Here is a 57,538-nt window from a genome sequence, read left to right on the forward strand (position 1 = left end):
AGCTAATACAGTCCATGATTCATACAGTGAGCTGTCACTGTATATCTAAACTAAATTAAATAAACTTCACATTCCTAAATAAAATACTTATAATTAACTTATAATTGTTATCAATAAAATGTTAATGTTAGAATAAAGGAAATGGAAATAAAATATCCTGTTTACCTGCAGTAAACCCACACGTTCATGTCTGTCCACAATTATCTCCTCTCAGGCCTGTGTGAGATCTCAGACTGAAATTCACTGACCCTCCTGTCAGCTTTGTTCAACCTGTTCACAAACCGTTTCCTGATAGAAGATTCTTCTGTGCCTTCTTCTGGTTTTTCACCCATCTGCTGGTTGCTTGGTTGGTTGGTTTCTCAGCAGGACACAAAAACTACTGAGCACATTTCAATGAAACTTGGTAGAAGGAGGGGACATCTCAAATTTCTCAGAGAACAATACATGGATCTCGATGAAGAAGCAGGCATATTTAAGGATTTTATGTATGAGTGTGTGCAAGGGACTGTTGGGCCTTGGCGGAGGAATGCACTCTACATGCCAATCTAGCTGTAGATGATTTAGCCACTTTGTTGTTTTCCTTAGTCTACTGCCCTCATTAAATGGTGTGGATTAAATAATAGAAACATCTGTCAGTATACTGCACAATTCAGAAACACCACAAACTGCAGCGTCCAAAATGATTGTTGAATCAACAACTCTCTTTAGCACTTTTAGCTATAGTTGTACCTAATAGACTTCGAGGTGTTAGTGTGTGTATTTTTGTCGCTGGTTTGCGAGGAGGATGATGTTTAAAATTGTGCTACTGTTATTTTTTCCGAGTGCTACTCTCATGACCTTAAGTCACATTTAAGCTCTATTACATTCATGTTTGCAAGTTTTTGGATATGTGAGTGTGTAGGGAAAGTGGTCTACAAGTTTACTGCAACAACTCTTAAATACAGCACACTGCATACATATGGCTGATATATGTGCCCCTGTTTGTTTGTATTATACTGTGCCACTTCAAGACATTGGAGACAAACACAAGTTATACTTTCAATATCACCTTTTGAAACAGCAAATTTATTTGTTTGTTAAAAAATAAAAAAATCAACTAAAAAGTATTACTATTTCATTGTCACTAACAGAAACAGTACGGAAGCACTGATTCTTTGAGCACTTAAACCGCTCTTCAAGTATGTAATTCAGTTCATAGATTATTCTTCTTCAGTGGAAACGCCACCAGGAAAGTAGGATCCAGTCGCCCTGGAGGGCAGGGTCGCAACTCCAATAGGTTGATAAGTCATTTCCTGGTTGTGGCAGAACCAGTGTTATTGACTTCACACATCCCAAAAGATACAAGTCAAGAAAGCACTACTATTTGATCCAGTGAAGTCTGAGCACCCGAATCTTCAGAGTGAAGTGAGCACGAAGAGGAAGAGTTGGTCACACAAGCTTAAATTTTGAAAGACTGAGTAGTAGAGGAAAGAAAGGGCAGAGTAAAAAAAAAAAAACTGAATGGCAAGACCAGAAGAGAGAGAACTTACAAAAAGAAAATGTGGACAACTAACTTAGCAGAACACTGTCATGTCATTAGAGTTAAAAGAAATTTCAAAAGCCATCAATTAGCTGTATTAAAAATAGCAGTGACTTCAAAACAATACCCATTAAAATCGGCTCAAAAGTAATAAAACTCTGAATTACAATTTCTTCTGTGGAGAAACGATGCAAAGTTTTCCACATGTAAACAAATTCACTGAGAAGAGAGAAATCAAGTGTGCGGTCCTCTCAGCCCCTCCTTCAACTACGACCCATTCATCCTTCCAGTATGCGCCAGTGTCACAACTGCACCACAAAGTCAATTCCAAACATCCAACCATTCCTCCCGTTATCCTGTTTTATTCTTCTCAAAAAAACTCCTCGAAAAAAGTGACAAAGTGACGAACCTCTGATGCAATCCTGCTGAGTGTTTTGAGAATTTGCAGAATGAGAAGAAAAGGTAGGACGATTGAGATTCAACTCCCTGTATGGGTCAGTGTGCACATCAGCCCCAAACCCTCTGTCCCTTCATCATATAAATAAGCCTGTCCCAGCCGGTCATCTGGGGTGCAGGAGAAAGCGATGCAGATACTCTGAAATGGCATCCCAGTGCCTCCAGAGGAAGGCGAGGAGGATTACGAGGAGCAGCGTGGAAAGCATGCGGCTTCGAGTCTTCATTAAGGGGACGACACAGTTCGCCACAGTGGACACAAACACCAAAAGGACTGCCATGACCGTTAGCAGCACATTGATTAGTTTCCCAAGAAGATTCTGCGCTGTGCCATTCTCCAGACCCTCCAGCTGCACCACCTGCTGCTGCTGCTGCTGCAGCTCCATCTTGGAGATACGTGTCTGACATGCCTCCAGCGCCTCCTGCAGGTCAGAGGCAAAACTGTCAGTGAAATGGCCGTGATGATAAACACATTGCATTAATTCTGGCGAGGCTTACCTGAATGTCCCTCACTCTTTCATAAGATTGATAAGCAATCTTCTCCTCCATGCTGGCTAGTTCCTGTTTCAAGTTCAGAATTTCATTCTGGTGCAGCTCTGTTAAGTCATTGAGTTGCTCTTCTAAACGTTCACACCTGCAAAGTAGTGAAAACAACAGCACATCATGAACAGAACATTTTCTTCTACCGCACAGACCTACTTTACTACAGCAAACAGGATATGATATGCTACCTGTATCGTTCCTCTTGCAGGGACTCCATGATCATCGTATTGTCCCGCTGATAGTGGGCTTTTAAGTTTTCAAAGGACTCCTCAAGTCGACCTTGATTTTCCCGGAGTTCTTGAATCTCATGGAGAACAGCATCAAAGCCTGAGGCCTGGCCATGTTCGAGGGTATTGCCCTTGGAGCTAGAGGGGCCTCCAGGGGCTCCAGTCGTGCTATTGGCTCCTGCAGATCCAGACGTAGCGCTCGAACAGTCATCGTCGCTGCCATACTTCGGACTGGACTGCAACTGTCCAGTCCCAAGGATCCTTGTTGCCCCAGGACCAACAGCTTCATCTCCCTGGGTTTCATCCAAAGAGTCCTTCAGGCCTGCAATGTTGTCGGCGCTGCCAAACTTGTTACGGATGAGGGAAGCGATTTCTCTTGGCTTGGACACCACAGCTCCGGCTGCAGAATGAGTGGCCTGCGAGAAGCTGGACAAGCCGCCGGTAACCTGTAACCAGCGAGAACAAGTCCAGTCTGTATGTGACATTTGGTTTAACTGCTGTAAATGGGTGAAATAGGCGGAAAACGTCCCAGGACAATATTTTGGATGAGATGCAAATGTCCCAATAGGCTTCATGTCACTACTCTACTGATCAGGACTATCTGAATGTTGATGTTGAATCAATATTCAGCTGACAGTATTCAGGTCTTACAATGCATCTCTATAAGGTCAACTGGCGCAAGCTGCATTGGAAAAATGAAAAGTAAAAGATACAAGATGGGCTCACTACTATACAAATTAACCTTCTGTGGTAGCCACTTATTTATATGCTGCCATTTCTAACTTTTAGCACTCTGTGTGATGTGATGTGATGTGAGCACTAAACCTCTAATCTGATTTCTGGGATCAGAAACTGGGTGGAAGGAAAAGTCCTGATCTTAAATAATGATTGACAAGCTGTGATAAAGGTTCATGATCCTGAATACTTATATGGTTGGTACATGGAAATGATGCAGCTCATTTTTAATCAATCCACCTCTATATTTCCTTCTGTCAAGCTTTTTCCAATATGCCAGCGTTAGCCAACAACTTCTTGGGCTGCTGATAAAATGTATATCATAATTATGTACAGATGTCTGAGCTCAGTACAAAAATATGAACAACATACGAAGAGATTAGTGCCACATTACTGAGATTTAACATGTTCCCTCTTGTGGCTTCTGGTCACCAACCTTTTCTTCAAAAATGTAAAAATGTTACTCAGCAGACGAGACAGAAGTCTACAGGGCTTTCAGCACAGAAGAAACGCCATTGACTTCCAATATGTTAGAAAGATGTCAGAAGTGCTCTTACATGCGCCACTAACACATCTCAATAAGTCAGCATGAGAATATGTGTCATACTGGCCCATCTACATCCAATGCGGCTATGATTTATTTCATTAGTTACACTTAGGCAAGTTGCTATCTTGAATTTAACTAAATATATTGATTTAGATTACACATTTTTTAAACTTTGTTTTAAAAGGGATATTACACGTGTAACCTTTTTTCAGTAAAATGGCATAAATCCTTTTCTATAATGCTATGAGAGTGGATTTTGGCAGTAAAGAATAATGAAGGCGTCAGTATAAAAACACACCTTGGCTCCAACGTCTTTCAGCCCTTGGTGCATGTCTCGGAAAACGTCTTTGGGCTGCCGGGGGATGCCGTTGTGCTCCACCTCTCGGAGCTTCCGGTGATAGTGCTCCAGCTTCCTCTGCAGTTGCTGGATGGTCTGAGCGGACTTTTGGTTCTTCTTCTCAAACACCTGTTTGATGCGTGCACTCTGTTGTTTGTCTGCGTTGTTGGCGAGTTTCAGGTATTCGGCCACGTTGTCATCGCGCGCCGTTTGTTCAATCTTGATTTGTTCTGTGAGCTTGAGGATCTTCTGTTGGAGTTGCGCGATGGCCTGCTTAGTTCGCTGGGGGTCTGGGGTACTGTCAACTACATCGTAACCGTCTGCGCCGTAGGGGAGGGCGTTGGGCGACACAGCGAGGCCCGATCCATCATAACGATCCAGCTGTTGAAATAAATAAAGAGACCAATAGATCACAAATCTGAAAAAAATTACTACATGTATTATAAGTTCATAATAATAAAAAAATCTAAAATTACATTGTTATTTGATGTCATCATGTCATCAATCACCTCTTATGAAAACTTAATGTCAGCCTTTGACATTATCACCTCATTAACACCTCAATTGAAACAGTTTGTATACTGTGATGTAATGGTCTGATTAAAGACTGTGTTCCCTGTTCAATTTCAATGTAAATTTTCTAGAAAGTATCAAATGTCATCTTATTATACTTAACTTGAATGTAACTACACATTCACAACAGTAGATGGTGCAGGTAAAGCAGCAGTTCCCTATTGATGGTCAGTTCAGCTCCAGTTCCAGGAGATGTGAATGTAAAAATACATTGACTAATTGTAGCCGAGTTAACTTAGGCTTCTAATGGAGTTATGCCATCGATTAAAAATGTTCCCCTCAGGGGGATGTTTTCTTACAAAGTCCAGGCCAATCCACTTGATGCCCTGAGGCCCACACTGAGAAGAAAGGTAATTATTAAACTTTGGTCATTAACACAAAATGAATCAACCCAATCATAAGAGAGACCAGCCCCTACTGTAATGTGCAATGGAGTAGAAAGTTATGTTGTCTGATTGAGTACAAAAGGGGGAGATTACAATTCAAAATCTAAACTGTGTAGCTTTGCTCTAACACCAACTGCAGCTGTGACAGGATATGCAATAATGAAAACAACTGGGTTCTCCAATCTTGAGACTTAGGGTGTCAAGCATCTTGGGTGAACAAGTAGCTGTGACAAGCTGTGGCTTGTGATCAGGTTGGTGTGGTTTTCATTTCCCCTCAGTTTTCTTAGTGATTATTTACAACAGCATCAATGCCACAGTACCTAAAGACAGGAAAAATAAGGACCGTCAAGAGGGGTTTCATTTTTCACGATTCAAGCCCCCGATCAGCAGTTTCTGGGCGTTTTTTTTGGCTTCTGTTAAATTTATATTAACTGTGGGTTCATTTTTCACTGCAATATAAGGTCCTGCACCTCAATAGAAACAGCACAACCATGACTGGAAGTACAGCGAACTCTAAATCAAATTTTTTGATATTATAGTGCCATAAATGACAAACAAAATCTAAATTTGCCTAAATTCATTCTACAAAAGTTTTTAAAAAAAATGAATCTGGTAAAACATAAACAGAGGTTAGGAATATATATATATTTTTAAAGATAATATGTTTTTTGAGTGGCCCACAGGTGTTTGCGGTTTAGGATGTTAAAATAAGTTTGTTGAAAGGTCAAGCAAACAGCAAATAAGACAATTAATGCTCTGAGATGACTTCTCTGTACCAATTGGAAGCTGTCTACCTTGGCATCAGCTGTTGAGTAGCAATAAATGGATCTCAGCTGAGAAGTGCCAATTACAAATTAACAGGTCAAAAGGTTTTTACAAGATTAGCGGCACAGTGCAATGTTTGCAACCTGCTTAGAATACCTGTTAATTAAACTCCATTCCACACACTGCGGAGTAACCAGTATTTATGACGTCTACTTCCTTATGTTTGATCATTCCAGATATTCTCTTGTTATACAGCTAGTATCTGACCTTTTAAATTTCACTGATAATAACATTAGAGATATTGTTTACAGATTCATATGAACATTCAGAGTCAAACAACAACAAAAAACAAGTTTAAGATTGCTTATCCTTGCGAGCCTTATCTGACCTGAAGTACACTCAGACAGCCAAAGCTAAAATTAGAAAGGCTTAAAGCTCATAGTGACAACCACTCAAAGGCAATCTCTGACCTACCACCGCTGACAGTTTATCTCCCCATTCACAGGTTCATCCTGGAACATCGGAACCAGTAACAGCCTTTTAACCCCTTGACACACAAAGTTTCAGTTTTTATTTTCTATCTTTGCAGTGAATTTCATGATTCAATATTTCAGGTATTTCCCAATTAACTTGTTTTTGATCATCCAAATCCTTTTGTATCACTACCGATCTAATGCACAACAAAGGTCAACAATTACCCGTATTCATTTCCTGTGTTATTTCATGCACAAGTGTTTATTGCTATATTTTTTAAATAAATGTATTTTATCATTTAATATTCTAAGTATTCATTAAATATCTTGTTTTTGATTACCACAAATCATAATTTCCCTTTTTCCTTTCTTACTTTATAAACAAACGTAAATTTTGTATTTCTAAATCACTTTTAAACACATGGGTCAAAATGACCCTTAACAGTATGTACTCACTACGGAGCACCTACTATTCAATTCACACAGCTGCTTTTGCACATCTGATGCATGTAAGTCTGATTTTACAATCCATTACTATTGAGAAAGAGAAACATGTACAATACTAACTAGCTGTTAGCTAGCTAGCTTATTTTCTGGCTAGTTAACCATAGCTAGATCAACAAAATAAAATTTGAAATATAACATATTTAATAGACTGATCGATATGCATTTGAAAATATGCTTTTGATTTTCTTTATCCAGAGTGTTAGTATGGCTGGTTGCAATCATTTCAGAATTAGGGTTGACATATTCATAATGATGCTGTATGAGGAACAGGATGAGGAAAATGAGGAGGCAATTCTTGGTCTTGATTTAAGTCTGAAATCTCTGATGCTGAGGACCTAGACTATGTTCTACAGGATCAAGCTGGAGTTGTGGGTGTGTCTTAGAATCCAGCTCTCCTAAATGAAGAAGGCTCCGTTGATGTCATCAAAGAGGTCAACTTGTGTTGAGTTATGTTATCTATTTTCACTATTTTCTGATATTTTGTAGCCAACACAATAAAAATAAGAAAAACTATCTGCAGATTAGGCCGAAACGAAAGGAGTAGTGAATGTTGTTGTAGCTCTATTTATAACACGGAAATCACCCAGTGAGTCATTGGCATCAAGAAGGGAATTTCTTCCTCTGAAGAACTCACCTTGTCAGGCTCCTCGGTGGAGTGGTAACCAGAAGTCAGCAGCATGTCAGCTAATGCTGGGCTGCTAGGTGTGTCTGTGGTCGAGGAGGAGCGTGGGCGTCCAGCCTGCAGCAGGGCCTCGTGGGTGCTGCGCCTGTGGATCTGGGGGCTCCCTTTTTGGGGAGCATCCCCCACACCCCCAGCTTTGCTGCGGCGGCTCTGCAGGCTGGTGCCTCGCTTCATGATGGGTGGAGCACCTCGGATCTGCAGCAGAACACGGCTCAGAGCTGCAGGAGGGGCGGAAGCGGCAGGGTTGTCAGAATCCACAGGGAGGGCCGAGGATGCAGGAGCATCCCCTACTTCTGACACTACATCAGTGGGCTCGGAGGGAGGGGCGCCTGCGCAGGACAAGGCGGAGTCATGTGGGGAAACGGAGGAGCGTCGGCGCTGTGGCTGGAAGAAGTGCTTCAGGCCATGGCCCAACGCTCCCATGTTCTCCAGGGCATTATGGGTGATTTTGGACAAGCCGTGCTCTGACTCCGACGCCCTCCTGCCCACCTCCAGCTCCGCTCGGCCTCCTGTGTCCGGCTCATCTGGACTCTGTTCACTACTACCCTGCTCCATCAGAGACCTCCAGTTTCACAGTGAGGTTCTACTGGGGGGTGCAGGGAATAGCTGCACCCCGATGACACCGCCCCCCACCCCCCCTGAGAGGCTGGTTGAAAGCCGGGAAGCAGAGGGGATGGTGCTCAGTTGGGCCTTTTGAGTGGGCATGCATCTGTGGCTTGACTCAATGTCATGCTTGTCTACCACAAAAGGAAAATAAAATGGATTATGACATGCAGCAGTGAGTGACGAACATAAAAAACAGCAGCAGCAGAATATAAACAAACACTAAGCAACTTAAACTGGGTTGGCACAGACGTGACCACTTTTTCAGCAAAATATGAGATGTTTCTTGATAATTCTTAATAATTACACTAGGTATCCATTTTAGCAGATGGCATGTCTGACAGTGCCAACCCAGGGCTGCAAAAACCAAAATCTACAAAATAAACAAGCTTTTGAGAACAGTTTCTGAAATGTTGAAATTTGAAAACCTTTGGCGTTTTGTGAAATCTCATTTCATTGTTTTATTCTGAGCTCAGTTGTACAAAAGCTCTCAAGATAGTTGAATAACTACATTTCAGAAAGTATGTATCATGAAGATGAACAGAATCAACATAACGGAGTGCTTACGTGGTGCTAACAAAAAGATTGTGAAAACTGTAAATGAAATTATAAATGGAAAGCGATTGTTGTGTCATTCTCATCTGATTAAGATCCAGAGCCTTCACCTCTTTGCATTTCATTTCATAACAAGGATCACTTCTGTAATGTAAAAAACCATTCCAAGTCTTTACCTCGCTAATGACAGCTAACATATATAAAACCCTTTTAGTTGACCGATGTGTAATGAGACAGAAAGAAAGAAGGAAGGAAAGAAAGAAAGAAAGAAAGAAAGAAAGAAAGAAAGAGGTGAGAGCTTACCATCAGCCCCGCCTTTCCTCTTCTGACTCACAAAGCAGGATCGACTAAATGAAGCGGAAACATAAACAAAAAACTATAAATAAAATGCTCCATACAAAAGAGAAGGAAAACAGGTCAAATACAGGCATCACCCAGACATTTACAGACTTGAACACGCCATCAACTGAGCAATAACTTGTAATAATGGATATGTAAAAGGAATCCTGCATCAAATGAGACTTAAAAGCTTCTAAACATGCTGACGTTAAGAAACTGGAGCTTTGTTTAAAAAGATAAGAGCCAGCAGTAAGTGGTACCTGCCTGGAAACTATAAAAGCACAAATAATGCTTACATGACATTACACTGTTTAAGTAATGAAATCAGTTGTATATAGAAAGACACATGACAAAACATGGCTCACACATGGATCAACGCGTTCGACCATTTTTCATTTATGATGATGTCTCACACGATTAAATGTACATCAGCATAAAAATAGCTCACAGTACCTAACATGAAAAACCCACATTGAAGACACTGATCTGATTTTGGCTAAAATTTATTATTTTGAATGAATGAATTTTAAGGCCACTTAAAAAGAAAAATCTGAAATTCAGGGAATAAGGTCCTAATTTTACTAGTATAAAGTTATATTATGTATTGAAGTTGTAATTTTAGGCTATATATCAGTATCAGAATGTTTGGTAGTGATGCTATTGTTAGTTACATCTTTGTGATTTTCACAGAGGTTCATAGTTACTCAAGAGACAGTGAGATTGGTTCAAGATTTTGGATCCTTAAAAAATGAAATATTATGACTTTTCTTATTAAATATGACTTTATTCTTGTAATACTTTGACCCTATTCTAAAAATAATCCTCAATAAAGCCAAAATACTCAATTTTGAACCCAGTTGCATGGTTATTGATACAATCTTTGTTTAATAAGTTATACAACAATGAAACTAAAAGCTTTAAAACCAGTGTTCAAGCACAGTGATTTCTCATGCCAGTGACATCTAGAGCTCCACTGGTTCTGCTGTGTCTCTGCACGCTTCACTCACATGGAATCAAACCACAAACATTGACTTTACACTGGTTTTCAGCAGCAGTAAAGCATAAATTGGAAGGTTTTTGGAAGGAGGGATTTTGTTTGCACAGTATGTGTCCTAAATTACATACTTGCATTGTTAAACCTAAATTACACTTATTAATACTAAGCAGAAATAACAAACTCCACAAAATTTTGCAGAACATTATCAACTGGAAAGCTCCTTAAAAGCTTTTCATAATGACTAGAATAAAACAATTTCTGATTTACTCTCACTTTAATGTCAAAGCACCCACATAGTCTATAGTCTAAGACACAAGTTGGACGTGTTACATGTTTTCCTGAACCCTAGATAAAATAACCAAAGCACAAAGTGGTGGACCTGACAGACAGACGTAAAAAGACTGCACGAGTCAGCAGAGCAACTAAACATCACTTAACAAGCCAGCAGCAGAGTCTCTCAACACAAACACAATGAACTGCTCCATTAGTGACACATAGTGACTCAGTGCTGGTCCTGCTGTTAGAAAGCCCTTAGTTAAAGGGTAGCTGGTAGAACAGCAGGCCTCCTCTGTGGAGCCGCTCTCAGTGCAGACTGTGCTCTCAGGTCATCTCCACTGTCAGACAAGGAAAGGACAGGTGTTTTTTCTTCTCTCGTCGTTTAGAGGAAGTTCTCAGTGGTTTTACCACAGCATCGTAAGGAGGTATAACACATAACTGATCAACCTCAGACTTTTTTTTTATTTTGCTGTTTCTCAAGTGTTTGTCATTCTCTGCTCATAAAAAAACAGTTTGAAGCCACATCCTCCGCTTAGTGGCATAAATGACATGACATTTATCGTAATATTAATTTCTTTATCACAATTTTGAGCCACATTGCCTACCCCTATGCGATTGGGTAATCATGTTATGTACTACATAACAGAACAGGACAGACAAACATTTAGGGAATTGATTGGTTTTATGTTATGTGAAAAGATTATTGAATAAAAATACATAATATAATTGCTTCCACTAGAAGTCTAAACAATATTATTTTGTATTTTTTGTGTGCATTTCTTGTCTTGACAGTGGAGCTGATTTGAGAGCAGAGTCTGCAGTGGAACGGATCCCACTGTGGAGGCCCGGTGGCCGACTAAATAGTATCCTACCCATGTTCCTGCTGATCAACATGCTTGTACAAAGAATAACTAATTTTAAATAGATTTATTCATGTTTAAATTGATGTTTTAGCATCCACCTACTACTATTACGTTCATTCATCAGCATCAATATATTTGTTGACACATTAGCGCAAACCATGATGTAATTACATAGAAAAATATGATTATATCACTAACCTTCATCTACTGGTGCCTCTCATAGAAAAAAGAATTGCTCTCTAACCACATTTCCTGATTATGAATCACTGATTAAGTCCACACAGTCAACTCAGTGCTTTGTAAGCTCAAGATAAGGCAAAGGAACAAAGGTTGTGCAGAGACATCAAACCACATCCTTTAACTATAACGAAAGGACAGCGGTGTCTGACACCTCAAGGCTGAGGGCAAAGTGTTCTCTCGCAAATGGGTCAGCCGACATTCGCCTATCACTCTCTGTACATGCAGCGTGTTTCAAGGTCACGCCATCTTCTTAGTGTTGTGCATGTCTAGGGGCATTTAGGCTTTTACGTGCATTCAAGACACGTTGCTACAGCACAGGTCGGCCTATATGTATCAAACCTGTACTCCTACATTGTCCTATAGCAGTCATAAGTTTGTGACTTTTGTTTTGTCTCTTGCATATGAAAATGTAAGGGAAAATGTATTTATTATTTATCTGATTTAAATTGATAAATTCTAATAGTATAGTAGCCTATATATTGTAACATATACAGAGTAATGTCAATAATATTGTTCAGCAACAATATGATCAAGTAAAATGAAGCAAGCTTTTATTATGATAAAGGGATGCTAAACACAGCAAGAATCCATCTTCAGACAAACATACCTCTGTATGTGGTCATCAGCAGATGAAGTGTGGGTCTATTAACACAGGAAAGGGCTTAGTAATCCAAGCAAATTCCCTGCACCACGCTCTCTGGGTAATTCTAATGAGATAGCTGTCAAACTTTAGTCAGCTGTTTCCAAGGACATTTAGGAAAATCACATGCTGCAAAGAAAAAAACAGAAAAGAGAAAAACTTGAGGGTGCAATACAGATAATTTCAAACATAAATAATCACAATAGCTTAAGTTTGTGTAGCACCTTCCGAGGTACCCAAGGCTGCTTTAAAGAGTGAAGAAAAAAGAAAATGAAACCATAAAATAAATAAATGAAAATAAAACAAATCACAGACAGAAGACAGTAAAAATGCGAGTAGGAGGGTAGACAAAGTATTCTAGATATGGTGATTCTGCACCATCTCTGTTAGCGCGACCAATGCTGAATGTTAAAGGTACCCTGAGGAGTCTTTACCCACTGGTGACACAGTCAAGCAATGTCTGTGTGGACCCTGGGCAGACGAGCTGTTGCACATGTGACAGCATACGGGGGCCGAAATACATGAAAGAAACCAGCACGTGTTCTGATGAGCAAGACATTATTTGAAAAGAGAAGTCCACTCTCTTCAACCCTCCGTCCAGCAGCAGGAGGTCGCTGATTGCAGCCCCAAACAGCAAACAGACAAACAGAGGGAAGTACGTTGAAAATAAACCAGTGATATTATGAGTTAACTCCACAGGGTACCTTACAGGTTAGATAAGTTAAAGAACCAGATCAGTAGGGTTTGCTCTCGACTTAAGATTGAATGTGTTCATATAACATTGCAGTAAACATCACCCCTACATTCAAATGAAAGAAGTTACAGAGTCTACATGAACAAAGCACATTGATCAAACAGACATTTAGGTTCAATGACAAGGGAAGTGATTAAAAAAACAACAAACAAGCTCACGCAAGTCTGAGGGTTCATAAATTAAATGGAAAAATGAAATGTGCTGTAATTCTGTACAGCGCAGGCCCCCAAGGCCTGTTAGCTTAATTAATTGTCTAATGTTAATTAATGCTGCCAAATAAGCCCCCCCCCCCCCCTCCTGAGGATATATGCAGGACATAATCTCACACAGCCACAGCTGGAATAAAATGGTTCAGTGTGATAATGTAACAACAGTTGGTTAACACAATATACAGTAGAAATAGTTTAACACAAAGATTCTGCATATTCTGCACTTCCTGTATATGACTGCCACCATCCTATTCAAGAACTGCTGTTGTTGCAAATAAGGTTCCTTATTGTTGAGGCAAGTCAGTAAAGAAAATACAAAGAGCTTTCTGTCAACATGCATGTTATATGATATTGGGATTTCTCAGCGTGTGACAGGTGCATCTAGTGTCTCCACACGTGGTGTCACTGTTCAAACATGACAGGCGGACACTGTGATGAAGTACATTACAAATCCTCGTCAGTAATTATGAGTTAAGTTGTGTTACTGCAAACAGTCTGAGCCCGAGCAGCTTAACGTTAGCTCGAGATAAGAGGAGGATGACATTAGCTCGCCGGCTAACTTCCGTAGGCCCGGTCTGTAACAAACACAACAGTAAGACATATTTGCTGAAAGTGTCAATGTAGTTTATCGCTAAATTGCGGGTTGTTGCGAATCGTCGTGTTAAATTAGGTGAGGATGAACCGCTGTGCTCAGTTTGATGGTTTCTCTGCCCCTCCAGCTGCTAGCACTACAGGCTAAGGCGGTGCACCGGAGGGCGTTCGTTTCACCTCGCGGTGCACACCGGTGCTGCGGAGCCGGGCGAGGTTACACTGCCGCGTTTTTCTTGATTTACAGAGGCATAAGTGCCTCACATTGATTGTAAAGAGACACAATGGCCTCCAGTTCCTCCACAGCCGCAGATATCAGCCCCTCTTCATATTTAAAGTGTGCTGTTTGAATACCCGCCCCCAGGCGAGGGGGGGGCACACCTGAAGCTATGAAAATGCTGAGCTGGCAAAACCATTAATGTACAATCTTAAACACACATTCCCTTATTACCACCTTGCTTACTGATTTTCAAAGATGCAAACACTAGGCTGATGAATGACAGTCCGTGCTTTACTAATCCACTGTGCTGCCAGGCTGTGGGACAGATCACCAAAACAAATCACCTTAGATTTACTGTAGCTGATGTATCACACATCCATGATGACCCCTCTGCTCTCTTTACATTACGTTCACTGGCTACTCCCAACGTTGCAGATTGGAACGCGTGAATCCACCACGTAATGTGATGTACATGTGAAAAGTTCTCTCGTACAATCAGGTAAATGAATGCTCAATAATGAGTCTCTTTGCCTGTTTAAAACAAATATTGATAAGCTTTATTATTGTATAGACTTTTTACATACTGTAACTCTTAATTGTATACTCTATTTTTGCATTTCTCTTTGCTATTGTCTTGATATATATATATATATATATATATATATATATATATATATATATATATATATATATATATATATATATATATATATATTCCTAGTTTTGGCTGAAGCGACTGTAACGGATCCCATTTCCCTCCCGGGGATCAATTAAGTATTTTTGATTCTGAGGCCAGTAAAATTAAAGTAATAGACCAGACTCAGGGATTTTGGTTGCTGTACTGTTTTTGGTTGCCATTACTCCCTATTACCTCTTTGACTATAAAACTGTGTGATAAAACTGTTTGAATTCTGAATCGTCATAACCAAATTTCATGCACACATTATTGACAGAGCCATGATAATAATGTGGCATCCTTTTGTCGTAACTAGTTCTTCTACAAACATTACATTCTACCAACTACCTCGAAACCCCTCCTGCAGCGACACAACACAGTCCTCAGGGTGTAGTTGCGATGTAGTGCAGCGCTGGGACCAGCTGCCTGATGGTCTGAGAAACGTCCCATCCATTGCAGTTTTTACAACCAAATTGAAATCTTCAGAATAAACCATTTGACAAGGTCAGGCTGTTATTCTATTTTATTCTACTTTTATTTCACACTGTTCTAATTTGTTGTTGTAAATTGATTTTCTCCCTCAACTCGTTTAATTCTTGTACAGATTTCAGTTGTATTTCCTTTACGTCTTTCAATCACTTTACCTCTTATTGTACTTTCTTTAAATTGTTGTACACTCTGCCTCCTGATTCTAAACTGGTTTCTTTTAAACACATCTCTTTATCGTCCCTGTACAGGACTTTTAATCTTCCTCCATGTATGTACCTTACAAATTAAACTTTCCTCACAGGTATGAGAGGCTCAATGTGAGAGTTTAGATTGGAGATGTGTTGCTGACCGTCTGTCCCACACCACCAGGCTTTAATCACACCTCAGGAGGCTTGTGTTGTGCTACAGCTCCTCCAGTGTAGGTTTGCACTAGACAACATCTCTCTTTCTATAGGTAACATCATCCAGTGCTTCCTGACGACAAGCCGCTCACAGTCAGCTGAGCGTACTGTAACTCATTTAGCATGTCCTGGTTTGACCGCTGTGGGATAATTAAATATGTACTTGTCAGACCTGGGTGTTGTCTCTGAAGTTGAACGCCAATTATATACAGCAATATTAAAAAAAAGCATCACTCACATGTAAATACACCTAACGTCGCCCACCCAGGCTGTCCAGACGATCAAAACAGGCGCTTACTCGCCATCCGTCCACTCAGACTGTCAGTTAGCATTCCGGCTAGCCTCCCAAGCTAATCAAAAAAAAAACAAAAAAAAACACATCTCCTCAGCCACGGCTCGCTTCAGGCGCCCGGGGCACCGCGACACAACCGTAAACCCCCGTCCGCAGACCGTGAGCCGCGCGCGGGCCGAGCGACGTGGACACGCGAGTCATTCAAAGAGCAGCTCGCGGAGGACGATATGCGAGTGTTTAGCCAGCGTGAACTTACATGGGCGCTGAGAGGATTGTGTTGATGACCGTTCATTTCTCCCGACGGCGGAACACTCCCACGGTGACGTCAAATAGCGTGCTCGACGTCAGAACAGCTGAGCGGCACCCAGGCACCTCGCCGGCCGCGCACATGACCGCGATGGGAGCGCGCAGGAGCCGGTCCGGTCGGTCGCGGTGTTTGTGAACTGGGTGTTCGCCTGCGGCTGTGTTTGCACGGAGGAGGCTGCGTGGGGATCCGGCGTCAGTCCGTAGATCGGCCCGCAGGCTGTTCAAATGTCGTATTCTGGTGGGGGGGGGAAATGTGTCGTACGTGAATAATATGTCTACAGTAAAAGAATGTTCTATAAGTGGATGAGACTTTCATAAAAAACAGCAAGTGTTTCAGACGAACGAAACGCGTATTGGCTGGGGGAATGTCACGTGAGAGGAGATGCGCGGAAGACGCACGCGCATGGTCCATATTCATCCTAATAGTAATATAAGAATCTATATTAGTTGAGCTGAAACCATTAATGCACCAGTGGATTTAAACAAAAACACATGATTCACTAATGTCGGGATTAAATAATAGATTAACAAAAAGCTTTTTAGACCTCTATTGTTGCATTTCAACCTCTGTACTAGGAACCTGAATTTTTGACAAGGGTCAAAATTCAACATTTAAGAAATAGTTTATACCCCCCAAAAAACTATACTCAAATGCAAAAAATTTAATAAAAAAAACTTTACCTGCATATTCATTTTTATTATACTTGCACTGTTGTCTCATATTGATATCAAGAAGTCACCCTTGGGCTCAAGGAAATTGCAATAGGCTCTTGTTGTGGTTTTATGTCAGAGGGCACCAAATTTGGAGATTTGGAGTGTTTAAGTCACAGCCCTGAATGTCCTTATTTACAAATACTTCAGACAAAAAACAAATATACAAAACATACATTCAGGCAATGGTTGTGTATCTCAAGTTGCTTTTTATTTCCCGCTTGAGAAAATTGACATTTTGAATCCCTCTTGCTAAATGCATGACAAGATATTCAAGTTGCTAGCCCTGTAGCGATATAGCGATCGATTTCCATCAAGTAGGAAAGGATCCTTGGAGTGTTTGTTCCAGTTCTCTAGCCAAATCTATGAGGTTCATCAAAATTTGTGAGTCAGTGATGCTCCTGGGGGTCATCAGCAGACTATTTAGTTTTTGGTGGTTTCTGGTGAGGAGGGAAATAGTAATATGGAGGCACGGCGTAGTGCACAGGCTGCTGTCCAAATGGAGCTGAGTTTGTATGAGGCGTGGTTGCAGGATCAGGAAATACAGGTATTGGAGCCTGCTGAGGCGCATAATATTGCATATAAGGGTGTGGAGCATAAAAAGGCTTTTGATCAGCAGGCTTTAGGGTGTTGGCTGCAGCGGTGGCAGGCGCAGCAGTTGGAGTAGTTGGTCTTTGAGGGGGATACCTTGGTGGAGGATACAACACAGGGACCTGGTAGATCTGAGGATGCAGAGGTTGTGGTTTGGGCTGATGGTTCACAGGTTTGGGATTTGGAAGAGTTTGGTGCTGGCCTTCGTGAGGCTCTGGGAGTTTAGGGTATGGCAGGAAGTGATACTGAGGTGGCAGTGGGAACTGAGGATCAGGCTTCCAATCATATTGAGAATGTGGCATCTGAGGTAAATCAGTCTCAGGAGTAGCAGCAGGGTTTTTATTAGGAATAGACTGTGTTGGCGGTACAGTTCTGGGAAAGAAGTTATACGGAGGCCACTTATAATACTGTGCAGGACCTGAGGGAAACTGCAGCCATTGGGGTGGTGGTGCCACTGTACTCGGGGTAGGAGCAGGGGTGTGTGCTGGAGGAGTGGGCACAGGAAACACTGGTTTATGTGGAAACATAGGAAACTGAGGGTACTGAGGAAACTGATGGAAATGAGGGAACTGCCAGACCGGACTACTGTCACTAGGGGGTGAAGTTGTTGATGTGGTTGGTTTAATTTCAGGTAATGAGGGGCATGTGACTAAGAGCTCAACATCCAACAAGAGAAGAGAAAGGAAATACTCCTCATCCTGCAAGGAAAGAAACTGGGTAAATCAAAAGCATGCATACATCTCAGTGTTTAACCACAATGGCAACCACAATACCTTGTTCTCTATGCACAGGCCTCTGTTGTAGGGTGCAGTGAGTGTCAATCCTCCAGGTAATGAGTCAACAGCAATTCCACAACTGTCACAGACTGATGACAGATACACCCATGCACCAGAAACTGCAACAGCATTAATATCAGATTAGAAAACTGACCAAAGCCATTCTGGAAATCAAGAAAACAGCAATATGTCAAGTCACCTACTTTTTACTTTGAGTTCATATGCTGCAATACCCCCAAACTTCACCACCATTCCAGTTGGGAAGCAGGAAACAGAAGGTGGTGGTAGCACAGCAGGGCAGGACATGGTCATGGGTTTCCCCCATAAACGCAGTGGTAGTACATAGTCACCCCCCTGTGATATAGAAAAATTAAATAGGTTGAGCATAGAATGTAAGAATTTTAGGTCACCTTTCTTAAAACTAAAGTAAACTCAAATGGCACATAACTCAGCAAAGGCCAAACAGTCATAAAACCACATTAAAATCTGATAGATAAATCAAGAGCCATTTATTATTCAGTGGGAAATTTGTGAAAATTGTATAAAATGTCCTACAAGTTAAAGAAAGGGATAAAAATAAAAATTCTGGATCTGCACGGAGTCTTTCAGGGCCAATGTCCCATCCTTTAACCAAGTTTCATAGAAATCTGTTTTGTAGTTTTTGACAAAATAACCAACCAACAAACATACAAGGGTGACGACATAAAATAACCTCATGGGAGAGGTAACTAACAAAAGTTGATTTACTGAAGGAGTGCGATCAGTGTTAAGATAAAAGTCTAGAGATACTTTCAGTTTTGTGCAGTTTACAGATGATAACAAATGATTTTAAAAAGACCAAATTAGCTACTATGATACAAGAAATGAACCTTACCTGTTGGGTGACATGGCAGCCCTGGTAGGGTGCAGCAAAAGCCACATGCCTGCGGGACCTCTTCACAGAGGAGCCACAGCTGGAGGGCATTCGAGGCAGAGGGGTAAGAGGTCCCACACCTGTTTGTCATTAGAACCATGTTTAAAACGGAGACAATTTCGTGTTGTCCAGCATTGAAAAACAATCTAAATTTGAAACTTACCACTATTCACAAGAATGTGAGGAGCTCCTATCCGTTTGACCTTCAGAGTCATCAAGTTGTCGCTGCATTGTACTGATGGATCCAGACGCTTGAGTTTTGCAGCCATCAAACTGTGCGACACTGGAAACGCAAGCACAAACGCAATCTGTTGATGATGTTACAGGTCTGTCATTATAAACTACAACATTTAACCAAATTCATTCGCCGACTCTGAACCGATATTGTATCAAGCTTCCAAAAACGACCTACCACTCATGTTGCTGTAGACCAATATTTTGACACATGTCCTGTATAGGACCATACACATCAAGTCTCATTAATTGTTTTGATTTAACAACAAAATGCAGATTTCATAGCAATTCTGTCTCATGTTATGATCCATAGAAAGTTGTATTGGTATCCAAGTTTCATCTGCCCAATCTAAAGCTGTGGGTTGGAGTAGTAGTAACTGACTGTATATTGCCCATTCCCAGTAAAAAGTAATACATTCTCAAATGTTCACTTGGACTTTATTAAACAGAAACTGGCAGATTTCACACAGTTATGTATGAGGGATTTTTTTCTCCTTTCAAGTCTTAATCTAAATTCAATACCCATAATATTTAAAGTATGAAAAGATGCACTACAATTTAGAGTCAAATATTTTAATATATAGATGTTAGGATATTTACCACAGAGTTTCTTAAAAAATATTACTTATACATTTCTTAAGCCTGTTTAAATTAAAAGCACATCTCAGACCTTATTGACATTAAGAGACATTTTCTCATCAGTCATTAGTCAGTTTCTTTGAGTTGTATCATTGTGAGACAGATGATCTGTAACTTACCAGGAGCCAACTTTTCATCACCCCCTTTAGGAGACAAGGTGAGAGATCCGTATCGAGTTGGGAGTGCAGATCCATGTTGTCCATCATCAGACACCACACTCCTGAAGTGAAGTCTGCCTTGTAACACAGGCAAAGCTCCTAAATCAACAGCTTGTCCATTAAAACCTTTTAGAGACGCTAGAGTCGCGGTCACTATGAAGAACAGCATATCATTTCTAAAAGGCATCCCACCTCTGATGATGAGTGCACTTTACGCATGTGCTGTGTGTAAAACTGTTGATAAGCTAATCACTAAGGTGGTCAGTGTGTGGAGCTGCCTCAAATAAATGCTTCCCCTCAGGGCTGCTTAATTGACGAGCCAATCACAGGCAGCCAGGTGTGAGGAGCTAAGGAGAAGCAGGCGATGACCCATCAAGGACTCATGACACGTGAAGGAGAATTATAAGGAAGAGGGAAAATGAAGAGTAGCTTTATTTCAACATGTTCTGTCATCTAACCAACTGTTGTCACTGTCTTTTTTCTGATCCTGCTTTACAATAACTTGGCTGAGAGTCTAGATCTCGATTTATATTTAATGTAACTATATGTTTGAGAATATAATGGTGAGAAGTAACAAATATCAATAAGTACTGTAGTTATTTCTCAAATAGATTCATCACAAAAAAGGTTTAAGATTAGAGTTTGAATAAATAATCAGCTTTTCTTGTTATTTTAACCAAAGCTTGATTTGACCTTTGACCTCAGAATGTTACCCTGGTGAGACAGAACTAAAAGTGTAAAGATGCTTGCTGTGATCAGTTCTACTATAAAAACATTTTTCAAGCTATTTGATTTATAAAAAGCAATGACTGTGACTTTGAATGATTCAAAAAGTTGCTTTATTTACAACAAAGTGAAAACATCCAATCATATTGCAGTGGTAGCTTAACATATACATACTAACCTAACTTTTAACAGTTACAAAACAAATCTGATGCAGGCCAGATGTTGACTCAGATAATGGGAAATTTGTTATGTCCTGCATAACATTGGCATATATAAACAAACATTATACAACTCGCATTATGAGATAGTCATATTATCTAGTATTTCCTGCCATTTCCACCCATTTAAATGTTTTTAAGCATTTCACATATAAAACTGTATCAGAAGATCAAATGAAAGTCAAAGCCTTATCTTTTCCAAAACATACACATCTTGTAAACTCAAGGGATACATTTGCATACCACTCTAAGCGTGTTTGTGCTGAATATTTGAAGCATACTTCAGGTCAAGACCAAATTAGATTAACAAAAGAAAGTAATTTTTGCATGCACATGGTCCATTTCTTGCAGAAGCAATACTTTCTAGAGTGATTATGTCCTTTTAGGAAGTTAAGATGATTTAAAATAAGAAGGACTAGTGATCCTAAGGGCTTTAAATATCCACTAGGATTAAGGGGGGGGGGGTCTGTTTTTTAGAAATGTAGTCTATTATTATAATTGTTTTTATAATTACCTGACACTAAGAATTGTTGTGTTTTTGTTACATTCGAATGAGCCCTTTATATCCACATGGGGAGCAGGTGCTCTTCCATGGAGTCCGGCATCTTGCACCACCATGTCTCTACAGTAGCTTAGAACGGACAAAACAAACACTGGCTCGAGGGATAGCCTTTCACATATTTAGGTTACCTGAAGGCCACCGTAGGTTCTCCTGACCTATGTGCTTGGAAGAGGTGAGGGGTGTTCAGTTGGTTGCAATCTGCAACTTCACCACTAGAAGCCACTTAAATCTAGACACTGAACATTCAAATTTAGAGGTCTGTGACATCATTAGACTTGTCATACCGATGCATCATTGCTGACAGCTCTGAATTAAACTCTCCTCCCTTATAGACAGGGGTTTGGGACCCAATGCTTCCACTATAATCAGCTGTGGCACTGGGTGACAGTATTTGCTCACTGACTTGGAAATGATCAAGTGATGCAGAAATAGACTCTGTATCTAACAACCACCCATAGCGAACATAAGTTGGAGGGAATGATGTTGTGTCTCCATGATTGGCTTCTGTGTGAGTCCAAGAGGTCGGTGTTGACAGGGGTCCTTCAAGATGTTCATGGTGAAGGGCATTGTGAATGCTGCGCCTGAGGTTGATAGGAGACGGGGGCCGCATTTCAAATTCTATCAGTGAAAGAATACATTGACGTTCCCCTACTTTTTGCCACAGTAGTGCAGGCTGAGAGTCTGAGTTGCTATTGTGAACTGCATCAGGCGGGTATTCTACTGTATGGATAGATGGCTGATCATCATATGGGCACCGTATGTTATAACTGACATTTGCTCTAGCCAGGTTATATTTTGCCCAGTTATTTGGCATCAATTCTTCCCAGGTTTTCTCCGATTTTCTCAGTGGCCCTTTTCGCACGTTGGCCAGGAACCTACACCACAAGCTTTTCTCCTCCATCCCTTTAAACATCCCAAATCTGATCGGCCAGTAATCAGCCCTTGACTCTCCATTAGAGGGCATCCAGAAGATCCAAGATCCCAGGACAAGCAAAGAGAAACCCCAGGATAACTCAAGGATTCTCGCCCAAAACTGACTAAGCCACCAGCCCCAGCCAAAGCGCCTCCAGTTCCCCAGTAACCCATAAAGCCAGAGGAGACTATACATCTGAAGGCTGCAGCAGAGAACCCCAAAGAAGGCGCACACTGCTGTTACCCGCTTTGCTCGCCTGTCAATCCTGTGTGAAGGAAACCACTGAGGCACAGACGACATGAGGAAGGGATCTCGATAAGAGAGTGACTTGGTGAGGATTCCCATGCAGAATGGGAGGCCCCAGCAGAGGGAGAGTGTCTGCAGCAACAGAGGGAGAGCAGGGCATAGAGTTGTGGAGTATAGGTCTGCTACAAGTAATGGAGTGCAATGTGATATAGCCAGCCCTCCAACGACCCATGGGCGTTGCAGCTTTGGAGGAAAAAAGAATAACTTCAACCCCTCCAGTGTCACCAGAGCGAGGGCAACCTGTGCCCACAGAAGAAGCTGGAGAGGGACATTATGGAGCGCTGCTAGAGTAGCACGAGAGAGAATCTGATGGGTACCATAAGGATCAAGTAGCAGGAGGACACCACGCAAAGTACCACCCATAACTAGGAGACTGTTCTCCAGGGTCAGGGCATGACAGAGGGAATGAGGGAGGATGCATGCACTGGCCATTCCCAAAACTGCCAGGACTGCCATCAGTATGAAAAGGCTGGCACATCCAAAGACATGTAGTTCCCAGACGAATGCCAGCGTGCGGCTCATGTCGTCCCAGAGCAGATTGGTGCCATTCTGGTTTTTAAGAACAACACAAGGTCTAAGACCAAGCACACAGGGACCTCCAGGTCCATGCGAGTTGCGATTTGTCAAGGAGGTAAACAGATTTGTTTGGACGGGGCGTTTAAGGCTGTCACCACCTGAAAGAGAAAGGACGAAAGAAAGGAGAAAAGACTTGGATACAGAATAATGAATCCATCCATTATCAATGCCGCTTAACCTTTGAGAATCGCAGGGGGAGCTGGAGCCAATCCCAACTGGAATTGGCTGAGAGGCAGAGTACACTCTGAACAGGTCGCAAGTGTATCGCAGGGCCAACATACAGAGATAAACCACAATTCACACTTCACATTATACTGAATCATTCAACTTGTAACAGTACAAAGTTCTTGGAAAACACATGCTCTTTAAGCACAAGGTCAAAAATTGAGAAGTGTATACTTCTCATATTCTTTGGTTAGTTTGCATATTACTGAATCTGTTAAAATATCCTGCATCTGTAGTGTTTTTTAAATATATGGGTTGAGGGTTGTATGTATCTGACACTGACTGACCCTATGAGGAGAAGCTGAATAGTACTCGGCTTGACTTCTCTTGACAATCACATGTTCACTTACCATCCAGAGAGTCATCCTTTCCTCTGGATGCACGAGTGTCTTTGAACTGTTCCTCAGCTGTCATGTGCCTGCCTTCCAAGAAAGCTGACTCTGAGATGACGTGCACACTGGGGTGAGCGGGTGCTGTTATTGAAGTATAAGCTTTGTCAGCTCCTCTGTCCTGGGCCCGTAAGTGGGGTAGTGAAAGTTCTAGTGCTCTAGTTAAAGTGATTCCAAGCCAAGGTTGGTTTCCATCGCTGGCTCCCTCGTGCCCCACTGGAATGTGAGTTATATTAAGTTGACGTGATGCTGCACTGTCTACATTATGTCCGTTGCCTTCCACAGAATCACTGGCCATGATGAAGGCATTGTTGTTTCTGTCCGTGCTTCGATTTATTTGGACGGAATCAGAGTTGTCCAGTGAATGTGAAGTTTGAATTAGACTTCCAATTGAAAAGAGACACACAATTAATGTAATGAAGAGCACAGTGGAACCCTCCATTTTTTGGCACCGAAACGTAAATCCAGAAACCTAAAGAAAAACAAAGAAGAGGAAGAGCTGACGTGTGATTCCACATAATATTTTGAGCTACAGGATATTTTACATAGTTGTTCAAAAGTTGATAGTAGAGAGACTTTGGATGTTAAGTAAAGGTAAAGGAGTCATACAGAATCCCAGATTACGAATCTGGAGGTTCAAGCCTGTAAAGGACATTAATCCCCTTGAGTAATCTAGTGGGACTTCACACTCTGTGGACGAGACAGCTTGGCAAAACTACAGCATAAGCCATCAGATCTATCTGTGCTCAGTGGGTCACAGACAGCAAGCTGCCAATTCAATAAACCACCAATGAAAATAGAAAATAAATAGATAATAATAAATAGAAAATCATATAGGAGACGATGGAGCACAAGTATCATGTAAAATAATCTTCTTTTTTACCATGATGTATTCTTGCAGGTGACCTGGTTTTGCAAGTGCAGCCTCGGCAGAGTTTTGACAATAAATGAATGTTGTTTCTGTTTCTGTTTATTTTTACTCGGCTCAAAACATAAACCACAAGGCTAACAAATACAGCATGTCCTGACTTACTGTTGAGAAATTCTACAATTTGATTACATTTTTTAAATGGTGGATCAAAACACAACTGCAAATTCATTAAAAAGCTTTTCATGCAGGGCTGTAGTGGATTGTGTAGTTATTACAGTTATTTCACAATATTACCAAAACACGTTGCCAGTACAATTTGTGCTGCAAACTAATCCACCCCCCTTCATTATTGCCAGATAATTCAGATATACCTGTGATTCCTTGTGTCCTGCTTCCTTTTAATGCCTCATGCGTTGCACTCCATCTCTCGCTGCAGTAAAAGTGTCAGTAACATCAGATTTCTGGTGTGGGAGATGAAGAGCGTCAGAGTGAGGACAGAATAGAATGGATTTACCCACATGCTCACAGCCATAAAGTCTTCAAGCTGGCGTCTTATTCCTGTTGCAGCACTGCCTGGTGACTTGGCAGTCTCCTATCATGATGTCATCTGTAAACACAAAGAGCGGGGCCCAAATACCAGGGGTCACTTCCACAAAAAAAGCTTGTGGAAATATCTGCCAGGTTATTGCATTCACATGCAGAGATTTTAAAAAGTGAATACAAGTAAAGAGTAAATAACAATCCACTGGCTCTTTCGACAGCACTTGCGTTGAGGTAAATCCCTTCTGAAAAGGATTACATTAAGATTCTTACAGTGGCACAAAGTCACATGAAGTGATACTGAGGAGCCAAATAGACACATACACTCTGAAGGGCTTATTAATTTGGAAAGTATTTGCAAGGTCTGATGCCAAACATAACATGGCCAATGGACTGAATATGTAATGCATCAACATATGATGAAATATATATATATTTAAAAATATATATCATGCATCATTGGGATGTAAAGGCATGTCGTTATGAAAAAATATGAATATACATGTATAACTACCACCACCATTTCCACCAGAGAGCAGAATCTCAGCTCTTCTGCAGTGAGTGTGGGAATTAACTCTTTCCTCTCCAGTGTGTCAGGGGCACAGCCCATGCTTACAGCGCATCTGTGTAGGTCTACCTTAAGACGGGCGAGAGGCAGTTTGTTGTGGAGCGAGCAGGGGGAGGCCCTCAGTGGCACATGCCTGGCTCTTTAAGGCAGACTGGGGAGGTTAGATTTTGTTAAAGGCACATGCATTCAAATGTGTGCCAGGCCTGGTTCACTTAATGGTCAATTCAAATTGTCTAGTGAATATTATAGATGGACAATTATAGTGATGTAGTGACACAAAGAGGAGGTTGTCTGACAACAGTGAGACCTATTTTATTTCATTTTAACAGAGCTTTCATCCACACCTCATGGATAATGTGACCTGTACAATAAAACACAAATGGAGATTAGATTTTGAGAATAGCCTGCAGTTGATGCTGTCATTCAGATTAACTATCCATCCATATATCTATCTATCTACCTCTCTCTCTTTCTATCTGTCTGTCTGTCTGTCTGTCTGTCTGTCTATCTATCTATCTATCTGTCTGTCTGTCTGTCTGTCTGTCTGTCTGTCTGTCTGTATGTATGTATGTATGTAGTTACATAGCCTGCAGTTGATGCTGTCATTCAGATTAACTATCCATCCATCTATCTATCTTTCTATCTTTCTATATGTCTGTCTTTCTAGCTACATATCTATGTATCTATCTATCTATCTGTCTGCTCTGTCTGCCTCTCTATCTATTTATATATCTATCTATATGTCCGTCTATCTATCTAAATATCGACATATCTGTTTATCTATCTATCTATCTGTCTGTCTGTCTATCTATCTAAATATCTATGTATCTATCTAAATATCTGTCTATCTATCTATATAGATAGATAGATATATTTATATGTCTATCTATCTATCTTTTAGTTAATAATAACAACAATAGGTAATAGATAATAAGTACATGTGTAGATATGATGGTACTTGTGGTATTTTGGTGAGGGCCCGTTCAAACAGAAACATAATGAAATCTGATGAGGCTCCACCACAGATGGGGACATGTGTGGTGAATTGTGCACATGGGTCTGTGTGTGTGTTGTGTTTTCAGTGTTGATATGTCAGCAGCACAGATCCACATGTGTTGGTCGTGCAGTGGGGCGGAGGGGGGCTGGTGTTAGCAGGACAGGCCGCCGCCTCGCACATCATCAGTCTGAAGAGGAGTCGCGTTGATCTCGGGGCCTTTACTTCCGTCGTTTTATATCCCGCTGGATGAACACCGAGGGCCCGCTGCTGTCCGTGTGTTCGTGCGGTGCAGGGTGTAGGAACACTACCCGTGATTCCTCTGGACAAATCAATCCGAGCTCTGCTGGAGCTTCGGGAAACTTATTGTTTGTTTTTTTTCTACGCACCACAGCCTGGATCTCAGCTCAGCCCCCGAAACAGGCAGACGTCAGAGACCTCGCCTGCCGCCCGCCGCCGCCGCCGCTGCTTCTTAATTCTATCTAATCGCAGCATTGTTTGTGGGGATTTCCACCGCTGCCACATTCACTATGTGGCGGGGTGAGTGGCACGCTGCCTGGTAGCTGTTCGACGTTTATCGGCTTTTTAGTTTTAAACACCGTGCCTTGGCGGAAAGAAGAGGATTTCGTTTTATTTAAGGTAGCATGACGGGATCCGGAGCCCCCGAGCTAGCTAGCGAGCAGTAGCACCGCGGTTAGCTAGCTCGTTAGCCCCGTGCAACTGCAATGAATGGACTGTTTATGTTGGTGTTTGTTAACGCGCACGGTGTTTTAATTACACGGTGTATATTTATAAGACGTCACTTTGGTATTTAACGGTGTCTAAATACAGTTATTGATCCACATATGCGCGCGTGTTGTGACAAAACACTGCCTAGCTAAGTGGGAAGCTAGCATGCTAACAACTAGCTAACGTAGACGCTGTTGTTAAACCAGAACTAAAAATGTCTGGTGATCGTAGTGTCGGTGCTTCGATACTGGTTCACGCATATAATGAAAATAAGTATCTCATAATATACATGTACGTGTATGTGTGCTGTCTATGTGAATTATGTTTAAATTACTAAAAAGTTGAAGCGTAGAAGACATTTTAGGACAAGTTAAAATGCACTTTGTCCCTTGTTATTACAACGCACCCTTTTAAATTAGCAGCTATTGAAGTTATACTTTTAAAGTTCATTATGTTGTGCTAATATAATTGCAGGTCCTAGAGTAAACAGCTGCCTCCTCTTCGTTACACTGATCTGCATTGAAACTTTCATTGCAGCCCTTTATGAATATGAGATGTTTGGGACTTGAAGCGTTTCAAGTGTTTTTCAGATCCATTCTCTTCTCCCTTCAGGTCAAAGTGACAATGAATGAGCAGGACAGTGGGGTGGTGTCCTTCGATGAGTATGTGCGGCAGAAGGCCCGCACTGTTCCCCAGCACAGGATGAAGGAGTTCCTGGAGTGTCTTTCCAAGGGCCCCGAGGTGCTGCAGGAGTTCAACCAGCAGGAAGGTGCCGCCACCACCACAGCCATGGTGTACCAGCAGCAGGACGCCAACTGTATCTACACAGACAGCACAGAGGTGGCAGGGTCGCTCCTAGAGCTGGCTTGCCCGGTAAGATCCTTTTCTTAGAATGGTTATTCTCCTTGGACAATGTTATCACAGTTTATCAATCAGCCACACGGCCCATATATACTTATTAGATATGTGTTTTATGATGGGTACAGGTGACTTCTGCAGAGATTTCACCTCAGCTGTCTGTGCACCAGGGGTCTGATCAGCAGCTCCAAGTGCAGGTTGGTTTATAGCCAGTTTCTGTTTCTCACCAACATTACAAGCCAGATGGGGCAGGGTGGAGGGGTCCTGAAACACAGTCGTTGCTCACTGTCAAGAGTAAAACAGATCAAATAGCAGTGTGGTGTTTGATTGTCTTGGTTAAAGTTACATTAATTGCAGTTTGAGTTAAGTAGTTTTGTTTTGCCAGCTCTGACACCTGAATCCTCTTACTGTTGAGAAAAGATTCGAGATTCCAGGTCGAAACAAAAATAAATTTGCCGTCAGTTTTTCCCATTGACAGTATAGCTCCCACACTATAATACTCATAGTACATGAGACAGCATTCACTTAATCCTTTATTTATTCACTTCATGGTTAACCATGCCTCTTCCCTACTTGCTATTTAGAGAAATGTCTGTGGCTACACATTAAAATATGATCAATAATTCACCGTTTCGCAACTCCTGTACTTGTCTTTTACTGTGTCTGTAATTGTATAAATATCCCGTTAGGTTAAGATTCTCTATTTTATTTCTGCGGAGAAGAAATGTTTCTTTGACAACTTACCCTGATACCCTGTCTCAGTGTTAATTGTTTTTGTATCATTGAAGCTTGATATTTTCTTATCAAAAATACCATTATTAATTTAGAGATAAACTCCTTGAAATTAATGCGTGGAATTCGTCATAATTTGTCAGTGAACTGTGAAGTATATTATTTTGAACTTGTGTGTCTGTTTATTTTCCATGCTACCCCCTCTATGCCAGGTTCAGATCCAAGAACAGCATGGCCAAACCATCAGCCAGGTTCTTCAGGTGGCCTCGCCCTCCCAGCAGGATTTGCAGGGAATCTCTACAGCTCAGTTCATCCAGCATGGAGATCTCACAGAGGAGCAGCAACAGCAGGTGCAGTTTAATATCAGTCACTCATATCAGGTGTATCCATGTGATGGATTTTTGCTGTGTTTTTTTTTTTTTACACAATGCTGTCTGTTACAGATTCAGGCACAGCTGGTTGCAGCTGTAGCCGGAGGACAACAAATCCAGTTACAAGGAACGCAACATATTCAGCTGCCAGGGGGCCAGCAAATTCAGCTTCAGGCTGGTCAACATATTCAGTTACAAGGAGGCCAACAGATTCAACTGCAGGGTGGACAACATATTCAACAGATTCAACTGCAGGGTGGACAACAGATTCAACTGCAGGGTGGACAACAGATTCAACTGCAGGGTGGACAACAGATTCAACTGCAGGGTGGACAACAGATTCAACTGCAGGGTGGACAACAAATTCAACTGCAGGGTGGACAACAAATTCAGCTACATGATGGCCAACAGATCCAGATCCAGACCATAGAGGCCATGTCTCCTACCCATCAACAGGACTCTCCTAGGGAGGTAGAGAGGAGGTCTGGTTCTGCCTCAGCTGTTCTCCAACCTGCCAAGAAACGTAAGGTGGATGTCCCTCTAGCTGTTTCCTATGCTGTTCCACAGGGTCAGCAGGTGGCTACTGTTCTGGCCATCCCTCAAGGGCAGCAGCAAAGCTATGTGTCGCTACGACCAGATTTGCTCACAGTTGACAGTGCTCAGCTGTTCAGCACCACAGGGACAATCACAGGTCCCACAGGTGAGACCTGGACCATCCCTGTGTACTCTGCGCCACAACAGCAGGGTGTAACTCACATTGCCTTACCACAGGAAACGTACAGCACAGTGCAAGTTACCACCACCAACGGTAAGGACAAAATGTCCCCCAGGTCTGCAGATGTGCAGTTGGCCTCCGCTGGGACACAGGAAGAAATGGTACAGACCCTGTTCCCAGCGCAGTTCATGAACGGGAACATTCACAACCTTGTGGCAGTGCAGGCTGTAGGAGGGACTTACAACACTACACAGTCGGTGCACATATGGGACCCAAATCAACAGAGTCAAGGAGAAGAGGGGCAAGAACAGCAGCTCCATCTGCAGGTTAGAATACAATTTTACTAACAGACATCTAGACCTGCAATTGAGTTGGTCCTATGCTTTGTAGTGTGTTTTTCCAAAGCTCAGGGAATGTGGAGGATAAAATGAACCCAAACTTGTGGCATACATGTATTCTTGTAGTCCAGAAATCAGTATTTGAAATCTACCAATTTAACGCTTCTTATAGTGTTGGAGACCTTCCTAATACATCTTGCTTTTTCTCCTGATGTTTCCCTTTTTACTATTTGTCTGGGTTTTTTTCTGTCCTTTTTCAGACCGACGTCTTTAAAAACCACGCGTGAATTATTTTCGACATAATTATCTAAAGGTGTGATTTAGCCTTTGCGGCCCTCTTTCCCACAAAGCATTCACTTTTTTATTTTGTGCAGGGTCAAGTACAGACGGAGGCTGAAGCTGAACCGCCAACTGAAATTCTGGTTCCTGTCTGTCTAAAGCCAGAGGAAGGCCTGGAGGTCTGGCGGCTTTGGGCGAAACGGAAAAACATAGAGTTAAGCAAGCAGGAGAAAACCAGTCTTGCCCCAATAGGACGTAAGTCAATCGTTTTATCACACATTCACAACAACACTGATATATTTCATTATATGTATTAACACCACCAGAAGCAATACATTTTCATGAGCCGGTCATGAAGTACTTTTTTTAACTTTCCTTCTTGTAACTGAGAAATTAGCAAGTGAACTTTGTAGCATTAGTTAATGAATTCTGCCTGTGTTCATCTCTCTTTGGTTGTGTCCAGGTCGCCAGCCGCTGCGTTTTCAAGAAGACTTGGTGTCTAGTGCTGTAGCCGAGCTAAACCTGGGTCTTTCCCTGATGACGCAGGAAGCACGTGGATCAGAAGAAGAAGAATTTTCCCCTGACGTTCTGTATTATGTATTCTTGTGTATACAAAAGGTTAGTATCACCCTGTTTGAACATGAAGATTGTTTAACCATCCAAAAATCCTATCATACGGTATTTCTTTATGTTTCACTTTATAGTACATCGCCGACAACGGACGTGTGGATGATGTTTTCGCTGATCCATATTACACACGTTTCTGTGCGTCCTTACACAACATCCTTGATGGCTGGAAACCAAGTGTCCACCCGTTAGGTGAGAAAGAATCAACATGTACGCTTGTTTTTTGTTCTTCAATTTAAAACAATTACTTATTTTTGCATTTAAATCTTAGGTTACATCATTCCAAGTCATGTGACAGAGGAGATGCTGTGGGAGTGTAAACAGCTCGGTGCACATTCGCCAGCCACACTCCTCACTACCCTAATGTACTTCAATACAAAGTGAGTAACCACCACTTACTGGCCCCAATCTGCTCTCTGTAATGATAGTTATGTATTTCAGATGTAAACACACTTGTAGATGTAAACTGTTAAAAATCTTTCTTTGTTTCAGGTATTTCTGCCTGATTACACCTGAACAGCACATGAAAGTAGCTTTCTCTAAGGTCCTCAGACACACGAGGAAGAACCCCACCAATGCCAAGGACAAAGCAACCAGCATCCGCCTTCTCAAAGGACAAGGTCCACACAGTGCCGGACAGAAAGGTGCTCATTGCATTTAGCCTCAGTCGAAGTCTTTCTTTGAATTGCTGCCTTTGAGAAGCAGAAACTGCTGACGCTGACTTCTTTTGTGACATCTGTTTCAGGAACTGACGACATGTATGAAGAACAGATTGAAGATCCGGAGAATCCACTTCGCTGTCCCATTAAACTTTATGACTTTTACCTCTTCAAATGGTGAGTGACATTAAATCACAGAAACCCTTTTTAGCTGGATTACTCTTCAATATGAAGACAAAAAAATATTTTAAAAATATCCCTTCTTTTCCTTTTTCCAGTCCTCAGAGCATTAAAGGACGCAATGATGCGTACTACATGACTCCAGAACCTGTCGTTGCACCCAACAGCCCAATGTGGTACTCATCGCAGCCGCTCACAAATCAGCAAGTGGAACAAATACTGGCTCGCATCATCGTGGTCCGAGAGATCCAGGAGATTATTGGTGTCAGTGCAGAGAACATGGGCTAAACTGAGCGGACTGTCTGGACTGATGGGGACTCGTTCCACAGTCACTGATTGTTGACTATGCAGTAGCTGTCCTGACTTTAAACTTCACTGGCCATCTCAAATAAAATGGATCAACTTCTGAAACAATCATTTTTCTTCTGAGGAGTATACACGAGAATTTCTCTCCTTACTTTTTCTGCTTTCAGCTGATTGGGTGGACTTCTCTTTCTCTTGACCACCAACGTAAGCCATCGCCTCTGTAACCTGGCAGTTAAGCAAGGTTTTATTCTCACCACTGCGGGAACACTGGTCAGTCTGTTGGATTGCTGCTGTCTCAGCTGAGCAGGTGTTACTTTTTCCTGTAAAAGTCAAATCTTCTGAATATATGAAGATATTTCTCCCTCAACTTCTTATCCTCACAGTCAGTTAATGTCTTACTTCTCCTCAAGGTCCCACTATGATACATTACATCTTAAAGGACAATTACAGGGGCCACTGCTCAAGGTTCCTTCTTTTTTTTTTCTATACTGATTGCATATTGAATCATGTATTGATATGTTCAAAAATACAAAACTTGTGCCTGTTTTTTCTAAAAACAACAAAAAGACGTAATTTGTGCTTGTGGACAACCCAAGCGGACCCTCAGAAATTCACATGGTCAAGTGCTATACTGCAGTCATGTGGGCGGAAACATTTTTCTCAGGTCAAAGCTATCCATTAAAGAACACCCGTCAAGGATTTTATTTGCCAACTTACTCCTGTATGTCTGTGTGTATAGTTGGTTATTAAACAGGATATGCAGGTGGAAACATCCTTGTCCAGCTCCACTGTTAATCCTTGAATGAAGAGTCGTGTCATGCAGTTTGACAATGACAAGAATCTGGCACTCACTAGTCTGGACATACAACTGATGTTTGAAACAAGGATTCCCAATGGGCCTTTTAAAACTGACTTATTACAGCATTCACATGATACCTCCAGGGAAATGACACGTAATTGTAGTTTTACTACATTGAAAAATAGTTGTAAATCAATTTTTCTTCATTTGTTTATTACTAAAACAAGTTGTGTAGCACTGTACAGTCATTTACTACAGTCTCTTCTGATTGACCTCAGCTTTACACTAGCATGACAATGGAACACATACCTCCGCCAAGGCCGATCAATCGCACACATTGTCTGGTTCTTATAGTAGAAATATAAAAGGAAATTGTTAACATGTCAAAAAATATAATGCAAGAAAATAGAAAAATGTTATTTCTTCCAAAGAATCATCCCCGCACCAAGTTTGGAGGAAATAGGTTTTGTAGTTTTTGTATAATCCTGCTAAAAAAAATAAAGAAACAGATGAAAACATAACCTTCTTGGCAGAGGTAATGCATTCATTTCCATTTAATTTAAATGGTTACACACTTTTTCAGGCTGAAATCCTTCACAACTGATGCCCACTAATTTGAAGACATCGTTTGGACTGAACAGAATTTAACACAAAAGCAAGGATGTAGTTATTGATCTTCCTTTTTGTCGGGAAGACTTAAATGCAGTCGCTTCAGTGTTTGTGTGAAGTATTTAGGCAGCGGACAGGACACGTCGACGTCTGCTTGACTAACTTGTGGCAGTGTCAGCTGTCGAGCGTGCAAATAAAGAGGAAGATGCCGGATCTTGCTCTGTTCCAGGCCAAGCTTTCCCAAAACACGTTCCGGTAATTTCTGTGGACCAAAATGTACAGTTAAGTTATTTACAAAAACTTGTAGGAATGTGGGTCGTCCTTTTCCTTTTGTAAATAAGTTATAATACAAATACAAGTATAGGCAAATAACACTCAATTTCTGAATTTAAATGAACATGTTAATATTTAAACAAGAACTTAAAACATGATGGAGCAGATTTAAATCTTGGCTTCCAGGAGGGTTTTCTATCACACACAGTCGTCAGGAGCAATTTGAGGTTCAGTATCTTGCCCGAGGACACTTTGAAATGCGGACCGGAAGTGCCGGGGATCAAACAAGCAACCTTCTGGTTAGGGGTTAACCCTCTCTACATCCTGAGCCACAGCCAAACTAAAAAGGACCATCCACCAATCAAAGTACACATTTAACACCGGCTGTGCCTGAGTTTGTCCTTTGTCCTACTTCAAAACCAAACTGCTGGTAGATGCTTTTGAGGCATTTGCTCACTGTTAGAGGTAAGTCACTCATGTTCCAGTGGCAGACACCATCCCCACCTGTATTTACTGATTCTCTGGCATATTCCGCTTCTAACTATTCAAGTCCCATGTGAGACTGAGCTCGAGTCATATTTGAGGACAACCTCTAAGAGAGGAAGGCAGCTGTGACTGATAAACACTGAACTATTTTGGTCTCTAAGCAAATTAAACACAAATGGGGTTTACACCATTTATTGCCATATGCCATTAGTGGAGAATTGTGTCTGTCGGTGGAGCACAAGTGAAATGATGTGACAAACTTAAAATCTGCCACTAAAACATGAGTGGCATGATGTTGGCTGTTAACCGATGCTGATGCTGCTGCTGGTTTATGTACATGTGTCAGTTTCACCCTGGTCTCTGCTATATTAGAAACACACTGTACCTGGGGTGCCAGTTTATCCAAGTGGGAATATTTATGGTCGCCGAGAATAGGACAAGCCACAGCTAAGGCCATGTGAACCCTCATCTGGTGTTTCGCTCCTGTGGACAAGAAAAATGAAGAAATTAAAGTTAAAGCTGAAGACAACAAAAAGAGATTGTCAGTAATTTAAGAAGAATCTTCTAACCGGTTAAAGGCTGAAGCTCCACAAGGCTGCAGCCACCGCTGCTGTCCAGGACTCTGTACCTGGTCACGGCAGGATGAGCTTGTCTATGAGCTCGCACTTTGGTTACACCATCACCTGCATCATTCATTTTGAAAAGAGGACTTAACGCCATCTGAAATTAAAAAGAATCGTGAGAATGAAGAAACCACACACCTTACATTGAGCAGTTCTGCAATAACACTGAAATGAAATAGAGTTTTAATCAATGACTAAACAGAAATAAAAAATACTTGCTACAGCATGTAAAGTACAGAAGAGGCACCTTGTAGTGCGGCCGAGGGCCTGCGACTCCTCGCTCTATGATGGGAATATCAATCAGTCCTTCAGACGGCACAGGAACCCCCACTGTGATGACCCTGAGGGAGATCAGTGAACAGGAGAATGTGAACTGAGAAGTATGGCAAGTGACACCTTGCATGTGACACCTTGAATCTATTAAGCCGTTCTCAGACATGAACTCCGGAGAATGTCCACACGATTAGGTCCGGACTTTCTCCAGAGTTTACTTTTCCCATGAGAAGAACACAGCAGGAGATTTCCCAATCAGACGCTTTCACAACAACATAGAAATCTCCGGAGCATAGAGCCCTTTTGGAGAATGTCAGGAGATTATCCGGAGTTCAGTGCATGTCTAGTGTAATGCAAGTGTATTATATTCATATTTTACCAGTATTTTCTTGTCACTTGGTTGTTTCTGTGCAGGTTGAGTATGTGCTCTGCTGCCTCTTTATTCCTGGCCAGTAGGATAACTCCTGTCATCTCCTTCTCCAGGCCCAGACAGGGGAGCAGCTGCGAGTCAGACCTCACCTTCATCCCGTCCATCATTTTGGAGAGGACAGGAAGCACAGATGAAATGGACGTGACCCTGGAGTCATCTGAGAGACAACAACAACAACAACAACAACAACAACAACACATGTTTTCATCCAGCTTCAGCTTGAGATTCAATATATCCAACCATTGAAACAGTCATTATAGACATCTTCAATACTGCAACAGGACTAAGGCATGATCAATACTATCAGGCAGCTGATGTTATCAACAAATACTGACTTATCTCATATATAGGAACATACAAAATCCTGAAAGATTGTTCAACAATGAAGTGAATTCTCAGTTGCAGCCCTACATCAGAGGCAAACTTGATTTTGTCCAAGTAATCAGTTAATGACCTTTTTGCACTTGAAATATATTCTCTCACCTGATCCCCACGAACAACCTAATCGAGCCAAGTCAATAAAGCGGTGCAGATGAGTAATATGAACTGGGGCAGGCTGCTGGTTTGTTTACCTCTGAAAGGAACTCCATGTGGTTTACTGATGACCACTACATCTTTATCCTGGTACAGCACGCTTCTGAGCAGGTGTTTGGCCAGCACGTTAGGGTGAACGTTTTGAAGCTGCAGACTGAATCGCTTCAGCTCCTCCACCCTCTTCTGCTGAGCGGACACCGGAGCCTCGGCGGCCGGCGGCGTCTTCCTCTCCTGCTGGACCTTCCGGGCCAGGTCAGCGGCTGTCAGGCGAGGTTTCTCCCCCGCGGCGGTGGCCTGGCCCCGGCTGAGGAAGGACGCTGGGCCCGGGTCCCGGCGGCAGTTTGTCCGCGATCTGAACGGGGTCAGGAGGGTTTTCACTCCGGAGCTCCAGTCACCGGTCCGGGCTATTCTTCTACAGCTGTTCATGGTGGATTAGTGTTAGTTTGACATTAACCTCAGAGAAGCTCTCACACACAAACAGGAAACATTACTTCCGAGTGGTACCTTTCAAAATAAAAGCATGAGGTTTGTAAGAAGTATATTTTTCAAAATACAAGAACATATTACGATATTGTTAATATGAACTTTGAATAAAGTCACACTAATGAACTGTAGAACTAATATTTAGTTCCACAAGCAAAGAATTGTTTTGATATTGTATTTCACTCACTATTGAAGTTGACAGAAACATCTATATATATATATATATATATATATATGTAAAACTTTACACAAAACTTTACCTATGCTAAACTTTACAGGGGTTTTTTTCAGTAAAAACACTGCTTGGTAATGGGATGTATAAGAAGGAGAGAGCTGGATAAGTCTTGCACTTCCTTAAAACTACAAATTTATATCGCAAGATATAAACTGAGGGCATAATCTGTAGTGATAATTCCCTACCGGTGGGAGGCAGCAACGCACTAAATGGTGCCTAGTCTGCCGGAAAGAAGAAGAATAAGAAGAAGAAGTCCGGGTTGGAACAACATGGCCGCTTGTTGTTTACACAATGAAATATGACTGTTTTTTAATGTTTGAATGAAAACATGAGCACTGAACTCGCATCGTGGCTCCGTGAGGACAGTAGCAGACAAACAGCAGAACTGACTCCCAGGCTCCAGTAGATCAGAAATAACAGAGGGCCCCGTGCAGGTCGTGTTCTGCGGGCTGTGTTTATGTTTCGGAGCCGCAGCAGACATGAAGATCACGGACGGTGTGTTACGGAGCTTCCGAGTGGCCCGGACCTACAGCGAAAACTCCCAGAAAGTCAACTGTGTGGACTTCAGTCCGAATGGACAACATGCGATATCCAGCAGCGACGACGACTGCATCGTGTTGTATGACATCCAGGAGGGAAAGTTAGTATATATATATATATTATACCATAAAAACGAAACCCAAACTCATACCACCATTGTTCTTTTTATCTATTTATTTTACACATTTCTATTTTATTTGTATCGTTTTGCCACTTCAACTTGTTTTTAAAACAGATTTTCCCATTTAATGTTTGTTTTACCTATTTTAATCTATTTCCTCTTTTATTCTGCTCGTACACTGTTTTGAAGCAGGCTTTCAGATTTGAAATGAATTTCTTTCAATTCTGTGTTGTTTTAAAGGCCCAGTGTGTAAGATTTAGATGAAAGGGATCTATTGGCAGAAATTGAATATTAAATAATCCCAGTGATGTTTTCACTAGTGTGTAATCAACTAAATTGTATGAATTTTTGTTTTATATACCTTAGAATGGGCCTTTTCTATCTAAATACTAAAATCAATATGAACCGGGGTGTGCAGGATGTTCCCTGTGCTCTTATGTGATCAGAAGACTGACATTGTGTTCTCTCTTTTTCAGACCCAAGCGTACTCTGTTCAGCAAGAAGTATGGAGTGGACCTCATCCGCTACACACATGGAGATACACAGACGGTGGTCTACAGCTCCAACAAACTAGATGGTAACTAAAACGACACTCAGTGGAGCTCAGATCCACATCAAGATCTGCAATGAATTCTTTGAGAAATCAACCAAAATGCTGAAAAGCAGCCCATCTCGCAATGTTAAAGAAAGTGGGGAAAAAAATCTTGACATTTACCAAGACCAAAATTCAATGCTTTGTTCCTTGGGTCACGCCCCACCCCTACACAAACTTTAATGGAAATTGTAATCCTGCTGACAAACAAGCAAGTGGACAGGGATGAAAACATAACTTCCTTGGGACTCGCGATAGCCACCTGTTGGTACACAAGCACCAAATACCAAGATGAGAAATATACTTAAAGTACATGTTTTAGTGTTGGTGAATGAAAATGTTTTGTGTCGTGCAGATACCATACGATACCTGTCTCTGAGTGACAACAAGTACATCCGCTATTTCCCCGGACACACTGCAAGGTGAGTGTATGTGACCACCTGGACCACCACATAATAAGAGGCTACATAAGCATAAAGTATGCATGACCCTTGTCATGTGATGGGTAGACAAATACAAACAGAAGACCTGCAAACATTTGGGTTCTCCTGCATAGTGTAAACTGGAAAGTATTTAAGGTCTTGATGTCCTAACCAGATCAAACCAAGAAGCCAAATATCATATTTTAATATTGTGTAATACTGTAATACATTTATGAGTTAAGTACATCTTCTAATCTATCAATTATCCATATCTTATCCTAGTATGCTGACAAGTATATCTTCACAATTACACTTGAATACATAGACATAAGAGGAGTCGTAATGGTAAACTATAATCCTGATCAGCGTGAACATGTTTACCTCTGACATAGCAACTAGTTACCCAGTTCTCCACAGGTGCCATTACTTTCACTTCATGCTACCTGTTCTCTTCCTTGTTGCACTTAACTTGATTGTTTACCACATATTGGTTTCAGGGTTATTGCTCTCTCCATGTCTCCAGTGGATGATACGTTTATCTCAGGCTCACTGGATAAGACGATCCGGATCTGGGACCTACGCTCTCAAAACTGTCAGGTGATTATTCTGTGAACAAGTTGGAAAATGAAACTTCCTCTGCTCTCTGTGGGCAGTGACTTCAATGTGTACACCCACTGCTGTAGCTGTTAGTGCTTTAAAGCAGGACTTCAGAAATTAGTGCACATCACGGTGCTTTATGTCAACAGCAGGCAAACCCCTCTTTATATTCATAAGCATTTGTCCTGTGTCCACTGGGTGTCCCCAGAACTGCTGTAGGAATATGGACCCGCCCTCTCAGATGGAAAACTGGACCAAAATACAGCAGCTAAAGCACAATATAGTAAATTAAACTCTATATGTAAAGTGTATGACACAAACACGAGTCAAAAATTAATTTGGCTGAAATATGGTGGTATTATTTATATATTTTCTGTCTTAACTTTTCACCTTTTCTCTGAATTACCTCCGGCACAGAGCCTATGTTTCCACCCCTGTCAGTGTGTTTGTTAGTTGTTTGGTTTTCCTTGAAACTTGGGGGAAGGATGGGTCAGGAAAGAACCAATGAAAATTTGATGCAGATTCACTTTCTTATACTTTGCAAGATAGGACATTTTTCAACATTTTTACCATTTACCCAGGGAACCGTTCATTGGTCTTGATCAGGCACATTTAAGGAACTGATATGTATGAGTGTGTATTACTTGGTGTAAGATTAAGTTCAAGGGGACTGTTGGGCCTTGGTAGAGGTATGCGCTTTACTGAGTACCGTTCTAGTTATTTGTGTGTCTGTCTTTCAGGGTTTGACTAATCCACTGGGGCAACCTGTTTGTTCCTTCGACCCTGATGGGCTGATATTTGCTGCAGGGGTGGAATCACAGGCCATTAAACTTTACGACCTTCGGGCTTTCGACAAGGTAAATTGCAAAATCATTGTGTTCACGTTTTGTTTCTTTGAGTGTGTGAGCCCTTTGTACTGCTGCTGTATTATGTCGTGTCTATAACACCTTATATCTCCCTGTTGAAAGGGTCCATTCGCCTCCTTTGAGTCGAGGTTTAATCGCGTCTGTGACTGGACGGGACTCAAGTTCAGTAACGATGGGAAACAGATTCTCATCTCGACAAACGGAGGGATGATTCGTGTCGTCAATGCATTCAATGGATCTGTGCTGCACAATTTTTCTGTAAGAGACATACACAGTCATTTAATCACTCAGCCACAAATCTATTGAATTGCACCTGTTTACAGTTACTTGTATGTGGTTGAGGGTTTCTCTGTCTCTGCTCATTTGAAGGGCTACAACAACAGTAGAGGCGTCTCCCTGGAGGCTTGCTTCACTCCAGACTCACAGTTTGTTATGATCGGTGAGCTAACATTCTGACGCTTTATATTTTGTCGACCCTCCTGTGAGACCTCTTCCCTGATCTTGTTTAACCACGTCTTGCTGTGCAGGCTCAGAGGACGGGAGAGTCCACGTTTGGAGCACTGAGAGCGGGATGAAGGTGGCCGTGCTGGATGGGAAACATCCAGGACCCATCAACACGCTGCAGTTTAACCCCAGATACATGACGTTTGCCAGCGCCTGCACGAACATGGTGAGATGATCAAATGCACTGAATCAGCTACTGCTGAACAAACAGCGATGAACAGAGTGATCATTTATGTTTTCTCCTCTTGTTCTTTCAACAGAACTTTTGGCTTCCGTGCATTGAGGACTTGTAGAGGGAGTGAATCCTCGTACGGTGTAACACATGGCCATCATGCAGTGATGCAGGAATACCTTCATGTGTATTTTGTCACAATAAGAACACTGGTGTAATAGTATGTTGGAGACATACTTGCCATTTTTAAAATATTTTTAAGTTTAACATTCTACCATCAGTATTTTACAGTATTTTTAATAATGACTGCAACTGAAAAACATGTTTTCTGTAAAACGTTTATTGTTTTTTATAGAATTCAAATTTGAATATTTTAACCCTTTATCATGGTGTGTCCTGTATAATGTGTGTGAAACATTTTCAGTGTTTTTATTATTAAAAATTTTGATATAAATGATAACTTGTTTTTCGATCTAAAAATGATGTGTTTTTACTCGAAATCTGAATACACAGTTATATAGCTGCAGTTAACGGTTACTTTTATTATCAATAATCTGACAATAACTGTTTTTTTATAAATACTTTGGTCTATAAAATGTAATATAATATAATAATGCAGTATAAAAGCAATTCATTATTTCCATAAAGATAATAATTTTTATCTGGAGCATTTAATAAACACTTATCAATCACCAGATATGGAGCGAACATAAACACTGTACATTTAGACATTACATTTACAATTTTAAAAAGAGAAAATGCAGCCAAAAGCTTTTATTAGAAGAGAAGGATCTAGTTCATGTTCACTATAGTTACTGGAGATGATGTGAAATATTCACAAGATCAAAGAGCGCTCTCCTCCTTTTGGATGCCATTAAGTTTCAACTTTTGAAATTTAACTATGGGTCCCATGATTTAGTCAGCACTAACTACATGATGCTCAATGGCACACACAGCTCTCTCTCTATATATCTCTATTTCTCTCTCTCTCTCTCTATCTATCTCTATCTCTGTCTATGTCTATGTCTCTTTAATCAAGATAGTTGCTCATTCATTTCTGTTGACTGGTATATTGCTGCTCCCACAACAACAACACATCGCTCATGCAATCTCACTCAACAAACTCAGTTGGTAAACCAATCTGTGAACACACATGCACGTGGGAGAGAGAAACACAGGCATTGTTAATCATTTTGATGAATGGGTATTTTCTTTTTTTGTATTTATTTGAACACAAAGTGTGTCTTCCTGCAGCAGGGGGGGGGGGGGGGGCTCTGCTGAATAATGTATAGATGCTTGGGTTGTGTGCTCACCACAGAGTGAATAATGGATGATCCCATCACAGGTAACCTCACAGTTGCACACTTATCTTTCTCTCACCAACCTGTGTGTGTGTGTGGAGGGGGGGCATCTGATAGGTTAAGCACTTGTCTTTAAGATTGTTGATAACTTTTTAACTTTTCACACTCATTCACTCGTGTGTGCCTTTTGCTGTGTAAACACTGACCTTGTGGCCTTGACCAGGACCAGTGGACCTAATGTGGCAAAGTGTCATTCCTGCAGTACTGGTTAAGGTCAGTGGTAAGCTGTGAATTGTGGTTAGGTTAAGGTTTGGTTTAGGCATGAGTTGGTCAAGGTTTATGTTAGGGATAAGGTTTTGGTTAGGCTGTCCACAATGAATGGAAGTCAAAGCAAAGACCTAATAAGGAAATCTTCACAAACCTGTGCGTGTCTCTCAGTGACTTTGCCAGTGTGTCAGCGATGGATTTATTTGTACTGACATTTAGGAGCCATCTCGTCCTGTGTACACACCTGCAGCTCTTCTCTTACACTTTGAGTTGAACAGTGTTTGAATGTGAACATGTACATTCTCATATTTTAACAGTGCACGTGTTGCTTGAGCTGTCCGCCTCACTCTCTCCTCTTCATCAGCTGCCAATAGTAACACATTCTGTCTATATGCACAACATGTCCTGAGCTTTAATACGGCTCTTGGTGCAGGTAACAATGTTATTTAGTGGCCAGATTCTGCCTTGGTGTCACATTTCCGTGGCTGGAATTTGAGACCATGCAGTTGTATCTGCTGCGGCCACCGTGATAAAATGTCATTCCGTGCGTCCCCCTGGCAGCATCTGAAAACCCTGCGCTGATGTCACGAGCAGTGGATTCGTCCACAGCTCGGCGGGCCCCTCGCACAACGGAACAGGACGGTATGTGACCTGGGAGAGGCACCCCCACCGAGACTTTTCAAAGTTGCGGTCATCGATACGCAAAGAGTTTTAGATCAGCGGTTAGGGTGGCATATCCACTGACAGCCACGTTATTACTCATCAGCCACGGTTCCGCAGATTGTATTTCAAGTGTTAGGAATCTCCCGAGTCACCCTCCAGGCGTTAATGTCACTGGTGTGCGTGGGTCCATCTGTCTGCCATCAGTGGAGAGGCAGCCTACCTGCCGAGCAGACACCAGGAGAGAGGACACACAGACCTGGACCTGGTCCTTGTTGCACGAGAGCAGTGTGTAGAGGTGACTGCCACAAGATGTCACACCAAACTGGAATTAACGGTAAGCGCATTTTTAAAGGGAAATTATTTCAATATCCTTAAAGAAAAACCACTCTGTTAATTGAGTCGTCCCTAAATTGGTTCTAAATTCAGTCTAATTGCTTTTTTTTTTCTTAGTCTCATTCATGATATTCTCAGATTTCTTAGGGATTTAAATGTCAAGTAACTTCATCTTTTTCATTTAAATGCTTTTAATATAAATAATCATGGGCTGTAAAATGTCTCTGACATCACAAGTCTGGTTCTCAGTTAATGTGTCTATGATCGGTGTTGTGATGCCAGTAATTGTGATATTTAACACTTACAGGCATTTATGGATATTTCAAGAGCAACGTATATACATGGATGTGTGTTATTGCATTTGGTAATTGGAGCGTAGGGGGACAGGTTGGTCGGAAGCATACCTCTCTCTCTCTCCTTCCTCACCCGTTCTTACATCATTTATGAGACAGGTGTGTTTGGTAACCATGGTGAGAGAGGAGGGGGGTGGGGGGTGGGGCTCAACAAATGGTTAAATCTAGTTTTCAGCATCAAACTTCCCTTTCACAGTCTGAAACCAGGGGATGAGGAGGATGTGTCATCAGTAAAACTCACATTTCTCTGGTCATTTCGTACATTTGTGGGTCCTTCTGAGTCACTTAAGGTGATAGCGTGAGTCCCTGGCAGTGGATCAAATGTTCTCCCTGAAGTGGAGTCTCAGGTTCTTACTTACCTAACTCTGACTCACTTGCTTCAACCCCCCCATCCTTAGTTTTGACTTGTCTGCCTTATATCTGGTTACTCAAGCAACATCTGAGCTGAGTCAGTTTCTGGCCGGGGCGAAGGGAGGTGCCATCAGAATCATGAAGATTGTCATCAGAAATGGTAAACATGAGATATTTACGTATACTAGAATAAATTTACTTAGTTAGTTACTCATTCTAAATCCTGAGGTGAGTTTACTGATGCACATATTTTCTGTCTGCAGAGGAGTTGGTGTTAGATTCATTCAGAGAGCCTGCATACAGCTGGGACAGAGACTACGACCAGTGCCTGCTGCCCCTGCTACCGCCTCGGGAGCCCTGCTACATCCTCTATCGTCTGGACTCCCAGAATGCACAGGGATACCAGTGGGTCTTCATTGCCTGGTCACCTGACCAATCAGCAGTAAGTTAAGGAGATGCTGATCCACATGTCATGGCTGATTAGCTAGTTTCAAATGTAGTCATTCAAAACACTGCAATGTTACTGTAAACCTGGAATAAGATTAAAACCAGGTTTTCAAAAACACTTTAACGAACTGAAATAAGATCATCCATCCATCCATCCATCCTTCCATCCTTCCATCCTTCTATCTATAATATCTATTCTATCTATCCTGAGGGTCGAGCTGTAGCCAATCGTAGCAGCATTGGGTGAGAGGTGGGGTACAGGTCATTAGTGTATAGCATGATACAGAGAAAAACAGCCTATTACACTCACATGCACATCTACAGTAAATGTAGAGTCTCAAATGAACCTAACCCCAATCTGCATGTCTTTGGACTGTGGGAGGAAGACCACACAGAGAGAACATGCAAAACTCACACAGAAAGGCTGCGGCCCAACTGGGATTAGAGCCAAGAAGAAATAAGATATTTAAGAATAAAGTTCACATTATATCTTATATCTTGTCTGTACAATTGAAGTGTAATTTTTATATGCAGTCAAAAAATAAAGACTGATAAGTAAAATAAGTGGTCATTACATAAAACCATGTCTGGAGTTCATTCTGTCCTCCTGTCTGCTGTGCCGTCCTCCAGGTGAGGCAAAAGATGATGTATGCAGCAACCCGTGCCACACTGAAGAAAGAGTTCGGAGGAGGTCACATCAAAGATGAAATGTTTGGCACAGTCGAGGTCAGTGAAACTTTTAAGGTTTGAAAACTCACCCATGAATCTTCTTTAAAAGACAAAGTACCTCAACCCCCTTTTGTCCTGGGGTCTGTCTGTGTTTGCAGGAGGACGTGTGCTTCCAGGGATACCTGCGTCACATGTCGTCCTGCTCCTCCCCAGCTCCTCTCACAGCTGCCGAGCAGGAACTGCAACAAATTAAATTCACAGAGGTAGAGTTAAGACAATATCATATGTCTGAATATGGATTAATTGGTATGTTATTTATGCAGAATCTTCTGTATTCATCCTGATTGCTTCAACGTTTTTGTTCTTGTAGGATAAAGTTGTATGGGTATGTAGATTTTTCTCCTGATACAAATTCAAGTGATTACATGAAGAAGAAAGCGGTGGACAGTTTTTAAAACTGTCTCTTCTGTCCACAGGATGAACGTAGACGAACCGGGAATCCAACCCCACGAGCCAAGGTTTGTCTTGTCCTGTACATGTACATTCATTTCCTGCTGAAGCAGTCATGTTATTTTATTTATATTTGTTTTATTGTGCAGGTTACAATGGAGTTTGGCTTAGACAAAAGAGCACAGGCTCTTCAGGGCCTTGCATTCCCATTACAAGAAGAGGCCAAACGAGCTCTGCAGCAACTCAAGCAGAAACGTATCAACTACATACAACTGGTGAGCTCAGACTAAAAAATATTTTATTACTATTAAAGTGAACAGCTTGCAACATGTAAGATACCCCCCTCATACCAGTGCTTGTTGGTAAAAAAAACAGCAAAATCAACGGTGCATTACTTGACCCCAGAGCTTTTTTGTGCACGTTGTGTCTCAGAGGCTGGATGTCGAGCGAGAGACCATCGAGCTGGTTCACACCAAACCCACAGAGACCCACGATCTTCCCTACAGGATCCCCACAGATTCACCCAGATACCACTTCTTCATCTTCAAACATTCCCACCAGGGTCAGCTGCAGGAGGCGCTGGGTCAGTACACACTCTCGCCCAGATTTGACAAGTCACAGTAACTTTGCTTATCTTACTCTCATTTCTATTGATGTATACTAATAGGCACTGGTCATCCATTACTTGGTATACACTTAATTTTATTATTTTTACAAAAACTTTTTTTATCTTCACTTGTATTTTAGACTTAATTCTTTATTTTTTGCTTTAATTTTTTTAAATATTTTATATTATCATATCTTCAGAATGAGCGTAACAGGCGAGCGAGACAGCTTGTAAGTTCAAATGAATGTTACTGTTGCTTCTCATCGGCAGGGTGTGTAAAAGGTCAACTGTTTGCTAATGTGTCAGCCATAACAACTTTATTAGGTTAGATGGACCAATGATGTGTTTTCAGCTTTTTCCACTGCCCCCAAGTGTTAAAAATAATTAACTGCAGCTTTTAGACATGACATCAATCTGTACAAAGAATGTCCATATGTCTACTACTTCTATTTGATTGAAGTTAAGTGCCACCGCACCAGGTTCCTGTGTCTTTGTCCAAGGAGCTTAAACAGCAGACACGATTATAACTGATCCAGTGAAGCAACAAATATCAACTGACCACTTCATGCACTCCTCCAGTGTTCATATATTCGATGCCTGGCTACACCTGCAGTATCAAGGAGAGGATGTTGTACTCCAGCTGTAAGAACAGGCTACTGGACGAGGTGGAGAGAGACTACCAGCTGGAGGTCACCAAAAAGGTACAACATCACCCACTTATTGTTTAACGACCAACGCTTCCATCTGCTGAAGATTCTAACTTATGAAACTAATGTGTGCGTGCGTTTGTAGATGGAGATAGACAGTGGTGATGGTCTGACAGAAGAATTCCTGTACGAGGAGGTGCACCCGATGGAGCACACCTTAAAGCAGGCCTTTGCCAAGCCGCGTGGACCAGGAGGCAAGAGGGGCAACAAACGCCTCATCAAGGGCGCGGGGGAGAACGGCGAAGAAAGTTAGATACTGTACACACACATATATAAACAAGTACACAAGAAGAAAACCGATACCCGATATGTATGAATTGACTTGTTATTTGACCGTTTAACTTCTAGCCATTCCTTCTTTATTTTTACTCAAGGACACACACACACACAAAGATAGATCCACCGTGAATCAGAAATGTGAAAATGTGAATATTTTTGTGAAATTAAAGCCAAGATACTAAATTCCAGGAGCTGCTTTGTGAAAACTGAATGAGAAGTCAACTTTCAGGGAGATGGAGGGTGATTAGCTGACGTATTTTAGTTTGAATACCAGATTACAGTGGAAACAAAGTCATGATGAAGTAACGATACTTAAAGGAAGGTGCAGCAGCTTTCAGATCAAAATCTACAGTCATGTTAATCTTCTTACATCTGGTGAATCAGTGGGTTTATCAGCCACGTAAAACTCCTGCTGTGAAGCCAAATCTTTTTTAAATCCATCTATCCATTATCTATACAACTTGTCGATTGAGAGTTTTGGGGGAGCTGGAACCAATCACAGCTGATATTGGGGGCGAGAGGCGGGGAACACCCTGGACAACTTAACTTTAACTTGATATTACTTTATCTATTGGAATTTGTCTTGGCACGCATAGTAAAATCTGAGCCCTTAAAAAGAATGAAAGAATAAATCCTAAAATCAATGTTCAAATAAATAAGACAAACATTTAAAATTAATTAAACCTCAATCTAAAAGATGTATAGATAAGACACTGGCTATCTCTTATGAAAAGGGAGAAAATTAAAAAGCTTGTTATCTGGGTGGGAGGGGTCTTTAGGCCTTTCCTTTGTAATCTGGACTTGTAGTTTTCCTCTAGTGCACTTTGCGACTCCTTGTTCAATCGTCTCTCCTCTGCTGACACATTCCCAAACCAGACAGTGATTGCAAAAGGTAAGGGCGCTCACTCCACTGCCGCATGATAGAAATGCATCAAGCCTCTGCTGGAAACAACACATTTTTCTGTCTCAAAAAGAAAAGTCTCTGGTGAGCTTCCTTCAGAGTAGTGGTGGCGTAGGTCGCCAGTGATCCGCAGGGCTGACATACAGAGACAAACAACTGAAGAGTCCTCATTTAACCTAACCCCAACCTGACCTATAACCTCTGTGGGAGGAAGCCGAAGTACCCGGAGGAAACCCACACCGATTCTGGGAGAACATGCAAACTCCAAAGAACCAGGAATAATGGTGGGAACCGTCTTGCTGTGTGGCGATGGACCGTGTTCACCACTTAATTTAAATTCTGGTCGAGATCCACATTTTTTTTAAAGATACTAAAATATGTCCCAATCTTAGGGAAATGTTTATATAAGGAAGCAAACAGCATCTAGAACATGTTCACTTTAATGAGCCCATAAAAACATCTTGTATGAGTCTTAGATTTGAATATGACATGCTGTAAACATAAATCTAACTTCAATAAAGAACTTGAACAAGCTAATACACAATATATATATATATTACGATGATGAATAGCAGCGAGTTTGACTCTGTCTAAAGGGGAAGAAAAGTTCAAATGCTCAAAGATGAATCAGCACAACTACTGAAATGTAAGAAACACAAGGTGTGGTTTTAGCCGAGGGTTGTGTGTCAGTCTGTTTCTTGGAATGGAGCGGTGAATTACCGGAGTCTTATCAGGCAACTGGTAGAGATATCAGAGGAAAACATGAAGGAATAAAATGCTTTTTATTTCCTGGATTTATTTACATCTGCCAATTTGTCTCAAAGTTGACGGCAACGTCCCCCGTCTGCTCTTCTTCTTTTTTTGATCTCTAGTATTTATACAGTTTCTAAAGATCATTGGGAATGGTTGTGAATTTTCTGTTTTAAGGTGGATTGTTCGTTGCATTGCATCGGTGCAGAGGTTCACTCTTCACATCATGAAAATTCATCCAAATCACATATTTTACAGTGGCCTGCAGTCACACGGTCAAGATTTAACTACATTCAGGTGACGGCTGTTGTTTTACATGGAGCCACAATAAAATATTTTCTTTATTTCCTTGTGTTTGTGACCTTGTTACTCTCTCACTGTGCGTGTACATGTCAGTGTGCATGTTTATTGTTCTATAGTCCCATACATTCTAAGCAGGCCAGCAGCAGCAGCAGCATCAGGGATCACTGCTCAGTAGTCAAGGTCAATTTGTTGTGTGTGTTTTCCAGGAAGCCTCTCTACCCAGAAGCATTCAGCTGTGCATTCTGCTGCTCTCACTGCTCACGGGAAAGACGCTTGATGTGAACTTTTTTTTTCCTGGAAACGCAGCACAGTACTGAAAGGCAGTTTTCATGTGGTCATTATCTCTGTACATGGGAACTGTGGCGTGGGTGGGTGATGGTTAGCCTTGACTTTTTGAAGACATACTGGTTTCTGACATGGCACAGTTCAGTGGAATTCCCGGAAAACAAAAAAGAGAGGAGGACAAAAAATCAGCCTTTTGCTTCACAAATGTCCACAGGCTGAGACGTTTGTGTTACGAACAAACTGTGGATCCTGGAGGGAATGAATGGATGAGTGAATGGATGGAGTGTGTGTGATATAGAGCAAATGTGTGTCTGCTAAAAAAAAAAAAGACACAAAGACCGAGAGTCAGAAAGTCAGAGATCATGTGGTTATAATTTTGAAACTGTATAAGTGACATTATATAATGCATTTATACAGTGTATGGTTGTAAAACTATTTCCAGTCCACTGAACGTGAATCCAGCATTACACAAGTTGCTGCCAGCAGCTGCATCAAGGCAACGGCACTAAGAGCACCGGAAGTTCTGCTCTACTCTTTCAGCATAAAAGATTAAAAACTGTCAGTAAAAAGAACAACAGGTGATGGAGGTGACAATTAAAGCGGTAAAGCAGCTTTACAGAGGCTTTGGTGCTCTTTGTACAGAGACCCAAAGAATTGACTGTAAAATTTAAAAAATCATCTGCATCGCACATGTTTATGCATAGAAGGAATTTGACTCCAGTCTCTTGTAGCTCGGTTTGCAAATGTTAGTAGGTGAAGTAAATAGATTTATATTACAAATCAACAACAAACAAGGATATATGGCTTTGACGTAACTGCTTCTGTAAGATATAAACAAGTGCATTCTTCCACTTGTTTACATTTCACATGCAGGTGATAGTGCACAAATATTGAATATATATTTTTGTATACATACAGTAAGTATTTAGATATTATGAAATAAATAATAAAGATTGTCATAATTTAGGCTATAACACAATCCTGTATATGTTTCATAATCTAAAACACTTATTATGTATCATGCTGCTTTTTGACAACAGAAACAGTTATTGCAAGTCGTATTTCTGTAACTCCAGTATCACTTCAAAATGATCCTTTCATTTCACCATGCAATTACCTCAGACACCATTTTAGTTCATAATCCTGCTTTTCATCACAATGTCGTGAACACATTAAATTGGCAACATTTAAATAACTAGAACATTTCAGAGACTCCTGATTAGGTTATAGGTGGAGCTGCAAATGGGCTTTACTTAATATATGAAATGCTTTCCCAGCCAAGGCCCTAAAAACAAAGAATAGGGGCATTTTTAAAACAATTTTTCACAGGTCTACAGTGTTTTGAGATGAAGTGCAGTGCGTTTTATTTTTGAAAGGCGTACAGGAAGTGGTGTGTGCACACAGTGTGTGTGTGTTGACGGGGCTCAGAGCTGCAGAGTGTCACTGCGGGCGCTGTCACACAAAACCTTTCTCGGAAAACAGATTCCTGGAAGCTGAGTGAGTTCAGACTGAGCCGAGCTGTTTTCTGTCCTGCAGTTCACTGAATACAGAGCACACACACACACACACGCACGCACACACACTTTGAGTTACAGCACACACACTCACAGACGATATTTTCTCTACAGAAATGTTCAGTGTCGCCTCCATCAGAGTCAGTCGATGATATCTGATTATTGACATTTTGATGGATTATTCTCTGGACTGTTTATAAACCTGCTCACATTCCATATGGTTGTCTTTGATTTAAGGTAAGAGGATTTCAAACATAATGGAGCTCTCATTGTAATGTGTCTGATGTGGTATTTCTCATTATTGTTGTTGTTATTATTATTTATGATCTGTTTTATATGCAAGTACATTTATTGTGCATGTACATGTGCATGTATATGTAATATTACTTTCAATTAGTGTTGGACTACAGAGTAGCTGATGTGCTGGATACATCCAGATAAATAGACAAACAAACGAATTGCATTAATATCTATTTATCCGTGGTGGTTGTAAATATGATTTATTCAAACAATTTATATATGTCATACTAATATAAATATGATGAAAACAATACAATATACCTGAGTAATTGTAAAGTAATAAGTGTTGAAATCTATCTATACAAACCTAATAATTGAACTATTCATTTCGTTATATCACTGTAGTTATTATTACTAGTAGTAGTAATAGTAGTAGTATTTTATGTATTTATCCTATGTTTATTTTTTATTTTTCTTATTTTTTATTTTGTTCTGTTTTATGCTTGTTGGCTCATTTTGGTCACAATAAATATGATGCTCTCACTGAACTGCAACCCAAAACATACGTTTAGTTACCCACTAGGGTTTTATAATTACGTTATTTGCAAGAGATATTTTGGAGCAGAAAACAGTGGAAAGTTGCACAAGAATCTAATTTCACACTTTCTAATGTAAATTTGTATTTTGTCAGTGCCCCAACATGAACATTATCTTGACGTCTCTGCATGCTAACAGTCAGAAATGGTTGCCCGGGCAGTGACCATTTCTCAACATGAGGAGCGCGAAGCCTCATGCTGTTCACATCCCTCTCCTCCGTGCTGGGACCCAGCAGAGGACCTCCGCTGCATCGCCACCACCTTCCAGTATCTACAGACCTCAGGTACTTCACTGCTTTTTACTTCACATTACATTTATTCTATTTATTTATTATTTATACGACATCCTGCCATTTGCACTGACAAATTATTTCCTGTACAGCCATGCAGCTGCACACTCTGTGAGTGTTTCTTATTCTAATGTTATTTAGATGGGTTTTTTTTACGCTGTGTGTGTACTCCACACATGGTGACTACAAATCCCATTACCTTGTGATGGCCAACAAGATTATTGGGGGTAATATGATCATGTATTTAAGAGCTTTCCCAGTCGCTGATTATCTTAAGGGGAATCTAAATGTATTTACTATTTGAAGCTGCTGCACTTTGTAATTGAGATTCTAAAGAAGCCGAAAGATGTCTTTTCTGATTAAAAGAGATTTCATTGCGAGTGAACAATGAGAGTGTGATCCTCCTCTGTCGTCATTGGGGGTAATATGTAGAAAGAATTGGTGGGAGTTTCCTAACCTTAACTAAAACACTTAAAATGGCCTCTTTTTTTCCAGGCTGGTACTGGGGTTCCCTCTCAGCGAGTGATGCTCGGAAAGCTCTCCTGACAAAGTCTGAGGGAACGTTCCTGGTGCGGGACAGCAGCCACCCCCAGTATGTGCTGGCACTGTCAGTGAAGACGCGCTGTGGACCTACTAGTGTACGGATAGAGTACAGCAGGGGCTGTTTCTGGCTGGACTCCATCTCCCCTGGTCTGCCTCACCTGCAGTCCTTCCCGGACGTCCTCACCCTCATACAGCACTACAAGAGCTCGGGCCACGCGCCACAGGACCAGGCATCCAATGACTTTACCCCCAAAGCAAAGCCTGACCTTGCCAGTGGAGTCCCCTTAAACCTGATGCAACCTTTACACAAACCAGAGGCCTTCCCCTCTCTGCAGCACCTGGCACGCCTCACCATCAACAGACACACAAACTGTCCGGAACACCTGCCACTCCCGAGGCCTCTGCTGCGCTACCTGCAGGACTACCCCTTTCACATATGAGGGTCTCCGTCATAGAGAGACTAGAACGCGGATCAGGGTCACACTCCACGACCACGCACTGTGACTCTGGGACAGTGTGACACCCCGGGCAACAGAGGCTGGTCCAGAGGGAGAACACTGTGAGCATTCAACATTAAATTTGCAAAGAGGAATGTTTATTTACTGTTCATGAACTGAGTGAACCCGACAGCTAAGCAAACTCTCCTGTAACATGTTCAAAAAGCTTTTAAACGTGTCCCACATCCCTGTTGTTTTCCTGTTATGGACATCATGATACAACAGGTATTCTGATCATGGTTTACACAAAATGAGAGTTTGGAGCGGAGGGGTCCGTTCCCTGCTGTGTCACCTTAATTAACTCTCTTCCATTCAAAATGTAGAAGAATTGAGATATCTGAGGCTACACTGATTACCCGTGTTGTATCTAAAATTTCGTGTGGATAAATTAAGGTCAGGCTGACACTACTTGACATGCGGTCAGAGTCGACTGACACAGTCATTGTAAAAGATCAAATAAAAAAGATAGGGTACAGTGTGTGTTTTGCATTTCTTTCATGTCCTGTATCTTTTCTAAAATCAAATATCTTCCATTACAAGAAGTAAACACACACTAGCTTTCAAAAATCATAACCAGAATGAAGATCAGAGGATGATGAGTATTAAATGACATCTGGTTACAAAGCTGGTTCTTCTCAGAAGAGGATCAAACAGGACTCTGGATTTCAGAGAAATCAATTTCAGAAATGTTTCCTCTTGTTATCCAGAGTGTTTCCACTGCTGGTATGAATGGGTAGCTTGAACATGATGTTTGGGGTTTATCATACTCCCTCTGCCCACTAGATGTCCCTGTACATACTTCCTGTTTCCTGACCCACCTGTTCACCTGTCGTCCATGATGTCCACTGGAACTTCTACCTCTTTTTCCATCATCTGCTCCCTGGTATTCATACCAGCCCTTTTTTCCCCGTACAAAATCGTATGTCATGTGTGTGTTCCTCCTCCTGCTACCTGTATGTTACCTGTTGTCTGTCCCTTCCTACCTGTCTGTGTCCTCATCACTTTATCGTTTAGAGTTCCTCTATTGCAGCAGCCTTCCTGTGTGTCTGCGCTCTAGTCCTCCCTCCCTGTGCTCCCTCCACCCGCCATGACCTCAATCTGGCCTAAGATCGACCTCAGCCTGCAGAGGAGACCTGGGAGGATTTTAGATTGGATTCTTAATGAAAATCCAGACTTCTTAGAGCGATCGGCCAACCTTCATGTACTTAAGTCGGGCATCCTTACAGACAATTATGCTCCTCGGTCTATTTTCTGAGCTCCTGCAAGAATGTAAGGCTACCTGGCTGATGGTCCTGTTGCCAGCCGACATTGTGTCTGCCCCCCCCCCGCTGCTCACAGCCTACTTAAGAATCCCAGCTTCATGCCATACCCCCATCCTGTCCATCCATCTATCTGTAAACCTTGTCCTCATCATGTACCAAAGTTCCCACATTGCACCAAGCTGCTTGTGTGCGTACACTTGCATTCCCCCTGCCTGTGCTCCTACCAGCAGCCATGGCAGAGATCCTCCATTAGAGGAAAACACACTTCCTTACAAAATTATTACCAGAATGAAGATCAAAAGGCTGCTCACGCTTATTGTTTTCATTATAACAACTAGTCAGAGCTGAAACCTGATGCTGTTCATGGTCTCTCTCTCCTCTCTCACCCCCCCTATCTCTCTCTCTCTCTCTTCTCTACCCTCTTTTCCAGCCCTCTCTCCTCTCCTCCCCATTTTTCTCTGCTCACCCCAACCGGTCAAGGCATCGAGTCTGGTTCTGCAGGAGGTTTCTTCCAGTTATTAAGGGAGTTTTTTTCTCTCCGCATCGCCAAAGTGCTTGCTCATTGTGGGGACTGTTGGGTTTCTCTATTCTTCTTAAGGTCTATGTAAAGTGCCTTGAGATAATGTCTACTATAATTTGGCGCTATACAGATAAAATTGAATTGAAACTGAATTGTTCGTGGAAAACTGTTGTTAGGTAGTAGAGGACATCGGTCAACACACTGGTGTTATTCTCAGAGGAGGATCATACATGCCTGTGGATTTCAGAGAAACAAACCCCAGAAAATTCTCTCTCTCTTTTTTTTTTTTCTTTTGCCCTTGTGGTTTTTGTTTTCATCGTTGACCGGCCACGTACCGGCAACGTACACATGAATGGAAGGTTTCAATGTGATTGTTTTCATGGAAACATGCCTGAGTTGGTTTCCACGAGGTGGAAGTGAGCAATGCTGAGAAAGCCTCTTATCTGGATTAGAGTGAGAGCTGTAGTTATTAATACACTGCTGCACCGACTGAGAATAGACTCAGTCTCCCTGACTGTCTCTGCCTCAGCCCATCAGGAGTGTTTAAATCATTTCTCAGTATGCGTTTATTTAATCAGCTGCATCATCTGAACACTTTTCTCATTACAATCTCCATCTCGACTGAAAAAGACTAAATGTGGACTAAAAGTGTCCATCTGAAATGAAGTGTAGTAGTACATTATATAGAGGAAGAATACAATTTGGGTACTGTATATTCATGCAAAAGTACCTCACATGGCAAAATGAGAAACCAGGCAACTACCCTGGTACACTGAATGTTGTTAATGCTAATCTTATGCTCATTAGCTGCACTAAAGTACAATATCAACCATGGTTTATCCTATCTTAAAAGTATTTAACATGTTTTCCTGATGTACAGTATCCGCTGACATGATGAGGTGGCTCCTTTGTTAATTAAGCTTTTTCTTACATAGGATACTTTGACATGTCACAGCAGGAGAGGAACAGGCATAAATAACAAGATTAATGTCGGCTGAGTTCCATTTAACTGCCTCTGCTTCATTTTCCTGGTATTGTGCATGCTGATTCACTGTCATGTCTCACTGGGGCACTTGAGCAGAACAGAGCCGCTGTTAATGTTGTTAGTGACACCGCTGGTTTTTCTTCTATGAAAAGCCAAAATATTTTTTGCAAACAAAGGACCGTTGTGCTTGCATAGTACATATTATTATTATTATCTGATGACCCAGTCATCAAATTACCAATCAATTAGCAAACAGAAGGTCGAAGCCTGTGTATCACTCTTGAAATAATGCAGAGCACAAAGAGAGCGAGGAACAGGGCCAAGCTGCTCATTTATGTCCATTTATCCATCTCCCCAAAAGTGAAGCCAAACTGTCTCAATCGCCAACTGGTGGCTGGCTGTGTCATTTGTCAAAATTTCCCACCTTCTCCTTGTTAGTTGATGGGACATGGACCAAACTAAAAAGTAAAGTGCACTGTTTAGTTAGTTCTTATCATACTGAAGTTTGTTCATGTGTCTGGTAACTTTGGTTTTGATCAATTATTTGATGGGAAAAAATTATAATTAGTGAAACGTCAGGATTGACAGCTGAGACTGACTCATGATTGGTCGAGCACATGTATCTGCAAGACCTCAAAACTGTGGTTCCATCCCTGATCCCTATTGCGCAGACTTGGTTCCAAATGCGGAAGATGGCAGCGTTCCTATCCCAGATATTTTGGCTTCATGTCTGGATAGTAGGAGGAAGTGGAGATGAGTAGTCCATCTTTATTTACATTCTATGCCATGGTTACTTAAAAAATGGTACTTTAGTACAATACTTCAGTAAGTGAACATTTCCAAAGTAACTGCACAATATTTCAAGCACTGTTCTCCAATTATTCGACAGCCTTATACTTACATTAGCCTTGGTTTTGGTTGTTTTATGAATAATCTTTCTCAGTTGTGATAGGAATGTGTATCTCCA

At 41.5% G+C, this 57,538-nt stretch overlaps 7 protein-coding genes across 22 annotated transcripts; 3 read left to right on the plus strand and 4 right to left on the minus strand.

Moving 5' to 3' along the window:
• Positions 1-1,033: 1,033 nt before the first annotated feature.
• tmcc1b (transmembrane and coiled-coil domain family 1b) lies at positions 1,034-16,419 on the minus strand. Of its 8 annotated transcripts, none has more exons than XM_034586056.1 (8): positions 16,146-16,419; positions 12,228-12,389; positions 9,209-9,252; positions 7,700-7,965; positions 4,323-4,742; positions 2,704-3,188; positions 2,471-2,606; positions 1,034-2,394 (listed from the first exon to the last, which is right to left on the minus strand). In XM_034586056.1, exons 4-8 carry the CDS (start codon positions 7,919-7,921, stop codon positions 2,080-2,082), a joined length of 1,578 nt encoding a protein of 525 aa, XP_034441947.1. In that variant the 5' UTR covers positions 7,922-7,965; positions 9,209-9,252; positions 12,228-12,389; positions 16,146-16,419; the 3' UTR covers positions 1,034-2,079. The 8 variants fall into 8 exon arrangements, with proteins under 8 accessions (XP_034441947.1, XP_034441942.1, XP_034441943.1 ...); XM_034586051.1 differs by having other exon boundaries at positions 7,700-8,484; XM_034586052.1 differs by having other exon boundaries at positions 7,700-8,484; positions 15,836-16,153.
• A 673-nt stretch (positions 16,420-17,092) lies between these two features.
• Positions 17,093-20,472, minus strand: LOC117761806 (early nodulin-75-like). The gene is made up of 6 exons (XM_034586068.1): positions 20,179-20,472; positions 19,350-19,469; positions 19,148-19,266; positions 18,477-18,627; positions 18,271-18,392; positions 17,093-18,195 (listed from the first exon to the last, which is right to left on the minus strand). Exons 1-6 carry the CDS (start codon positions 20,402-20,404, stop codon positions 17,326-17,328), a joined length of 1,608 nt encoding a protein of 535 aa, XP_034441959.1. The 5' UTR covers positions 20,405-20,472; the 3' UTR covers positions 17,093-17,325.
• A 578-nt stretch (positions 20,473-21,050) lies between these two features.
• Positions 21,051-25,733, minus strand: LOC117761798 (proline-rich transmembrane protein 3-like). 3 transcript variants are annotated; one of them, XM_034586048.1, is made up of 4 exons: positions 25,522-25,733; positions 25,375-25,433; positions 24,094-24,515; positions 21,051-23,616 (listed from the first exon to the last, which is right to left on the minus strand). In XM_034586048.1, the coding sequence occupies exons 3-4, from the start codon at positions 24,428-24,430 to the stop codon at positions 21,974-21,976; spliced, it is 1,980 nt and encodes a 659-aa protein (XP_034441939.1). In that variant the 5' UTR covers positions 24,431-24,515; positions 25,375-25,433; positions 25,522-25,733; the 3' UTR covers positions 21,051-21,973. The 3 variants fall into 3 exon arrangements, with proteins under 3 accessions (XP_034441939.1, XP_034441937.1, XP_034441938.1); XM_034586046.1 differs by having other exon boundaries at positions 24,094-24,604; XM_034586047.1 differs by having other exon boundaries at positions 25,375-25,733.
• A 1,404-nt stretch (positions 25,734-27,137) lies between these two features.
• LOC117761791 (glutamine-rich protein 1-like) lies at positions 27,138-33,665 on the plus strand. Of its 4 annotated transcripts, none has more exons than XM_034586033.1 (12): positions 27,228-27,744; positions 28,447-28,707; positions 28,821-28,889; positions 29,637-29,774; positions 29,868-30,836; positions 31,223-31,382; positions 31,591-31,745; positions 31,832-31,946; positions 32,026-32,134; positions 32,247-32,398; positions 32,500-32,590; positions 32,692-33,665. In XM_034586033.1, exons 2-12 carry the CDS (start codon positions 28,459-28,461, stop codon positions 32,879-32,881), a joined length of 2,397 nt encoding a protein of 798 aa, XP_034441924.1. In that variant the 5' UTR covers positions 27,228-27,744; positions 28,447-28,458; the 3' UTR covers positions 32,882-33,665. The 4 variants fall into 4 exon arrangements, with proteins under 4 accessions (XP_034441926.1, XP_034441924.1, XP_034441923.1 ...); XM_034586032.1 differs by lacking the exon at positions 27,228-27,744 and adding an exon at positions 27,770-28,090; XM_034586035.1 differs by lacking the exon at positions 28,821-28,889 and having other exon boundaries at positions 27,138-27,744.
• Positions 33,666-33,859: 194 nt separating this feature from the next.
• LOC117761827 (mitochondrial RNA pseudouridine synthase rpusd4-like) lies at positions 33,860-37,413 on the minus strand. Its single transcript, XM_034586101.1, has 6 exons — positions 36,965-37,413; positions 36,342-36,549; positions 35,937-36,030; positions 35,636-35,786; positions 35,452-35,549; positions 33,860-34,569 (listed from the first exon to the last, which is right to left on the minus strand). The coding sequence occupies exons 1-6, from the start codon at positions 37,350-37,352 to the stop codon at positions 34,366-34,368; spliced, it is 1,143 nt and encodes a 380-aa protein (XP_034441992.1). The 5' UTR covers positions 37,353-37,413; the 3' UTR covers positions 33,860-34,365.
• Positions 37,414-37,862: 449 nt separating this feature from the next.
• On the plus strand, positions 37,863-47,887 carry LOC117761820 (WD repeat-containing protein 82-like). Of its 3 annotated transcripts, XM_034586090.1 has the most exons (17): positions 37,863-38,284; positions 38,782-38,882; positions 39,253-39,319; positions 39,817-39,916; positions 40,657-40,773; positions 40,885-41,040; positions 41,152-41,221; positions 41,310-41,452; positions 44,995-45,168; positions 45,804-45,899; positions 46,001-46,105; positions 46,213-46,227; positions 46,319-46,360; positions 46,442-46,567; positions 46,725-46,875; positions 47,479-47,600; positions 47,692-47,887. In XM_034586090.1, the coding sequence occupies exons 1-17, from the start codon at positions 38,124-38,126 to the stop codon at positions 47,857-47,859; spliced, it is 1,914 nt and encodes a 637-aa protein (XP_034441981.1). In that variant the 5' UTR covers positions 37,863-38,123; the 3' UTR covers positions 47,860-47,887. The 3 variants fall into 3 exon arrangements, with proteins under 3 accessions (XP_034441981.1, XP_034441980.1, XP_034441979.1); XM_034586088.1 differs by lacking the exons at positions 37,863-38,284; positions 38,782-38,882; positions 39,253-39,319; ... (3 more) ...; positions 41,152-41,221; positions 41,310-41,452 and adding exons at positions 43,750-44,023; positions 44,809-44,886 and having other exon boundaries at positions 44,990-45,168; XM_034586089.1 differs by lacking the exons at positions 44,995-45,168; positions 45,804-45,899; positions 46,001-46,105; ... (4 more) ...; positions 47,479-47,600; positions 47,692-47,887 and adding an exon at positions 41,547-41,754 and having other exon boundaries at positions 37,876-38,284.
• Positions 47,888-51,563: 3,676 nt separating this feature from the next.
• On the plus strand, positions 51,564-54,284 carry LOC117761848 (cytokine-inducible SH2-containing protein-like). Of its 2 annotated transcripts, none has more exons than XM_034586146.1 (3): positions 51,564-51,875; positions 52,570-52,758; positions 53,260-54,284. In XM_034586146.1, the coding sequence occupies exons 2-3, from the start codon at positions 52,620-52,622 to the stop codon at positions 53,745-53,747; spliced, it is 627 nt and encodes a 208-aa protein (XP_034442037.1). In that variant the 5' UTR covers positions 51,564-51,875; positions 52,570-52,619; the 3' UTR covers positions 53,748-54,284. The 2 variants fall into 2 exon arrangements, with proteins under 2 accessions (XP_034442037.1, XP_034442036.1); XM_034586145.1 differs by having other exon boundaries at positions 51,565-51,875; positions 52,614-52,758.
• The last annotated feature ends 3,254 nt before the right edge of the window (positions 54,285-57,538 follow it).

This window comes from Hippoglossus hippoglossus, chromosome 5, assembly GCF_009819705.1.
Source record: "Hippoglossus hippoglossus isolate fHipHip1 chromosome 5, fHipHip1.pri, whole genome shotgun sequence".
Lineage (NCBI taxonomy): Eukaryota > Metazoa > Chordata > Actinopteri > Pleuronectiformes > Pleuronectidae > Hippoglossus > Hippoglossus hippoglossus.

Coding starts and splice junctions, on each gene's coding strand:
- LOC117761791 (XM_034586032.1), top strand. CDS start 28,049: ATGTCTGGTGATCGTAGTGTCGGTGCTTCGATACTGGTTCAC. Junction 28,091..28,446: donor GTGCTTCGATACTGGTTCAC/GCATATAATGAA, acceptor TTCTCCCTTCAG/GTCAAAGTGACAATGAATGA. Junction 29,775..29,867: donor CAGAGGAGCAGCAACAGCAG/GTGCAGTTTAAT, acceptor TGTCTGTTACAG/ATTCAGGCACAGCTGGTTGC.
- LOC117761848 (XM_034586146.1), top strand. CDS start 52,620: ATGGTTGCCCGGGCAGTGACCATTTCTCAACATGAGGAGCGCGAAGCC. Junction 52,759..53,259: donor CCAGTATCTACAGACCTCAG/GTACTTCACTGC, acceptor CTTTTTTTCCAG/GCTGGTACTGGGGTTCCCTC.
- LOC117761798 (XM_034586046.1), bottom strand. CDS start 24,574: ATGGAGGGTTCCACTGTGCTCTTCATTACATTAATTGTGTGTCTCTTT. Junction 23,617..24,093: donor AAAGGATGACTCTCTGGATG/GTAAGTGAACAT, acceptor TTTCTCTTTCAG/GTGGTGACAGCCTTAAACGC.
- LOC117761806 (XM_034586068.1), bottom strand. CDS start 20,404: ATGCCTTTTAGAAATGATATGCTGTTCTTCATAGTGACCGCGACTCTA. Junction 19,470..20,178: donor TGATGAAAAGTTGGCTCCTG/GTAAGTTACAGA, acceptor TTGCGTTTCCAG/TGTCGCACAGTTTGATGGCT. Junction 19,267..19,349: donor TCACATTCTTGTGAATAGTG/GTAAGTTTCAAA, acceptor AATGACAAACAG/GTGTGGGACCTCTTACCCCT.
- LOC117761820 (XM_034586090.1), top strand. CDS start 38,124: ATGAAGATCACGGACGGTGTGTTACGGAGCTTCCGAGTGGCCCGGACC. Junction 39,917..40,656: donor TACGCTCTCAAAACTGTCAG/GTGATTATTCTG, acceptor TCTGTCTTTCAG/GGTTTGACTAATCCACTGGG. Junction 46,568..46,724: donor GTATCAACTACATACAACTG/GTGAGCTCAGAC, acceptor GTTGTGTCTCAG/AGGCTGGATGTCGAGCGAGA.
- tmcc1b (XM_034586054.1), bottom strand. CDS start 8,302: ATGGAGCAGGGTAGTAGTGAACAGAGTCCAGATGAGCCGGACACAGGA. Junction 3,189..4,322: donor TGAAAGACGTTGGAGCCAAG/GTGTGTTTTTAT, acceptor CGCTGGTTACAG/GTTACCGGCGGCTTGTCCAG. Junction 2,607..2,703: donor CTGCAAGAGGAACGATACAG/GTAGCATATCAT, acceptor ACTACTTTGCAG/GTGTGAACGTTTAGAAGAGC.
- LOC117761827 (XM_034586101.1), bottom strand. CDS start 37,352: ATGAACAGCTGTAGAAGAATAGCCCGGACCGGTGACTGGAGCTCCGGA. Junction 36,550..36,964: donor ACATGGAGTTCCTTTCAGAG/GTAAACAAACCA, acceptor GTTGTCTCTCAG/ATGACTCCAGGGTCACGTCC. Junction 35,550..35,635: donor GGAGCTTCAGCCTTTAACCG/GTTAGAAGATTC, acceptor TCTTGTCCACAG/GAGCGAAACACCAGATGAGG.